Here is a 72,089-nt window from a genome sequence, read left to right on the forward strand (position 1 = left end):
GATTACAGTAATCTGTTTTAAAGTAATCAGATTACAGTAATCTTATCAAAGTAATCAGATTACAGTAATTATTTTAAAAGTAATCAGATTACAGTAATCTTTTTTAAAGTAATCAGATTACAGTAGTATTTTTAAAAGTAATCAGATTACAGTAATCTTACAAAACTTCTCACACACTGAAGTGTGTTTCCATACAAAGAAGTATTATTGAACCACTGCCATTGCCTCACAGAATCAGCTGCGGGTCTCAGGAAATAATCAAGGTGCCAAGAAAAATAAAAAGAATAATAATATATATTTATTGTTATTACTATAAATAATACATATTATATTATTGATAAATAATGAAAAGAATAATATATATCAGCCAATAATATAAAGATCAGCCAATCAGAGTGAAAGCACCCCACAGCTCAAAAGCATTATTGACATGAAAATACATCCCATACAACGTACGTTCACCAACGCAGCGACCGTTTTCAGGAGACCCAGCAGAGTTACTGGGTTGAAAACATATCAGTGATGACTTAGAAATAACTACTGAAAAAAGCTCAACAAGTCTTCCTGCACTTCTAATTTGGGGCCACATACGCTGTCCATGTGTGTCACATACTCAGAAGTTTCCATACCCTAATCCAGGCGTTGGCCTGCCAGATGCAGCTCTTTTCATGACTGTATCTGCTGTAATTACAGTAATCTTATTAAAGTATTCAGATTACAGTAATATTTTTTAAAGTAATCAGATTACAGTAATCTTATTAAAGTAATCAGATTACAGTAATCTTTAAAAAGTAATGAGATTACAGTAATCTTTTAAAAAGTAATCAGATTACAGTAGTATTTTTTAAAGTAATCAGATTACAGTAATCTTATAAAACTTCTCACACACTGAAGTGTGTTTCCATACAAAGAAGTATTACTGAACCACTGCATCAAAGAATCAGCTGCGGGTCTCAGGAAATAATCAAGGCACCAATCTGATTTGAACTCACAACCTTCTGATCTGAAGTCAGACGCGCTACCATTGCGCCACAGAGTCACACGAAGCTGTTTGATGGACCTCTGGTGTGAAGTATGGGCCGGATGATGTAACCGCAGCTGACCCTGAAGCACTTAGCTGTCGGTCTCACTCCAGACGGGCCAGATGTGTTGCACCACAGTGTTGGTGGTATAGTGGTGAGCATAGCTGCCTTCCAAGCAGTTGACTGGAGTTCGATTCCCGGCCAACGCAGCGACAGGAAACCCAGCAGAGTTACTGGGTTGAAAACATATCAGTGATGACTAAGAAATAGCTACTGAAAAGAGCTTAAATAATCGAAAGAATAATATATATAAGCCAATAATATAAAGATCAGTCAATCAGAGAGAGATTACAGAACGACCAATAAGAGCGCAGCTAAAGATCGGCCAATCAGAGTGAGAATATAGACCGTCCAATGAGAATGCAGCTAAAAATCGAGAGTACAGAACGACCAATCAGAAATTAGCTAAAGATTGGCCAATCAGATAGAGAGGACTGGCAATCAGAGTGAGAGTGAGTGAGAGTACAGACCGACCAATCAGTGCACAGCTAAAGATCGGCCAATCAGAGTGAGAGTACAGACCGACCAATCAGCGCGCAGATCAAGATCGACCAATCAGAGTGAGAGTACAGACCGACCAATCAGAGCGCAGCTAAAGATTGGCTAATCAGAGTGAGAGTACAGACCGCACCAAAAGATCGGCCAATCAGAGTATGGTCAATGGTCAGTCTGTATATAGAGCTATAGAGTATATACAGAGTTGTCGCCGCTAGGGCTGTCACGCTAGGGCTGTCACAATACATCCCGTACGTTGTATGGGATGTATTTTCGTGTCAATAATTTTGAGCTGAAACAATTGAAAGTGTTTTGATTACTCTTGAATAATAATAATACATTTTTAGAGGGAAAAGTTCGTGTAGCTTAGGTTACTTAGGTGAGTGATGCTAACTTTAAAAGGTTGGTTGTTCTGCATTTGCAAATAGATCAACAAGTTACCATTTGATTTTTTACCATTATTGGACTCTAAGCACTGTCAGCACTTACCTGTTTTGTGAAATGTCATCTTTTCCAAAGTACTTTTTATCTTTATTACCAAGTTTAGTTATTTTGAAAGGATATGTATCAGAACCATGTAGATTTTAAGATGAGCAGGACTGAGCCATGTACCAGATCTATGAAACAACCACTAATTAGGCTTGAATATTAAATATTTAATGTTACAACCGATGGACTGGAATAAGTATGACTGGTACAAACATTGTTAAATAAACAAGATTTTATTAAAAAAAATATTGAAACAAGAAAAATTGTGTGTGTATACAAGAAAAATAAAAAGAATAATAATATATATTTATTGTTATTACTATAAATAATACATATTATATTATTGATAAATAATGAAAAGAATAATATATATCAGCCAATAATATAAAGATCAGCCAATCAGAGTGAAAGCACCCCACAGCTCAAAAGCATTATTGACATGAAAATACATCCCATACAACGTATGTTCACCAACGCAGCGACCGTTTTCAGGAGACCCAGCAGAGTTACTGGGTTGAAAACATATCAGTGATGACTTAGAAATAACTACTGAAAAAAGCTCAACAAGTCTTCCTGCACTTCTAATTTGTGGCCACATACGCTGTCCGTGTGTCACGTACTCAGATGTTTCCATACCCTAATCCAGGCGTTGGCCTGCCAGATGTAGCTCTTTTCATGACTGTATCTGCTGTAATTACAGTAATCTTATTAAAGTATTCAGATTACAGTAATATTTTTTAAAGTAATCAGATTACAGTAATCTTTAAAAAGTAATCAGATTACAGTAATCTTTTTTAAAGTAATCAGATTACAGTAATCTTTTTAAAAGTTGTTTCCATACAAAGAAGTATTACTGAACCACTGCATCAAAGAATCAGCTGCGGGTCTTAGGAAATAATCAAGGCACCAGTCTGATTTGAACTCACAACCTTCTGATCTGAAGTCAGACGCGCTACCATTGCACCACAGAGTCACACGAAGTTGCTTGATGGACCTCTGGTGTGAAGTATGGGCCGGATGATGTAACCGCAGCTGACCCTGAAGCACTTAGCTGTCGGTCTCACTCCAGATGGGCCAGATGTGTTGCACCACAGCGTTGGTGGTATAGTGGTGAGCATAGCTGCCTTCCAAGCAGTTGACTGGAGTTCGATTCCCGGCCAACGCAGCGACAGGAGACCCAACAGAGTTACTGGGTTGAAAACATATCAGTGATGACTTAGAAATAACTACTGAAAAAAGCTCAACAAGTCTTCCTGCACTTCTAATTTGTGGCCACATACGCTGTCCGTGTGTCACGTACTCAGATGTTTCCATACCCTAATCCAGGCGTTGGCCTGCCAGATGCAGCTCTTTTCATGACTGTATCTGGCTTGCAGATAAATCTAGGCTGAAACTTCTTAACTCGGCCAGTAAGGAAAAATTCCAATGACATTTTAACGATCAGATTATCAGATTACAGTAATCTTAAAAAAGTAATCGGATTACAGTCATTTTTAAAAAGTAATCAGATTACAGTAATCGTGTTAAAGTAATCAGATTACAGTAATCTTTTAAAAGTAATCAGATTACAGTAATCTGTATTAAAGTAATCAGATTACAGTAATCTTATCAAAGTAATCAGATTACAGTAATCTTTTTAAAAGTAATCAGATTACAGTAATCTTATAAAACTTCTCACACACTGAAGTGTGTTTCCATACAAAGAAGTGTTACTGAACCACTGCCATTGCCTCACAGAATCAGCTGCGGGTCTCAGGAAATAATCAAGGTGCCAAGAAAAACAAAAAGAATAATAATATATATTTATTGTTATTACTATAAATAATACATATTATATTATTGATAAATAATGAAAAGAATAATATATATCAGCCAATAATATAAAGATCAGCCAATCAGAGTGAAAGCACCCCACAGCTCAAAAGCATTATTGACATGAAAATACATCCCATACAACGTACGTTCACCAACGCAGCGACCGTTTTCAGGAGACCCAGCAGAGTTACTGGGTTGAAAACATATCAGTGATGACTTAGAAATAACTACTGAAAAAAGCTCAACAAGTCTTCCTGCACTTCTAATTTGTGGCCACATACGCTGTCCATGTGTGTCACGTACTCAGAAGATTCCATACCCTAATCCAGGCGTTGGCCTGCCAGATGCAGCTCTTTTCATGACTGTATCTGCTGTAATTACAGTAATCTTATTAAAGTATTCAGATGACAGTAATATTTTTTAAAGTAATCAGATTACAGTAATCTTATTAAAGTAATGAGATTACAGTAATCTTTCAAAAGTAATGAGATTACAGTAATCTTTTTAAAAGTAATCAGATTACAGTAGTATTTTTAAAGTAATCAGATTACAGTAATCTTATAAAACTTCTCACACACTGAAGTGTGTTTCCATACAAAGAAGTATTACTGAACCACTGCATTAAAGAATCAGCTGCGGGTCTTAGGAAATAATCAAGGCACCAGTCTGATTTGAACTCACACCCTTCTGATCTGAAGTCAGACGCGCTACCATTGCACCACAGAGTCACACGAAGTTGCTTGATGGACCTCTGGTGTGAAGTATGGGCCGGATGATGTAACCGCAGCTGACCCTGAAGCACTTAGCTGTCGGTCTCACTCCAGATGGGCCAGATGTGTAGCACCACAGTGTTGGTGGTAGAGTGGTGAGCATAGCTGCCTTCCAAGCAGTTGACTGGAGTTCGATTCCCGTCCAATGCAGCGACAGGAGACCCAGCAGAGTTACTGGGTTGAAAACATATCAGTGACTACTTAGAAATAACTACTGAAAAAAGCTCAACAAGTCTTCCTGCACTTCTAATTTGTGGCCACATACGCTGTCCGTGTGTCACGTACTCAGATGTTTCCATACCCTAATCCAGGCGTTGGCCTGCCAGATGCAGCTCTTTTCATGACTGTATCTGGCTCGCAGATAAATCTAGGCTGAAACTTCTTAACTCGGCCAGTAAGGAAAAATTCCAATGACATTTTAACGATCAGATTATCAGATTACAGTAATCTTAAAAAAGTAATCGGATTACAGTAATTTTTAAAAAGTAATCAGATTACAGTAATCTTTTTAAAAGTAAACAGATTACAGTAATCTTTTTTAAAGTAATCAGATTACAGTAATCTTATAAAACTTCTCACACACTGAAGTGTGTTTCCATACAAAGAAGTATTACTGAACCACTGCATCAAAGAATCAGCTGCAGGTCTTAGGAAATAATCAAGGCACCAATCTGATTTGAACTCACAACCTTCTGATCTGAAGTCAGACGCGCTACCATTGCGCCACAGAGTCACACGAAGTTGCTAGATGGACCTCTGGTGTGAAGTATGGGCCGGATGATGTAACCGCAGCTGACCCTGAAGCACTTAGCTGTCGGTCTCACTCCAGATGGGCCAGATGTGTTGCACCACAGTGTTGGTGGTATAGTGGTGAGCATAGCTGCCTTCCAAGCAGTTGACTGGAGTTCGGTTCCCGGCCAACGCATCGACAGGAAACCCAGCAGAGTTACTGGGTTGAAAACATATCAGTAATGACTTAGAAATAACTACTGAAAAAAGCTCAACAAGTCTTCCTGCACTTCTAATTTGTGGCCACATACGCTGTCCGTGTGTCACGTACTCAGATGTTTCCATACCCTAATCCAGGCGTTGGCCTGCCAGATGCAGCTCTTTTCATGACTGTATCTGGCTCGCAGATAAATCTAGGCTGAAACTTCTTAACTCGGCCAGTAAGGAAAAATTCCAATGACATTTTAACGATCAGATTATCAGATTACAGTAATCTTAAAAAAGTAATCGGATTACAGTCATTTTTAAAAAGTAATCAGATTACAGTAATCTTGTTAAAGTAATCAGATTACAGTAATCTTTTAAAAGTAATCAGATTACAGTAATCTGTATTAAAGTAATCAGATTACAGTAATCTTATCAAAGTAATCAGATTACAGTAATTATTTTAAAAGTAATCAGATTACAGTAGTATTTTTAAAAGTAATCAGATTACAGTAATCTTATAAAACTTCTCACACACTGAAGTGTGTTTCCATACAAAGAAGTATTACTGAACCACTGCCATTGCCTCACAGAATCAGCTGCGGGTCTCAGGAAATAATCAAGGTGCCAAGAAAAACAAAAAGAATAATAATATATATTTATTGTTATTACTATAAATAATACATATTATATTATTGATAAATAATGAAAAGAATAATATATATCAGCCAATAATATAAAGATCAGCCAATCAGAGTGAAAGCACCCCACAGCTCAAAAGCATTATTGACATGAAAATACATCCCATACAACGTACGTTCACCAACGCAGCGACCGTTTTCAGGAGACCCAGCAGAGTTACTGGGTTGAAAACATATCAGTGATGACTTAGAAATAACTACTGAAAAAAGCTCAACAAGTCTTCCTGCACTTCTAATTTGTGGCCACATACGCTGTCCATGTGTGTCACGTACTCAGAAGATTCCATACCCTAATCCAGGCGTTGGCCTGCCAGATGCAGCTCTTTTCATGACTGTATCTGCTGTAATTACAGTAATCTTATTAAAGTATTCAGATTACAGTAATATTTTTTAAAGTAATCAGATTACAGTAATCTTATTAAAGTAATGAGATTACAGTAATCTTTCAAAAGTAATGAGATTACAGTAATCTTTTTAAAAGTAATCAGATTACAGTAGTATTTTTAAAGTAATCAGATTACAGTAATCTTATAAAACTTCTCACACACTGAAGTGTGTTTCCATACAAAGAAGTATTACTGAACCACTGCATCAAAGAATCAGCTGCGGGTCTTAGGAAATAATCAAGGCACCAGTCTGATTTGAACTCACAACCTTCTGATCTGAAGTCAGACGCGCTACCATTGCACCACAGAGTCACACGAAGTTGCTTGATGGACCTCTGGTGTGAAGTATGGGCCGGATGATGTAACCGCAGCTGACCCTGAAGCACTTAGCTGTCGGTCTCACTCCAGATGGGCCAGATGTGTTGCACCACAGCGTTGGTGGTATAGTGGTGAGCATAGCTGCCTTCCAAGCAGTTGACTGGAGTTCGATTCCCGGCCAACGCAGCGACAGGAGACCCAACAGAGTTACTGGGTTGAAAACATATCAGTGATGACTTAGAAATAACTACTGAAAAAAGCTCAACAAGTCTTCCTGCACTTCTAATTTGTGGCCACATACGCTGTCCGTGTGTCACGTACTCAGATGTTTCCATACCCTAATCCAGGCGTTGGCCTGCCAGATGCAGCTCTTTTCATGACTGTATCTGGCTTGCAGATAAATCTAGGCTGAAACTTCTTAACTCGGCCAGTAAGGAAAAATTCCAATGACATTTTAACGATCAGATTATCAGATTACAGTAATCTTAAAAAAGTAATCGGATTACAGTCATTTTTAAAAAGTAATCAGATTACAGTAATCGTGTTAAAGTAATCAGATTACAGTAATCTTTTAAAAGTAATCAGATTACAGTAATCTGTATTAAAGTAATCAGATTACAGTAATCTTATCAAAGTAATCAGATTACAGTAATCTTTTTAAAAGTAATCAGATTACAGTAATCTTATAAAACTTCTCACACACTGAAGTGTGTTTCCATACAAAGAAGTATTACTGAACCACTGCCATTGCCTCACAGAATCAGCTGCGGGTCTCAGGAAATAATCAAGGTGCCAAGAAAAACAAAAAGAATAATAATATATATTTATTGTTATTACTATAAATAATACATATTATATTATTGATAAATAATGAAAAGAATAATATATATCAGCCAATAATATAAAGATCAGCCAATCAGAGTGAAAGCACCCCACAGCTCAAAAGCATTATTGACATGAAAATACATCCCATACAACGTACGTTCACCAACGCAGCGACCGTTTTCAGGAGACCCAGCAGAGTTACTGGGTTGAAAACATATCAGTGATGACTTAGAAATAACTACTGAAAAAAGCTCAACAAGTCTTCCTGCACTTCTAATTTGTGGCCACATACGCTGTCCATGTGTGTCACGTACTCAGAAGATTCCATACCCTAATCCAGGCGTTGGCCTGCCAGATGCAGCTCTTTTCATGACTGTATCTGCTGTAATTACAGTAATCTTATTAAAGTATTCAGATGACAGTAATATTTTTTAAAGTAATCAGATTACAGTAATCTTATTAAAGTAATGAGATTACAGTAATCTTTCAAAAGTAATGAGATTACAGTAATCTTTTTAAAAGTAATCAGATTACAGTAGTATTTTTAAAGTAATCAGATTACAGTAATCTTATAAAACTTCTCACACACTGAAGTGTGTTTCCATACAAAGAAGTATTACTGAACCACTGCATTAAAGAATCAGCTGCGGGTCTTAGGAAATAATCAAGGCACCAGTCTGATTTGAACTCACACCCTTCTGATCTGAAGTCAGACGCGCTACCATTGCACCACAGAGTCACACGAAGTTGCTTGATGGACCTCTGGTGTGAAGTATGGGCCGGATGATGTAACCGCAGCTGACCCTGAAGCACTTAGCTGTCGGTCTCACTCCAGATGGGCCAGATGTGTAGCACCACAGTGTTGGTGGTAGAGTGGTGAGCATAGCTGCCTTCCAAGCAGTTGACTGGAGTTCGATTCCCGTCCAATGCAGCGACAGGAGACCCAGCAGAGTTACTGGGTTGAAAACATATCAGTGACTACTTAGAAATAACTACTGAAAAAAGCTCAACAAGTCTTCCTGCACTTCTAATTTGTGGCCACATACGCTGTCCGTGTGTCACGTACTCAGATGTTTCCATACCCTAATCCAGGCGTTGGCCTGCCAGATGCAGCTCTTTTCATGACTGTATCTGGCTCGCAGATAAATCTAGGCTGAAACTTCTTAACTCGGCCAGTAAGGAAAAATTCCAATGACATTTTAACGATCAGATTATCAGATTACAGTAATCTTAAAAAAGTAATCGGATTACAGTAATTTTTAAAAGGTAATCAGATTACAGTAATCTTTTTAAAAGTAAACAGATTACAGTAATCTTTTTTAAAGTAATCAGATTACAGTAATCTTTAAAAAGTAATGAGATTACAGTAATCTTTTTAAAAGTAATCAGATTACAGTAATCTTATAAAACTTCTCACACACTGAAAGTGTGTTTCCATACAAAGAAGTATTACTGAACCACTGCATCAAAGAATCAGCTGCGGGTCTCAGGAAATAATCAAGGCACCAATCTGATTTTAACTCACAACCTTCTGATCTGAAGCCAGACGCGCTACCATTGCGCCACAGAGTCACACGAAGTTGCTTGATGGACCTCTGGTGTGAAGTATGGGCCGGATGATGTAACCGCAGCTGACCCTGAAGCACTTAGCTGTCGGTCTCACTCCAGATGGGCCAGATGTGTTGCACCACAGTGTTGGTGGTATAGTGGTGAGCATAGCTGCCTTCCAAGCAGTTGACTGGAGTTCGGTTCCCGGCCAACGCATCGACAGGAAACCCAGCAGAGTTACTGGGTTGAAAACATATCAGTAATGACTTAGAAATAACTACTGAAAAAAGCTCAACAAGTCTTCCTGCACTTCTAATTTGTGGCCACATACGCTGTCCGTGTGTCACGTACTCAGATGTTTCCATACCCTAATCCAGGCGTTGGCCTGCCAGATGCAGCTCTTTTCATGACTGTATCTGGCTCGCAGATAAATCTAGGCTGAAACTTCTTAACTCGGCCAGTAAGGAAAAATTCCAATGACATTTTAACGATCAGATTATCAGATTACAGTAATCTTAAAAAAGTAATCGGATTACAGTCATTTTTAAAAAGTAATCAGATTACAGTAATCTTGTTAAAGTAATCAGATTACAGTAATCTTTTAAAAGTAATCAGATTACAGTAATCTGTATTAAAGTAATCAGATTACAGTAATCTTATCAAAGTAATCAGATTACAGTAATTATTTTAAAAGTAATCAGATTACAGTAGTATTTTTAAAAGTAATCAGATTACAGTAATCTTATAAAACTTCTCACACACTGAAGTGTGTTTCCATACAAAGAAGTATTACTGAACCACTGCCATTGCCTCACAGAATCAGCTGCGGGTCTCAGGAAATAATCAAGGTGCCAAGAAAAACAAAAAGAATAATAATATATATTTATTGTTATTACTATAAATAATACATATTATATTATTGATAAATAATGAAAAGAATAATATATATCAGCCAATAATATAAAGATCAGCCAATCAGAGTGAAAGCACCCCACAGCTCAAAAGCATTATTGACATGAAAATACATCCCATACAACGTACGTTCACCAACGCAGCGACCGTTTTCAGGAGACCCAGCAGAGTTACTGGGTTGAAAACATATCAGTGATGACTTAGAAATAACTACTGAAAAAAGCTCAACAAGTCTTCCTGCACTTCTAATTTGTGGCCACATACGCTGTCCATGTGTGTCACGTACTCAGAAGATTCCATACCCTAATCCAGGCGTTGGCCTGCCAGATGCAGCTCTTTTCATGACTGTATCTGCTGTAATTACAGTAATCTTATTAAAGTATTCAGATGACAGTAATATTTTTAAAGTAATCAGATTACAGTAATCTTATTAAAGTAATGAGATTACAGTAATCTTTCAAAAGTAATGAGATTACAGTAATCTTTTTAAAAGTAATCAGATTACAGTAGTATTTTTAAAGTAATCAGATTACAGTAATCTTATAAAACTTCTCACACACTGAAGTGTGTTTCCATACAAAGAAGTATTACTGAACCACTGCATTAAAGAATCAGCTGCGGGTCTTAGGAAATAATCAAGGCACCAGTCTGATTTGAACTCACACCCTTCTGATCTGAAGTCAGACGCGCTACCATTGCACCACAGAGTCACACGAAGTTGCTTGATGGACCTCTGGTGTGAAGTATGGGCCGGATGATGTAACCGCAGCTGACCCTGAAGCACTTAGCTGTCGGTCTCACTCCAGATGGGCCAGATGTGTAGCACCACAGTGTTGGTGGTAGAGTGGTGAGCATAGCTGCCTTCCAAGCAGTTGACTGGAGTTCGATTCCCGTCCAATGCAGCGACAGGAGACCCAGCAGAGTTACTGGGTTGAAAACATATCAGTGACTACTTAGAAATAACTACTGAAAAAAGCTCAACAAGTCTTCCTGCACTTCTAATTTGTGGCCACATACGCTGTCCGTGTGTCACGTACTCAGATGTTTCCATACCCTAATCCAGGCGTTGGCCTGCCAAATGCAGCTCTTTTCATGACTGTATCTGGCTCGCAGATAAATCTAGGCTGAAACTTCTTAACTCGGCCAGTAAGGAAAAATTCCAATGACATTTTAACGATCAGATTATCAGATTACAGTAATCTTAAAAAAGTAATCGGATTACAGTAATTTTTAAAAAGTAATCAGATTACAGTAATCTTTTTAAAAGTAAACAGATTACAGTAATCTTTTTTAAAGTAATCAGATTACAGTAATCTTTAAAAAGTAATGAGATTACAGTAATCTTTTTAAAAGTAATCAGATTACAGTAATCTTATAAAACTTCTCACACACTGAAAGTGTGTTTCCATACAAAGAAGTATTACTGAACCACTGCATCAAAGAATCAGCTGCGGGTCTCAGGAAATAATCAAGGCACCAATCTGATTTTAACTCACAACCTTCTGATCTGAAGCCAGACGCGCTACCATTGCGCCACAGAGTCACACGAAGTTGCTTGATGGACCTCTGGTGTGAAGTATGGGCCGGATGATGTAACCGCAGCTGACCCTGAAGCACTTAGCTGTCGGTCTCACTCCAGATGGGCCAGATGTGTTGCACCACAGTGTTGGTGGTATAGTGGTGAGCATAGCTGCCTTCCAAGCAGTTGACTGGAGTTCGGTTCCCGGCCAACGCATCGACAGGAAACCCAGCAGAGTTACTGGGTTGAAAACATATCAGTAATGACTTAGAAATAACTACTGAAAAAAGCTCAACAAGTCTTCCTGCACTTCTAATTTGTGGCCACATACGCTGTCCGTGTGTCACGTACTCAGATGTTTCCATACCCTAATCCAGGCGTTGGCCTGCCAGATGCAGCTCTTTTCATGACTGTATCTGGCTCGCAGATAAATCTAGGCTGAAACTTCTTAACTCGGCCAGTAAGGAAAAATTCCAATGACATTTTAACGATCAGATTATCAGATTACAGTAATCTTAAAAAAGTAATCGGATTACAGTCATTTTTAAAAAGTAATCAGATTACAGTAATCTTGTTAAAGTAATCAGATTACAGTAATCTTTTAAAAGTAATCAGATTACAGTAATCTGTATTAAAGTAATCAGATTACAGTAATCTTATCAAAGTAATCAGATTACAGTAATTATTTTAAAAGTAATCAGATTACAGTAGTATTTTTAAAAGTAATCAGATTACAGTAATCTTATAAAACTTCTCACACACTGAAGTGTGTTTCCATACAAAGAAGTATTACTGAACCACTGCCATTGCCTCACAGAATCAGCTGCGGGTCTCAGGAAATAATCAAGGTGCCAAGAAAAACAAAAAGAATAATAATATATATTTATTGTTATTACTATAAATAATACATATTATATTATTGATAAATAATGAAAAGAATAATATATATCAGCCAATAATATAAAGATCAGCCAATCAGAGTGAAAGCACCCCACAGCTCAAAAGCATTATTGACATGAAAATACATCCCATACAACGTACGTTCACCAACGCAGCGACCGTTTTCAGGAGACCCAGCAGAGTTACTGGGTTGAAAACATATCAGTGATGACTTAGAAATAACTACTGAAAAAAGCTCAACAAGTCTTCCTGCACTTCTAATTTGTGGCCACATACGCTGTCCATGTGTGTCACGTACTCAGAAGATTCCATACCCTAATCCAGGCGTTGGCCTGCCAGATGCAGCTCTTTTCATGACTGTATCTGCTGTAATTACAGTAATCTTATTAAAGTATTCAGATTACAGTAATATTTTTTAAAGTAATCAGATTACAGTAATCTTATTAAAGTAATGAGATTACAGTAATCTTTCAAAAGTAATGAGATTACAGTAATCTTTTTAAAAGTAATCAGATTACAGTAGTATTTTTAAAGTAATCAGATTACAGTAATCTTATAAAACTTCTCACACACTGAAGTGTGTTTCCATACAAAGAAGTATTACTGAACCACTGCATCAAAGAATCAGCTGCGGGTCTTAGGAAATAATCAAGGCACCAGTCTGATTTGAACTCACACCCTTCTGATCTGAAGTCAGACGCGCTACCATTGCACCACAGAGTCACACGAAGTTGCTTGATGGACCTCTGGTGTGAAGTATGGGCCGGATGATGTAACCGCAGCTGACCCTGAAGCACTTAGCTGTCGGTCTCACTCCAGATGGGCCAGATGTGTTACACCACAGCGTTGGTGGTATAGTGGTGAGCATAGCTGCCTTCCAAGCAGTTGACTGGAGTTCGATTCCCGGCCAACGCAGCGACAGGAGACCCAACAGAGTTACTGGGTTGAAAACATATCAGTGATGACTTAGAAATAACTACTGAAAAAAGCTCAACAAGTCTTCCTGCACTTCTAATTTGTGGCCACATACGCTGTCCGTGTGTCACGTACTCAGATGTTTCCATACCCTAATCCAGGCGTTGGCCTGCCAGATGCAGCTCTTTTCATGACTGTATCTGGCTTGCAGATAAATCTAGGCTGAAACTTCTTAACTCGGCCAGTAAGGAAAAATTCCAATGACATTTTAACGATCAGATTATCAGATTACAGTAATCTTAAAAAAGTAATCGGATTACAGTCATTTTTAAAAAGTAATCAGATTACAGTAATCGTGTTAAAGTAATCAGATTACAGTAATCTTTTAAAAGTAATCAGATTACAGTAATCTGTATTAAAGTAATCAGATTACAGTAATCTTATCAAAGTAATCAGATTACAGTAATCTTTTTAAAAGTAATCAGATTACAGTAATCTTATAAAACTTCTCACACACTGAAGTGTGTTTCCATACAAAGAAGTATTATTGAACCACTGCCATTGCGTCACAGAATCAGCTGCGGGTCTCAGGAAATAATCAAGGCGCCAAGAAAAATAAAAAGAATAATAATATATATTTATTGTTATTACTATAAATAATACATATTATATTATTGATAAATAATGAAAAGAATAATATATATCAGCCAATAATATAAAGATCAGCCAATCAGAGTGAAAGCACCCCACAGCTCAAAAGCATTATTGACATGAAAATACATCCCATACAACGTACGTTCACCAACGCAGCGACCGTTTTCAGGAGACCTAGCAGAGTTACTGGGTTGAAAACATATCAGTGATGACTTAGAAATAACTACTGAAAAAAGCTCAACAAGTCTTCCTGCACTTCTAATTTGTGGCCACATACGCTGTCCATGTGTGTCACGTACTCAGATGTTTCCATACCCTAATCCAGGCGTTGGCCTGCCAGATGCAGCTGTTTTCATGACTGTATCTGGCTCACAGATAAATCTAGGCTGAAACTTCTTAACTCGGTCAGTAAGGAAAAATTCCAATTACATTTTAACGATCAGATTATCAGATTACAGTAATCTTTAAAAATAATCGGATTACAGTAACTTTTTAAAAAGTAATCAGATTACAGTAATGTTATTAAAGTAATCAGATTACAGTAATCTTTAAAAAGTAATCAGATTACAGTAATCTTTTTTAAAGTAATCAGATTACAGTAATCTTATTAAAAGTAATCAGATTACAGTAATCTTTAAAAAGTAATCAGATTACAGTAATCTTTTTAAAGTAATCAGATTACAGTAGTATTTTTTAAGTAATCAGATTAAAGTAATCTTATAAAACTTCTCACACACTGAAGTGTGTTTCCATACAAAGAAGTATTACTGAACCACTGACATTGCCTCACAGAATCAGCTGCGGGTCTCAGGAAATAATCAAGGCGCCAAGAAAAATAAAAAGAACAATAATATATATTTATTGTTATTACTATAAATAATACATATTATATTATTGATAAATAATGAAAAGAATAATATATATCAGCCAATAATACATCCCATACAATGTACATTCACCAACGCAGCGACAGTTTTCAGGAGACCTAGCAGAGTTACTGGGTTGAAAACATCAGTGATGATTTAGAAATAACTACTGAAAAAAGCTCAACAAGTCTTCCTGCACTTCTAATTTGTGGCCACATACGCTGTCCATGTGTGTCACGTACTCAGATGTTTCCATACCCTAATCCAGGCGTTGGCCTGCCAGATGCAGCTCTTTTCATGACTGTATCTGGCTCACACATAAATCTAGGCTGAAACTTCTTAACTCGGTCAGTAAGGAAAAATTCCAATTACATTTTAACGATCAGATTATCAGATTACAGTAATCTTTAAAAAGTAATCGAATTACAGTAATTTTTTAAAAAGTAATCAGATTACAGTAATCTTTAAAAAGTAATCAGATTACAGTAATTTTTAAAAAGTAATCAGATTACAGTAATCTTTTTAAAAGTAATCAGATTACAGTAATCTTATAAAACTTGTCACACACTGAAGTGTGTTTCCATACAAAGAAGTATTACTGAACCACTGCCTCACAGAATCAGCTGCGGGTCTCAGGAAATAATCAAGGCACCAATCTGATTTGAACTCACAACCTTCTGATCTGAAGTCAGACGCGCTACCATTGCGCCACAGAGTCACACGAAGCTGTTTGATGGACCTCTGCTGTGACGTATGGGCCGGATGATGTAACCGCAGCTGACCCTGAAGCACTTAGCTGTCGGTCTCACTCCAGATGGGCCAGATGTGTTGCACCACAGCGTTGGTGGTATAGTGGTGAGCATAGCTGCCTTGCAAGCAGTTGACTAGAGTTCGATTCCCGGCCAACGCAGCGACAGGAGACCCAGCAGGGTTACTGGGTTGAAAACATATCAGTGATGACTAAGAAATATCTACTGAAAAGAGCTTTAATAATCGAAAGAATAATATATATAAGCCAATAATATAAAGATCGTCCAATCAGAGTGAGATTACAGAACGACCAATCAGAGATCAGCTAAAGATCGGCCAATCAGAGTGAGAGTATAGACCGACCAATGAGAACGCAGCTAAAGATCGTCCAATCAGAGTGAGAGTACAGACCGACCAATCAGAGCGCAGCTAAAGATCGGCCAATCAGAGTGAGAGTACAGACCGACCAATCAGAGCGCAGCTGAAGATAGACCAATCAGAACTTAACTAAAGATTGGCCAATGAGAGTGAGTGAGTACAGACCGACAAATCAGAATGCAGCTGAAGATTGGCCAGGCAGAGTGAGAGTACAGACCGACCAATCAGAACGCAGCTAAAGATTGGCCAATCTGTACTCTGATTACACTCTGATACAGAATGAGAGTACAGAACGCACCTACAGATCGGCCAATTAGAGTGAGAGGACCGACCAATCAGAGCACAGCTATCAGTCTGTATATAGAGCTCTAGAGTTACGACACGCTTTGATGCAGACGCAGCCATACTCGGGAGTAACGACTAGTCTCAGTGGTTCGTTTTCGTCGGCTGAAACAGAAATGATTAATTAATTTCCATGCAGTACCCTCTCTCGCCACATGGCAGGGGGCAGCTGCATAAGCTCAGTCAGCAGGACAGGAAACAGTTTTGATTCGTTCAGTAATCTGATTACTGGATTACAGGACAGGAGCTAAAGATTGGCCAATCAGATTGAGAGGACTGGCTGATTAAAGTAATCAGATTACAGTAATCTTACAAAACTTCTCACACACTGAAGTGTGTTTCCATACAAAGAAGTATTATTGAACCACTGCCATTGCGTCACAGAATCAGCTGCGGGTCTCAGGAAATAATCAAGGCGCCAAGAAAAATAAAAAGAATAATAATATATATTTATTGTTATTACTATAAATAATACATATTATATTATTGATAAATAATGAAAAGAATAATATATATCAGCCAATAATATAAAGATCAGCCAATCAGAGTGAAAGCACCCCACAGCACAAAAGCATTATTGACATGAAAATACATCCCATACAACGTACGTTCACCAACGCAGCGACCGTTTTCAGGAGACCTAGCAGAGTTACTGGGTTGAAAACATATCAGTGATGACTTAGAAATAACTACTGAAAAAAGCTCAACAAGTCTTCCTGCACTTCTAATTTGTGGCCACATACGCTGTCCATGTGTGTCACGTACTCAGATGTTTCCATACCCTAATCCAGGCGTTGGCCTGCCAGATGCAGCTCTTTTCATGACTGTATCTGCTGTAATTACAGTAATCTTATTAAAGTATTCAGATTACAGTAATATTTTTTAAAGTAATCAGATTACAGTAATCTTATTAAAGTAATGAGATTACAGTAATCTTTCAAAAGTAATGAGATTACAGTAATCTTTTTAAAAGTAATCAGATTACAGTAATCTTTTAAAAGTAATGAGATTACAGTAATCTTTTTTAAAGTAATCAGATTACAGTAATATTTTAAAAGTAATCAGATTACAGTAATCTTATAAAACTTCTCACACACTGAAGTGTGTTTCCATACAAAGAAGTATTACTGAACCACTGCATCAAAGAATCAGCTGCGGGTCTCAGGAAATAATCAAGGCACCAATCTGATTTGAACTCACAACCTTCTGATCTGAAGTCAGACGCGCTACCATTGCGCCACAGAGTCACACGAAGTTGCTTGATGGACCTCTGGTGTGAAGTATGGGCCGGATGATGAAACCGCAGCTGACCCTGAAGCACTTAGCTGTCGGTCTCACTCCAGATGGGCCAGATGTGTTGCACCACAGCGTTGGTGGTATAGTGGTGAGCATAGTTGCCTTCCAAGCAGTTGACTGGAGTTCGATTCCTGGCCAACGCAGTGACAGGAGACCCATTAGAGTCATTAGTCATTATGTCAATAGTGCACCTTTATAGGTTTCTTCTGCCTTATGACGAAATAACATTATCGAAAAATTGGTCGTGCTCCTCACCAACCCTCCTGTCTTAACATATCCGAATATGATGCTTCAGGCCAGAGTTTGGAAGCAGGTCTTTATCAACATCAGAATGAGTTGATTACTCTATCACAGTAATCTGATTACTCTCACCTCATTATTATAACCTGATTACAGTAATCCGAATACTGAGGACTGATTATTGAATCATTAACAGTGATTGGGGGGAATATGGGTGGTTTAGGTTCATGAGGATAGCTAACAACCAGACCCACACACCCACTCCACAGCTGAACCTTGAAACAGATTACTACTTCAGACAAAGGCAGTTCAGTGAGCATGCGCCCTTTGTTAATACATTTGTGTTTATGGGGCGATCTGGGTTATTTCCACTGTATAATTAAATAAATGGAGTAAAACCCCGCCAAGAGGTTCCAAGAATGTGCAGACATTATTCTTGTGTTTAGTGTTTTTAATCGAGTGGATCCCCACCCAGCTTCAACATACTATTTCAATTTCGAAGATTTTGGCAAAGAGTTTTAGTTCCCTCAGTGATTTTCTGTTTTTTTTTAAAGTTAAACAACACAGATGTCTGTGTTTGTTCTGTGCAAATGCCTTTTTGTCTCTTGTCATTTGATGACTTCTTCTATCCTCTTATCTGCATGTTTTTGTCTTCTAACCTCTTTTTTATTTAAGCTTTTCCATTTTTTATCTTCTTGTGCCAACCCACATCTTTAAACAGCTATCTCATACAGGCGTCTGTGTTGCCAAATTTTATACATTCCTTAAAAGGCATGTAATTACAGGCACACCCAGACAGCCAATTTGTATATGCGAGACCTCAGATTACATTTTTGTAGAAATGTAGAAGTACATTATCTTATTGTATTACCAAACTGAAACGTTCTACATTTCTGAACTGATTTATCTTGTTGATAGTCTCGTAAAGTGGAGTGGACAGTGTTCCTCTCTCCGTGTCCTCTGTTTAGTCATAAATGTGTGTGTGTGTTATCCGTTTCATTACACTGTCTGAACACAAATTGTAAAACAAATCAAACACAGGCTATTTGCTCTTTTGCCAGAGATCTATTAACCATCTGCTCTGGGTTCACAGTCTATCAGATGCACATTAAATCCAAATGCTATGAACTTTTTTAATGTAACATAGTTGACTCTGGAAAGGACCAAAGTAGATTTGTATTGCTGTTGATACACAGACTGTCAAAAGAAGAAAACTCATTTTAAATCAACTGTGCGTTTAAGTGCTGGAAAGTCCTGTGCTCAGCACAAGTGGAGCAAGAACTTAAGAGCAAATTGTTTCTACCCTCACTTGGTACAACAGTGCAGAATGTAACTGCATTCGAAAACAAGTAAAACTGGGAGCTCAAACATCAGTTTTTCCACAAATTACATATATAAATGTATGTATTGAGAGAATAAAGCAGATGTAAGTAAAAGTTGATATGAACCACTGACAACAACTGACCCCTGACCTCTTAGGTGGACCAAATGAATGACTTTATATTCATTAGAGTGGCCCACCAATGTAGCCGGTAAACACTAAAGATAGAATGAAATGATGACCTGTTTGTTTGGTTTGACCATACTTAGCCACACTATCATTGCTAAGTATGACACTGGGTGATGTCGCCAGTCTGTAGGACTCACTGTCAGTTGTCTTGGTTTCAGCATCCATACTCAACTCATCTGATAGGAATAAAAAAAAGAAAGCCAATTGGTAAATATAGGTCGATTATTCCTTCCTGATTGTCCAATGAAAAGCATCGTAAAGTGGCTGTGCTTTTACAAATTAAGATCATTTCGAAATATCTCTGATGATATGTTACCAGGCTTTATAGGTTCTTGTGAGATTCATAAGATCAAAATGAGAATAAAATAATTATTTCCTGTCAAGGCATTTGTGGCCAAAATCTAACAGTCTGGATCAGGGTCCTACAGGGGTAGCTGCAGGTGGATTCGAAGTGTGATGACAATGAGCAATAGCTTAAATTTACCAACTGGATCCGTATGGTTTGGCTTGATTCCTTGTGACTCCAAATGGTTTTGCGAAACAAACCGTCTGGTTCATGAAGATGTAAGTTAAAAACCTGAAACATGACTTCTGATGTTCACTCTAAGTGTCGTTTGACAGTTAATCTGTCTTTCATTGTTCTGAATATAAATGGCATGGTATTAATAAATAAGATGCTAGCTTTCTGCTAACATGAAAACCAAGATAAACATTTAATTTAACTCTAAGAGGCAGTAAACTGGACTGGAAACCAACATTTGTCCACCCTTAGTCTAAAAAAGCTTTCTGTACTACTTTCTAAATTGTACTCAAAGGTAACTTTAAAATATTAAAATACTTCATGCTTAGGTACATGTTGTACAGACATCTTGTAAATGTTTTGGGTAGAAAGAAATCAGTGAGTAACAACATAAGAATAGTCTTGAAAGCCCACAATTATCATACAGATGTCCAAGCTGGTCTCCATTACAACACATATGCCACCCATATTCCTCTTTGAATTGCGTGAAAGAACAAAAAACACTTAATAAACTTGTGTCAGCATCAGTTGTGACTGAGAGGTTGCCCAGTTTTCTGAGCCAGATCTGTTTCTGGACAGCTACCAACTGTTGAATTGGACTGGAATAAATCTTAACGGTCAGAGAGTAGGAACATGTGATATGAAGCCCCCTGAGATACTATCAAGCAGGCAGAGCTTTGCCTTCAAAGAGCACCTGTCAGATAAAATTAATGTTTTGTCTTTAAACTGATTGATTATCCATCTGTAGATTTCATCACTGTAGTGTTCCTTCTATCACTCACATTTTATATTCTATAATTGACACATACTGATTTACACTTTGCTATCATTCACAATCAAACAAAAATGTCATTTGAGAACTAAAAAGAAACTCTCGGCTGGAATAAATGTTTTGTCGAGTTATTTGTATGGAGTTATGTGTTCATATACTTGAAGTTATTATATCTGTGAGCTGGATAATATCACCCTGCATTTTGTTAATTCATTGTTCAATTCATTTCAGCATACGTGTTTGCTGTTACTTCCACATTTATGTTCCAGACAGAATAAGGTATGTGGTAGCATGTCTGGGATGACAGCATACTGTAAACTGAGCAGATGGATTCCATTCCACTGCAGAAAGCAAAACAAACCTTAACCCACATCTTTAGCTTCTGTTACAAATGTGTAGAAAGATTATCAGGTGGTTTGCGGTAGATTACTGGAATGCACTAAAGGAAGCCCTTTACAATAAGGAATACACTGTACATGATGGAAATGAATAAAATTATTATTGCTTCAGAATGTAAGTTGTCTTTATATGAACCAAAAGTCACTTTGGATATGACACTAGGAGAAAGACGTTAGTCCAACTCAAAGTGGGCTGTTAAAATACACGCAAACATCTTAGTCTGATCAAAATTGTATGAAACTGAAAACCTTGAAACTGGACTCCAGGTAAAGAAAAAAATGGACCAGACTCAGTGAATAATTCCCTATAATCTCTATATAGACCAATGAGCAGTGCTGACCAACATGTCATTGGGGTCATCAGGTGGGAACCTCCTTTCATCAGTGTTTCGTATAGTTGGGCCCACAACACCTCCAGGAGGCTAGACAGTGATCACTGGCATCCGAGAGTCACTCCCCTAATGCCAGCCATCTCAGTGATGGCTGGCATCCTCACACCAGAACAACCACAAACAACTCCAGCCTCTCACCAACTGCACACCAGTCATAGCGGGTGGGGATTCAGACCCTGGTTCGGGTAGGGGGTAGAAATAGAAGAGATAAAGATAAGTAGGAATGGGATTCAGATCCTGGTTCGGGTAGGGGGTAGAAATAGAAGAGGTAAAGATAAGTAGGAATGGGACTCAGACCCTGGTTCAGATAGGGGGTAGAAATAGAAGAGGTAAAGATAAGTAGGAATGGGATTCAGACCCTGATTTGGGTAGGGGGTAGCAATAGAAGAGGTAAAGATAAGTAGGAATGGGATTCAGACCCTGATTTGGGTAGGGGGTAGAAATAGAAGAGGTAAAGATTAGTAAGAATGGGATTCAGACCCTGGTTCGGATAGGGGGTAGAAATAGAAGAGGTAAAGATTAGTAAGAATGGGATTCAGACCCTGGTTCGGGTAGGGGGTAGAAATAGAAGAGGTAAAGATAAGTAGGAATGGGATTCAGACCCTGGTTCGGGTAGGGGGTAGAAATAGAAGAGGTAAAGATACGTAGGAATGGGACTCAGACCCTGGTTCAGATAGGGGGTAGAAATAGAAGAGGTAAAGATTAGTAAGAATGGGATTCAGACCCTGGTTCGGGTAGGGGGTAGAAATAGAAGAGGTAAAGATTAGTAAGAATGGGATTCAGACCCTGGTTCGGGTAGGGGGTAGAAATAGAAGAGGTAAAGATTAGTAAGAATGGGATTCAGACCCTGGTTCGGGTAGGGGGTAGAAATAGAAGAGGTAAAGATAAGTAGGAATGGGATTCAGACCCTGGTTCGGGTAGGGGGTAGAAATAGAAGAGGTAAAGATTAGTAAGAATGGGATTCAGACCCTGGTTCGGGTAGGGGGTAGAAATGGAAGAGGTAAAGATAAGTAGGAATGGGACTCAGATCCTGGTTCAGGTAGGGGGTAGAAATAGAAGAGGTAAAGATGAGTTGGAATGGGACTCAGACCCTGGTTCGGGTAGGGGGTAGAAATAGAAGAGGTAAAGATTAGTAAGAATGGGATTCAGACCCTGGTTCGGGTAGGGGGTAGAAATAGAAGAGGTAAAGATTAGTAAGAATGGGATTCAGATCCTGGTTCGGGTAGGGGGTAGAAATAGAAGAGGTAAAGATAAGTAGGAATGGGATTCAGACCCTGGTTCGGGTAGGGGGTAGAAATAGAAGAGGTAAAGATTAGTAGGAATGGGATTCAGACCCTGATTTGGGTAGGGGGTAGAAATAGAAGAGGTAAAGATAAGTAGGAATGGGATTCAGACCCTGGTTCGGGTAGGGGGTAGAAATAGAAGAGGTAAAGATAAGTAGGAATGGGATTCAGATCCTGGTTCGGGTAGGGGGTAGAAATAGAAGAGGTAAAGATTAGTAGGAATGGGATTCAGACCCTGATTTGGGTAGGGGGTAGAAATAGAAGAGGTAAAGATAAGTAGGAATGGGATTCAGACCCTGGTTCGGGTAGGGGGTAGAAATAGAAGAGGTAAAGATTAGTAAGAATGGGATTCAGACCCTGGTTCGGGTAGGGGGTAGAAATGGAAGAGGTAAAGATAAGTAGGAATGGGACTCAGATCCTGGTTCAGGTAGGGGGTAGAAATAGAAGAGGTAAAGATGAGTTGGAATGGGACTCAGACCCTGGTTCGGGTAGGGGGTAGAAATAGAAGAGGTAAAGATTAGTAAGAATGGGATTCAGACCCTGGTTCGGGTAGGGGGTAGAAATAGAAGAGGTAAAGATTAGTAAGAATGGGATTCAGATCCTGGTTCGGGTAGGGGGTAGAAATAGAAGAGGTAAAGATAAGTAGGAATGGGATTCAGACCCTGGTTCGGGTAGGGGGTAGAAATAGAAGAGGTAAAGATTAGTAGGAATGGGATTCAGACCCTGATTTGGGTAGGGGGTAGAAATAGAAGAGGTAAAGATAAGTAGGAATGGGATTCAGACCCTGGTTCGGGTAGGGGGTAGAAATAGAAGAGGTAAAGATAAGTAGGAATGGGATTCAGATCCTGGTTCGGGTAGGGGGTAGAAATAGAAGAGGTAAAGATTAGTAGGAATGGGATTCAGACCCTGGTTCGGGTAGGGGGTAATGAAAGCATAGAGGGTGCCTGAGGTGGTGGAGGCAGGACAAGACACACTAGCAGATTCAGCAGACAAACTCACCTAAACAGTCCTACATTCACTTAAAATGCCAGCAAAAACCAGGCCATACAGGCCAACTCACCTAAAATGGCCAGCTGGTTTCAAAAGGCTCACATGGGCCTCACCCTCCACTTAAATATATCCTGGATTTCTTCCTTGCTTCTTCTAAGAGTCTGTTTACCCTAAGTTCTCCCCCTGCTGGGCCCCCAGCTACTATTGCTTCTTCTAATCCAAATCCACTGACTGGACTTTACTGAATCTCAGACTGTCTCTCTGACATATCAACATGGATGAAAGCCCATCACCTCCAACTTAACCTCTTAAGACGCCTAAGACAATCCAAACTATTTTCATGTGTCGTCCCACGATGGTGGGATGACCTACCGAGCGCTACCAGAACAGGGGCGTCCCTGTCTATCTTCAAGAAGCTCCTGAAAACCCAGCTCTTCAGAGAGCATCTCCTATCCCAGCACTTACCTTGTACTTACCTACCCCCTCTATCTCTGCACTTTATCTTTCTGCACTTCCTTCTATGCCTGCACCCTATCTCTACTCTGTCACCTCTGACAGAGTCGGACTCCTGGGTTCCTTTCTATGTAGTTTATTGTTAGCTTTTTGTATAGCTGTTATATCTTCATTTGTAAGTCACTTTGGATAAAATCGTCTGCTAAATACAGAAACATAAGCATAAACCCAGGTTGTGAAACTTGCTGTACTTAGGCACAGTCTAATATTCTGAAAATATGCTCTTACTAAGTTAAGAACTATTGCAGGCACTCTAAATATAATAGATCCAGAAATATAAAATGCAAGTCTTTTTTCTCAATCTTGGCTGTCTGAATCTGATGCCAAATCATGTTAGTGTGCTCTAAACACCCTGCAGACCCTGTTATTCCTGCCTTCTGCACAGTAGTATCTATTAAGCTATTCTTTTCTAAATAACTCGCTAATCTCTGTGCAACTACACTAAAGAAAATCTTCCCCTCTATATTTAGGAGAGAGATCATCCGGACTCAGGTCCGAGGACTCTTTGAGCTTTGGAATACGAACGCCTCCTGCCCTACGCCATGCTCTAGGAATAAACTGTTTCTCCCAAACTATTCTTAATTGCCTCCACAAAAACCTTAGGATATCAGGTGCACTTTTATAAACCAGGTAGGGGACTCCATTTGGCCCTGGCACCGATGAAGCCTTTGCACGTCTGACTACCTCCTCAACCTCTTACCACCAAGGTCGGCTAACATCCATCTTAGTAACACAACCAGATAATGCAATTGGGGTTCAAGTCACTGCTGCATGTATCAATTGGACTAAAATTGGCCTAGTTTGTGAACAAACTCTCTTTAACTTCTTAATCAAATACAAGATCATTGAAAAATAAATCTTTTTTGCAACTAAGCAAGAGTTAAGAGTTAAATTTGTCTAATTCACTGGCTACAGAAATCTGCTTGTGTATGCTTCTGTCTGAAATCCCCATCTGGCGTTGTGATAATTACAGAGAATTTAGGGTGATAAATCTCTCACAGCTTTCACACTAACCTGCATTAACAGAGGGCTTGACCAGAGCAGCAGCAGCTCAGGGTCGTGGAGTTTAGCAATATATTTTCTTTTTTATTAAGCAATATCTTAAAATGCTTTCCATTGTCATAAAAATCAAACCATTTTTTCAGTTAGGACAGGTTCACTTATCTGACTTATTCACACACTCATTCATGCTCTCTCACACTAACCTCCCCTGCTATCTCTGTCCCCCCCTTTCTGCTCTCTCTTTTTCTCTCCCCCTTTCTCTTTACTCTGTCTTTTGTGTAAGTGAAGCCAGGGCCTCCGAGTGACATGAGCCCTGCTCCTGTAAAACTAATAATGACTGAGATTTGTGCAGGCTTAGCATTCTTTCCCCTCTTTCAGAGCAAGACACTGAGAATGGAGCAAGGGGAGGGGATGGTAAGGGGGAGAAACATCTTGAGGTAAGGTGGGGGGATATGTCCTAGTTTGAGAGGAAGCAACTTGGGAGATATGTGAGAGGGGAAGACCAGTGAAGCACAAGATGGAGAAAGAGGCAGAGAGGCCCCTTTCCCTGAAACAGACCGCATGCCTTCATTTTTCATGGGTCAGTGCCGCTGAAATCACTCTGCATCCTCTCCAAACATATTACACAAACTTATACACTTCAGATTTCCCACACACGAATCCATATACTTTTGTAAGATTGTGTTCTCATCTACACTGACATTCAAGTTCCAAAGATACCGTCTTAAAAAACAAATCAGGATACGATCATGTACGTTGGACAGTTAATAGTTAAATGGCATGCATGAACTCCAGACGAGCAGTCAAGTACATTCAAACCCCATGCTTGGCAGAGGAATGTTTTTTTTCCCTCCAACAACACTACAGACAAGCAAACCATGTAAAGAAAAGCCACAGAGTATAAAACATGTCTCAACTGCACATTGACACAAGTCTAACAAATTTGCAGAAAGATCACCAGATGTGCTTCAAGATGCAACAAGGGGGCAAGGGGGAGGTCTCTCACACTCTGGCCTCTCTAATACTCTCCCCTCTCTGCTTTCACCTCCCCTGCTCTCTCCCAGAGACATGTGCACACGCTGTGCCAGCACTCAACAACTGATGCACAGACAGCTGCTGTTTCTCCCTTATGTTCCTTTTTGCACTTAAAACCATTATTTAGTTTCTTCCCTACTCTGCCCCTTTCCATTCTTCTGTACTTTCCTCTTCTTTTCCTCGACTCTGTCATTCTGCACTTTACTTCTTTTTCTCAGCCGGATATAAAGGCAGGTCCTGTTGGAGGGAGAGGGCTTGTGTAATCTCTGGCTGCACATGAGCACCCGGGAGTCATTGCTTCAGCTGGAAAGGCAACGCAGCAGAGGACCTATAAACACCGAGAGGAAAAACTCTGGAACAAGGGCAGGAAGAGGGAATATATCTAAGAAAAGAAAGGAGAAGAGTTTTTTAAGGGCAAGAGATTGGAGATAAGGTGGAGTTTACAGACCATGCCGGGCTGCTTGTTGCTGCTGATGTCCCTGTTGGTCCTGTCTACAGGAAGTGATGCCAGAAGAATAAGAAAAAGAGGTCTCAACCATAAGGTGAGTCTACTAATCTCCCCTTTGACTGTATCTGCACATATATAATCTATATGAGGGTGTGGATGTTCTGTCTCTATCTTGTGGTTATATCCTCCAAAGTGGTAGTAGGTGAAAGCTCACAGCACTACAAGACAGTACTGTGTCTGTAACAGAGAGGTGCTTCACACATCAGAGTGGTTTTGTGGCTGAGGTGAGACATGGTCAAGTTGACCAGAGGTCTTGGGTGAAAATAAATAAGAAAAAGTGGAAGGAGTTAGTAATATTTGGTACGAAGGTACAATAATAGTTTGAAATCATTGGTTCTTGCAGAGAGTTAGATAACATGTCTTTGTGGCTGCAGTCACCCAAGTAATGAATGGAAATAGCTCTGCCCAGAGTGAGAAAGAAATCCATGCACCAGCACCTCTGTATTTGTGCCTTCTATTATAATAAATAATATACCAAATGTTTCGGGTAAAAATGTATGGCCTGAGACAACACTTTTTTTACTTTTTATGATATTCATTGATGAGATCTAGCAGTTAGTTTGCAGATTAAATAATCGAACAAAACAAATTAACATCCTCTAAAAGCTAATGCAATGCCATAGAACAGACCAAACAGAAATATATAGAACAATCTAAAGTTGCTCTGGAACATTTAACATTTATGGATCATTTAAGACATCTCCAGTGCCTGAATAGTAGGCATCTGGACATCTATTTTTCTTTTAAAAAAACGGTCCATTTGCCTTTTGCTCAAGCATTTATAATTACATGACCTTGAGAGCTTTCTTGAGTCTACACAGAAACAGGAAAAATGCACATCAAACATCCATATTTTTTCTTATAATTCTCTAGAGGACCAATAAAGACTCACAGAAGTTATTCCAGTGAAAAAAAGAGACAATTTGGGGGCAGAAATGCTTTGATTCTAAAGCATGAAAAATGTATGCACGTGTTTTTGAGTTTCAATGAGGATCAGAAAGTGGCGTGTGCAACAGGTTGGAATAAGTCACTAATTTTCAAGTTTCCATATGAGTAATTAAAGGGCACGCGGGATGTTCGGCGTTTGTTGGTGTGTGTGTGCATGCGTGTGTGTAGAGGATTATCAGGGCAGGAACTGAACTTGCAGACCGGGCCCCTGCTTGTTAACTCAGCTTTGTGTAGCTGATTGATCATCTCTAACAAGGGCTCACTGTAGCATGCTGCATGCTCTCTTTCTCTTTCTTGTTCTCTCTGTAACCTTTCATGACTCAATGTTCTCACTTTCTGACTTGTTTATGCCTCCACTGGCCTTTTCTCTCTCTAATCCTGCAACTACTCTCTCATATAAATTAGTTACCCTCCACTATCTCCCTGTTCTGCTCTCTCTTCTCATGCATGTGCCTCTCGCAGTTTACCACCCTCCATTTTCACCCTTTCAAATGTCTTTCTCTTGTCTTCTCCTGCTCTCAGGATGGGCCAAAAGCACTGTCTTGCTGGTCTCTGCTTCAAAGTCGCTGTAATTGGAGCATGCTGAGTTGGCTGTGGAGACCGAGTTTGCCTTTTCTCCCTGAACTTTTTCATCTGCATCTTTTAAGCTTTTTTTTATTCCCACACATGCACACCCTCAGTCTCATTCATAACAGCAGGGCTGTGCAGAAAGACAAATTACAGTCACTTAATGGTGCGTCTTGAAAGGAAAATTGGTAAATCTAACAAACCAAAGACCACCAACATGCTCAGTGCCTCCTTTCCATTCTTCTAACATTGTCCCCCTTATTTTACTGGACAACATTTCAACCAGATTTGTCTATAAAATCAAATATAAATTGGCCAAATTTCATGTATGTAGATATAAATTTAGATCACAAATGCTTGAGAGTGTTGATAAATTGTGCAGACATGCAATGTGCACTATTTCCTCATTCAATGTCTGTTAAGATAAGTGGAGAAAACTACAAGTGAATACTTCTTGGAGTTAAATACAATCATATATCCGGTCACTTGTTCTATATATTTAAAAAAAAAACACTTGCAGTCACTGCAAATGTGATTTTCTCTGTTTCACAGAAGCATGTGATGATGAATGCTTTTCAACAATGTACAAAACACTAGATAAGTACCAATAATGGGTCCAGATATATTCATTCAATGACCACTCGAAGGTCCAAGGAGGTTTTGAGCTTGAAAACTTCTTGTCAGATCCAGAATGTCCCTTTATGTCACATGCTTCTTTGTCTTTCTGTTTCAGAGAAGCCTGTAATGTGAAATGCTTTAAGCTTTGCAAGTGCAGTACCTACTGTTGTCATCTTTATGTCCGGTGCAACGAGTTTTCACATCCCAACATAATTGTTTTTTAATCACATTCACAAACCTTATTAATATGTAGTGAACTTATGGCTTTTCAGAGCAGTTGGCTCCTTTGTCCAGTTTAGCCTCGTTAATTAAAAGTGTTCATTTAATAGGAGATGTGCATAATCAGTGTGGATTAGAAATGTATAATTAGAATTTGTTCATGAACATTTTCTGTAATTTTTTCATTAAATCTGCACTTCACTGTTAATATAAAATGTGCTTAAAGTTGTTTTTTGCCCTCGAGATCTTATTTGGGGGATTGGTCATAGTTTTATAGGCTTTAATGACAAAAATGTCTGAACTTCAGAGCTGATAGTCCTTCCCACTGGTGGCTTATGTTGTGCTTAACTTGCAAAATGATGAATAAAAGATTCATAGCGTAGCGGTAATGAGTTCTGAAGTAAATTCATTAGATGGGAAGTTAGAAATAAACTGATCAATAGCAAAAGCTGCGGAAAGAGGAGAGAAAATTCTATTGCAAGGGGACATTTTACTTTTTCTGGCAACCTTCTAATCCCAGAACAAACTATTGTAATTTATCTGAAAAATATTCAGAAACACCAAAGGAATGCCAATGACAGGATCCAGATGATAAATGCATATTTGAGATTTTGTGATTTATGTGTGTTTCATAAGTACAAAAAAAAGAAAAGAAAAATCTGGGAGAACAAGATTTTTGCCCGTATATGTATGAGAAAAACACCTCAAACATCTCAGTCCAAAACTTGGAAAACACACACATTAACCTGACTGTTTAGTCTCAAACAACCATAACACAGTCTGGTTCAGGCATCTGTCTGGGCATGCCACTGCCTGGTGTCTGGTGTTGGCTTCATAAATCTTTACAGTTTCATTTATGTGATGTGATGTGGACCATTACTATATAACACCACTTGTTATTAAGACAGATACCTGCAGATGGATAGAAACAGTTGTGCTTCCTGTTCTTTGTCTGGCCTGCTGTTTGACTTGGCCTGGGGCTGTTAACAAAGCAGAGATACACTGCTTATGTGTTGAGGAGAATGTTTAATGTTCGTGGAATAGATACTATTATCTTGGGAGGCAGCTGGATTCTCACGAGATTTGGAGGATTACAATCAGGCATTACTTGGTTTGTAGATAGAACAGCAGTAGCAGTAATAGACAGAAAGTTCAGAGGATTTTGCTTGTACTTCACAGGTTAAACGTGATCATTAGTAGAGAAATTTTACATGCAGTGCAAGATAATGGAGTCAGATGGATCATTCTTTTTTCAGGATAGCTGGGGAAAATCTCTCAATAATATAACGAGACTCAGCAGAGCAGTTCACGTAGAAGAGAACATTTGCAACCTGGGCCATCTGTAAATACAAGGATGTGCAAAGGTGAACAAAAAGATGGGAGGAGCATAACAAACTGAAGCCAAAACAAGCTCATTTCTGTGAGCAACAAATAAAATAAGTACATCGGTCCATGTAAAAGTACACAGCAGTTTCACATTGAAAGCTCAAAAGTTGTACACCAGCAGCTTAGTTCTCTAATGCGATATGAGTCCTTTATCACTCCTTTTCTGTCGTGATGTGTCTAAATGGATTCTCATGACGTAATGATATCAACAGTTGTTCTCTTGACAAAGACAAAAATATCGTATTTGGGGAAAGGAGTGCTTGGCTGCTGCTAAACCCCTGAGTAAGGGATTGCTGGTTCATTGCACATTCTTTCCCTTTCACTTTTTTAATTCAATGTGTGGAATTAGGAAATAGGATATTTCCACCATGAACTGATGCAGAAAAAGTGACTCAGCAGTGTGTTCACCTCCATGGTCAACTCTAATCTATGCTATTGACAATGAAAGAAATCTTTATTTTCTAATAATGAATCTCATTTTCTTTCAACTAAAGTTGGAAAATTTGGACCAAATTTAAGGATTTGTTGCTATGATTGTGGTAATGAATGGTGTAAATGAATGAAAACAAATGAAATGTTCCAATATGCACCAATATGCAACCATTAGCAGACTCCTACCTGCTAATGGTTAGGTTAGGAGACAATAGTACAGGATTAGAGTCAGAAATGAGTGTACCTGGTTAGTTTTCTATATTAAAAAACACACAACTGGGGTTAGAAAACTGCACCTTGTTATGGACTTCATGGTCAGCCCTTCTTGTGTCATCAAACTTTAAGCACCTGTCATGAAATCAAAGCATTTTACTGAGCTGCTTTCTGGTGTAACCGGAACAAAACAAATATTCATAAACCCCTTTTTAAAGTCACTTCAGAGTCATTTTCACCACAATATTCCCAGGTGAGAGGGATGGTATAACAGTTTGCTATGAAGATGGGAGTAAGTGCAGTTAATCATCAAGTAAACAAGCAGTTATGTGAAATGGTTTCACTGCAGCTCTAAGCAGAACTAATCCCATTCAGATGATGTGAGTCAGTCAGCAGCACATTACCGAATTTAACAATGGAGCCAATCACTGCTCAGTACCACAGGTTCACATACAGAAATCATAATCTCTCCTCCAGAGCAACTGCTAACTCTTACATGGCAACTTGTGCTCCTTCTTTGGCTGTAGCAGCTGGTCTAAAGCTGCTTTGTTGTTTAAACCACACCTCATACACATACACAGTATGTTCATCTGTATTTCAAGAGTAAACACGATTATTCTACATGTTTTTCCCAGTTGTACCTTTTTTTCTATCAGCGTGTGTTATCTCCATGTATTAAAACTCTCCCCATCTACCTTTGTACATGATTGTCCACCTCACTGTCCAACTGGATGCCTGCTTAGGGACAGGAAATTGGTGCTGACAGCCCAAAAGCTAACCAGATGTTTGCTGTGGGTTCCCTCATTTAGTATTGGAGATCTGAAAGGTTTAAGCTGACACCTCAGTAAAAGATCAGGGTCTTCTTGATAAATCACATGCCTGCAAACCCATGACTCCACAGTGTGAGTGGGTCTGTTTCTGGCTCTGAGTTCACACGTGTTTGAGTGCATGAATACTTGACCACAAAGGAAGCTGAAATGTTTCGTATCTGTCTGAGATCTCTGCATCGAACCATAACCTTTCTGATCTCAGTTCAGTTATGGAGCCAGGCCAGGTCTCTAGTGGTATCTCTCTACAAACCGAAGAACAGGGGCGTTCAAAAGAAAGAGCTGCTGTGATCAAACGTTACCACAACCATCATGCAACTGCTTTTCAACACCAACAATAGAGGAAGAAAGAAAAATGAAAAAAAAGAGAGATAAAATGTCACAGACTGAGAGAGAAGAAAATATCCCACAAAAAGACATGGACATCACACACAGGCCTGCTGGTAGTGCTTCTGTTGGTGGGCAGTACAGCAGACAGGAGTATAAACAAACACTGTGGAACATCAGAGAGATGTGAGCAGGATTGTGTGATAGAGCTCAGGATTAGAGCACAGCAGCCTGTCTGGCATGCATAAGCATGAAAGTGAAGGAAAAGACTAGATTAAATGAGCCCAGACACCGAAGAAGTTACAGTAAAACATGAATGACATACAGAATGGCAAAAGTACAGTAAGAGTAAGAAGCAGGATGTGTAGTTATCATTTCTAAGGCTTATTCAATCTCTTCAGTATTGCCTTTACTGTATGTGGACAAATAAGTTTTCTTTCTTTTTCCCCAAACACACAACTCAAATAAACAGGAAGGGCACACTTGATCTTTTGTTGGAGAAGCTTGCATGAGACATTGAGAACAGATCGGAAATGAGACAAGGGGAAGAAGACAGTGGTCTTTACCTAATTATCAAATCAGAGGAGACTTTGTAGTACTCATTCATAGATTAAATTACGCCAGGAAACTTGCTGAAGAATTAAAGTGGTTCCCAAAGGTCCCTGTAAGGCTCCTGCTCAGTTTGTACTGTTAAAATGAGTGAATGAAAAAATAAGTAAAAAGTTTTACCATCCATTTCTCTCTTATTTTATCATTTAGGTTCTCATTTAGGTTGCTTCAGAACACAAAGGCAAAGCAAAAACAGTCTCAACTCCAGACACCACTGACATTTGTATTGATCTAATTAACAAATTAAGACATAAAGTCCTTGTAAAGTTGGGAAAACCCACAGAAATTGTTGTTTTCTTTAATCACCGCAACAAGGAGCAACTTCAACATTTATTCACACAGTTTTTACATAACTGCTGCACCTCTTAAAAGGACTGAAGAATATCCATTCCCTACATCAATTCTCCAAACTTTGAATCCATTCTCTGACAATGAAATTATTACAGGGTGAGAGCAGCAACGCCCATCCAGACGTTCCTGTCTGCAGCAGCTTCCTCCAGCACCTTATGTGGGACCTTCAAGTGCTCCCAGGCCAGGTGGAGGACATAATCCCTCCAATGAGTCCAGTTAGCTGTGCTTGTAAACTTCTGAAGGGATGTACCCAAAGGGAATCCCCTGCAGAGGAGCAACAAGTCTAATCAGACCTCCCGCATTTCCAAACTTCTCAACAAATCTATGAAGACCCAACCACATAGCAAGGAATGCTTTTTCAGCTGCTTAGAGCTTGAACAGAGGGGCAATTTGACTACCTTTCTCAGCTCTTAAAGACATCTCTCCAGTTCTGAGCAGCTGATGGGGAGTTTCTTTTGTGAACCAAGAAAAGAAGTCCAATTGCCTCCCATTCAAGCTCTTAGAATGACCATAACTAAAAATCTACACCAAGAAATATTCTTCTCTTTGTGTTATTACTAAAAGTTCACAATCATAGTTGAGGGCAGGGATGTTGGTTGACAGGTGAGTCAATATAATTCAAACTCTAAAGCTCTGTTTTCTGAATGGAAGGTGCTGGCCGCCATTGAAGCTGCATCAATGGCAAGTGAAAATGTATTTCTGAATATAAAAATGAACGAAATCCCAAGCATTCTAAAAATATCCAAAAATGTATTGAAACTCAATCGTAAAAAATAATCTTAGCAATTAGATAAAGTTAAAAAATCAACTTATCACTGATGGGAGAATGTATGATTTTGCAGGTAGAATCAGCATATATATATAATATAATATATATAATCAGCATTTCATAATTATCAACATCTAAATGAGGTGTTTGAATGTGTGTAAAAAAAAGTCTTATAATGTAAATCACTTTGCTTAACTTATAAGTCAAGAAATGCCTTATATAGATATTAATTTATCCAGTACAGACCTCAAACTCTCATTGCACTACTTCAGCTTTTTACAGTAACATGTGGGCTCTCAAATTAACTTTTACAAGCTGCAACTGAGCCACAAGTTGTTCCCTCCATCATTCCACGGTATTCACTCCAACCGCAACCCCTAATAACCATCCATCCACTAAGCTCACAGCTGCCAGGCCGAATTAATGTGTTTAAAGTGAACGCACATACATTTTCTTTTGTTTTTACTGTAGATTTGGAGAAATAGTCATTTAGCCTGACAAATAAACGGCAGTTTTAATGAGCCTGTAAACCCACAAACCAGTTACATAATCACAAAAACACCATTTGTCTTGGCAGAGCTCTACCATTCTCAGAAAGTCAAAGAACTTCATTCGTGTGACTTATAAAGGTACATATTTCTGTGAACTTTGCAATAAATAAGTCTGTATTCTGATAATTAGCTGCGGGTATAACAGTTTTCACATTATTTTCCTCGATAGAAAGACAAAAAATTAAGAGACCAAATGTGTGACCAAGAGCAGCCATTTTTCTTATTTCTAATTTCCATGAGTTCACAGCCCAGAATAATGAATTTCCACCTATACTGTGGCACAAAGCATTTGATATTCAATACCAGCCATGTTAAACAACAGACAAGTCATCCCACACATTCTATCCTGAGCACCCTCAAACCAGTCAGTGGAAAATAATTTAAAGCTGCAGCTGTTAAAAAACACTCAATACAGACACCATGAGTGAGTAAAAGCTTAAGCTTTTCTTTCTTTGTGTATGTTATCTTGAATTGTGTTGCCAAAGTTGCTGAAGACTGTATTTTTGTTGTTCCAGGCTCCTGTAGCCTACTTTTTCTCCTCAGACTCAGTAGGGGAGTGTTTCCACAATCAATCACATCCCCTATCCAGGTCAAGACATTAGCAATCAGGCATGCACACTAAAGTTAACCCTCCTCTCGCTCCTTTGTGATGAAAAGTGCTCATTCAGATCAGTTGCTGCCATCTGGTGGTTAAAAAACAAACTAAGCACAATTCCAGCATCACTGTATGAACATCAGCAAAAAATACTCTTTCTGAGCCCTTAATATTTGCTTGTTTTCTGACTTTTTAGGACTATGAGTACCCCAACCATCCCCAGTCCACACAACACCAAAAGAACGACCGGTGTCCACCGCCACCTCAGATGCTGCCAGAGCGAGCTTGTGAGGTGCCAGGCTGCCGCTCCGACTCAGAGTGTGAGCGGCATAAACGATGCTGCTACAATGGCTGCATCTATGCATGTCTGGAGTCAGTTCAGCCGCCACCAGGTCAGCAGACCCAGCAGAATCATTTTTTTTACGTGTTTTTTTTCAGTGATTCTATTACTAACAGAAAATTATAAGGGTTTACAATCAAAACACAGAAATCAACAGTTTGGGTGTAGCTAATTGTCTCTATTTGTGTATTCTGAGCAGTGTTGGACTGGCTGGTGCAGCCCAAACCTCGGTGGTTGGGGGGCAATGGCTGGCTGCTGGATGGCCCTGAGGAGGTTCTACAGGGTGAGTACACACCTGAGCCGTCAAAAAGCTCTGCACGAGCCAACATTACTAACTGCACATAAGTGACCAAACTGCATCTTAACCTTCACAAACCAAACTTTTTGCCAGCTGGATTACCTTCCATTAAATTTCACAACCCCTTTTTCTTCTGGTGCATATTGGGACATTTCATTTGTTTTCATTCATTTACACCATTCATTATCACAATCATAGCAACAAATCCTTAAATGTTCCAACTTTAGTTGAAAGAAAATTAGATTAATTATTAGAAAATAAAGATTTCTTTCATTGTCAATAGCATAGATTACAGTTGACCATGGAGGAGTCACTTTTTCTGCATCAATTCATGGTGGAAATATCCTAATTTCTGTCATGGAAAGCACAGGTTTCAGGATGAATGCACATCGAAATACTGAACATGTGCAAATGAATATGCATCCGCTTGAAACATTTGCCTAAAAGTCTCAGTAGACCCAAACATATGCATCCACATGCATTTATGGTTGGGCAGAAATTCTGCATATTAGTCAGCTCTTCTCTGTCTCTCAGATGCACAATAAGGTATTCTGAAGTTTTAGCATTTCACATGCTGGCATTCCCAGAGGCAAGCAAAGACAATTACTACTAAATATGACCCCTGATTTTTGTCATTTCCTCTTGTTGAAACTGAATCCTGTGTTTTTGGGCTCACCTTTATTTCATATTTCATCCAAGCATCGGTTTGTGAACTGTGCTTTTACTGACTATAGTAAGTAGCCCAAGTACTTATTTGGTTAGTTTTTTTGCACATCAGCTGAGGCCTGCAGTACAACTGAGGATGGAGACGAGCCTCTTCACTGTCCCACAGGCTACGAGTGCCACATCATCAACCCAGGAAACCCTGAAGCCGGCATCCCAAACCGGGGTCAGTGCATCAAGCAACGCGGCAACTCTGGTATGACTTGACATTTTTTTCCTTGACTTTTGTGGAAACTGAGTAACTTTTAATCCAGGCTTTGAATGCACATCTTTACCAGTTCTTATTTCAAGTTGAAAACAAACCTCCTGTATGCTAATCCAACAAATTCCCTTGTTCATGTTGAACTACTCTTAATAGTTTCAACCCCTTTAAGAATAAATTATGCTGGACTGTGCCAGCAGCTGTCTTGAGTCTTGGCAAATTGCATGCTGTTAAGTGCCAGGTTTCTTTTTTTAAATGCATCTAAAAATATACAAACTAAAGTGACCTGGCAACACCATGAACTGATGATGTATGATTAAAGCTGTTGGCACAGATATTAATCTAATGATTTAACAAGGACAACTTAATGTTTAAGTTTGTTTATCTTAATTTATTTCATTATAAATTGAGCAGTTATGTGCTAGGCTTATAATAAGATCTTTTAAGTAGTTTAAGATGCCTTTCTTGTCGTTTCCATACAGATGGACGTGGTTTGAGGCAGAAATACTTTAAGGACTATAAGGACTACTTAGGTAGGTTGTACAAAAAGACCTTTTAAATCCTATCATACTGGAAAATATGCATCACAATGGTTTTCTCTCTGACAGGATCCAGTTCAAACAATGCAGTAGGCTATGAAAAACATCATCACAAGCACCTCGGATGAAGTATGTTTTCAGCCACTTTGAACCATCATATTAAAAATCCTCTTCATATATGTCCTCCTTTACCAAAAACAATGTGTTTTTCATATCCTTCCTTAGATCAACCTGACCTCAGTCTCAGCTATGACCTTAACACAACCTCAGACGTCAGCCCAGCCCCATTTGATCATCTCACAGCTGAACCAGCAACAGATCTGCCCTATTTAACCACACCTACCTACAGCTGCTACCTCCTCTTTGCAAAGCCCTGTCTTGCAGTCTCACCTCTATAACTTGTCCTTTGGGAGACAAGTGTTATACTTATGTCATGGAGCCAAAGAAAACAGTGTTTCTTTTAGTCTGATGTCTGTGAAGGCAAGGATGAGGGTGTAGATGGAAAAGCAGGCAAAAAGAAAGCAGGATGTGGACCAAAGCTGTTAATAAAAAATCTCACAGGAAATTAGAAACCAATCCCATTTTTTTCAGTTTCTCTTTCTCTCTTCGACACATTCTTATTCTCACAAATACAAGCTCTCTAACCTTGTGCCTGGACAGCAGAGAAAATCAAAACCACATTCTCTGAGGAACTCAGCTCAAAGTTCTTCCTCTGAAATCTGGAAAGTTTTATAAACCAAGAGGAAAAACTCCAGCTGCAGTGGCTGCATGTCTGAATCAACTCTGAATGTGATTCAATATCAAAACTAATAACAGTAATTACCAGCATTAATACTTTGAGTGTGTGGGTTGTAACACTTTGAAAGATTTAAAGGTACTTCTCCCATTGATGACAAAAAAAGCGAATAAAAGTGAGTATAAAAACCCACATCTGTACATAAACCTGTGTCAAGTAATCACAGCTATAAAGATTTATTTAGATTAGATTATCCCATTCAAATTAAACTCAAGTATTTAAAAATGTGTTTGTGCGATCTGATAATAAAATGAAAACACAAACCATGAATCCAATCTGTCTATTAACAGCTTTACTTAACTGTTCAGCTCTTGCTCTGTCCTTTGTGAGCTCAAACGGTGCTCCGTTAAATTGCCACCTGATAGATGTATAAACTGGTCACATGATAAGCTGAAGATGTGAAATAAATCCATGCAGAATATAAGTGAATGTTACTCTCTGACTGGTGCTACATTTCTGCCCTGTGTATTCAAATAAACCTTGTGACTGAAACCATTTTTGTCTTTTTTTCCCTCTTCCAAGGCATTTTACATTTAAACATATAGCCTTAGGTGGCGTTAAATCAACATCACAGTTTCTGCAAGCCACATAAAATGCTCTGATAAAGGCTTAGTATGTGCATTTGGTCATTAGCTTACTGGCATAACAGTACCAAAAACAAAATAGAAATTATAATTATACTATATTATTGATTATATCAAATTAGATTAACTCTTACAAAACAGAATATTTACATTTCTAACAATACAAAGCACAATTTACTTATTTTCAAATCAGTTTAATTCAATTAATCAATTTCCAATTCAACTTTCCCACAAAGTAGTGATTTGAAAAAAAGGTTTACATTCATTTTGTTGTACTTGTTACAATTATAAAAAAGGATATTCTGATATTTATGCAGAAATACTCAGTCAGGACGGACAGTATGTGGGATGGACATTTAATAAATTATCTCCCGTAAAACACAATATATGCTAAAGTAACATTGGTTATCTTGCTGTATACTGCACGAAGTAAAAATAAATATTATAGATGCATCAGTTAAGCTAAATTGCAGTCTACTTGTTGGAAAACCCAATATTCCCTGAGTCATAGTGGTTTACCTGTAAATATTAAGGAGACACCTGCACAGATTATAAACTTCAACAACGCAGTATAACTTGATAAACTGTTTGCTTTTCAGTCCCTCAGCTGTAGGCGATGAGAAGAAAATATGTGCACCTGGGCGTAATTATTCAGCGACTTTTTTGCTCTTTTTAATAACGCCATGTCAATTTTCTCTTTTCTCGAATGTTCTAAAGTATTTCTGAAAGCACAACAGCCCCTCAAAAAATGTCCGTTCCACAGCAGATTCAGGCAAAGCTTGCTCAATCATTACACTGACATGAACACAACACAGTAAAACGCGCTTAAAGTAGTGGATGTTGCGTAACTCAGCGCGTCATACAAGTGTAACCTACAAGCAAAATTATCTTGACAAAAAAAAGTGTCCTGAAAGTGAAGGCTTTCAGAGTCCTATCGGTCATTAGCAACAGCTCAGTTTGGACTCTTAGGTCGAAGCAGAGTCATTTTTTACTTCCCATACAGAGCCACAGCCTTCATTTAACATTCAAGCCCTATCAGTTACAACATTTCTCTCTGCTCTTCAGCCCACATTTTCCTTTTCCTATTTGCCTTAAGATGTATATTAATTTGCACATTGAACATTATTTTTTTTCCTCTTGACCTGGATTAATATTTCAACTAAAGCAACCGTGTAAACCATGACACCTTTTGGAGTAACTTCCGTTTGAAAATTTGATTTAAAAAACAAAGTTTGGGGCTTAAACCGCCGGGGGAAGGGTGATCTCGGAGTGATCTACTCCGAACCAGGTCGCATTACTGCGGGAGACAGCATGTGGAAAATGTATATCCCAGTGGGTGTCGTTCTCCCCTTTTGTCTAGTGCTCTCTCACATACGCGCGCGCACACGCACGCACCTAAAGCACCTGCCTAAAAGCTGCGTCAGAAAAAAAAAGCACCCAAATTATCAGTGGCTGCTTCCTGTGGCGAGCGTAACAGTCATTGTTTTTTGGATGAGCTGATGGTGGCAACGCTGCGCATCCCAAAAACACTTCGGCCGTGTGTGTCATATTCGGTTTGAAGTCTAAAAGGTTAACCATTGAGCATGTTGCGCGTGACCGTTTCATCACCATCACTTTGTTGATTATTTTACCATGAGCGCGCCGAGCAAGTCGTCAGAGAAAAGGTCAGTTTGATGGTTTATTTACAAGTTTGACAACGATTTTATAAATGTAGAACACTATCAGGCTTTTTTTCTTTTGTCGTGATATAGATGTGGACTAATAGGCAAGGCGAGTTTATTTTATAGCACAATTCAACAACAAGGTGATTCAAAGTGCTTTACAGAGACATTAAAACAGTAGAGATAGAAAGCATGACTTAAAATTTAAACAAAAAAAGAGAAAGAAATAAGAAAATGTAAAATATGATTCCGTTTTGAAACTCAAGCTTATTCAAAAGCAGCTGAAAATAGATGTTTCTTCAACCTGGACTTAAATACTGAGTTTTTCAGCTGATCTGAGTCTTTCTGGGAGTTTGTTGCAGACATGTGCAGCATAGAAGCTGAATGCAGCTTCTCCAGGTCTGGTTCTGACTCTGGAAACCGATAAAAAACCAGATCCAGATGACCTGAGGGGTCTGGAAGGTTCATACTGGGTCAGGAGGTCACTGATGTATTTTGGTCTTAGACCATTCAGAGTTTTATAGACCAGCATCAGAACTTTAAAGTATATCCTGGCAGCCAGTGTAAAGACCTCAGTGAGGACTAGAAGCTGAGTTCTGAATGTGTTATAAATGTATTAGATACTAATTAAACAATAGTTTATTTGATTAAGTTATCTGTTTACAATAAAAACTGTAACTTCCTGATTTGGCGGCTCAGTAAAAACACGAAGGACTTCATGTGTGTTAATAAAAAAATAACATTTGCCCAGAAGGTGTCAGTGTAGTTTTCACAAAAAGCTACTGGAGATGACTCCCATACAGCTGTGACTGTCTTTTAAGGAAAACCAGCTCATAAAATTATGTTATTCCAACATTGTATTCTTAATGCGCTTCTCATTTCAGTCAGAGTCAAGGGCAACAAGGACGGAATTAACGCTTTTGTGCAAGAGTTTTATTTCTGGACCCTGTGTTGGCACGATTAGAGAATATTTTCCACGCATTTGCACATTTTGGTTTATGTACAACTCTCCTCTTTTATTTGGACAGGAATGGCTACAAAAACAAGCTGGATAAGCTATTAAAGGAGAGAAAATGCACCTTTCCCCTGCTGATAAAGGTACAGAGTGAGAAATTTCTTTCTGATATGTGTATCATTTGTCATTATACATAGTTTTTTTGACAGCTAAGCAGATTTATATCAGTTTTATAATGTTTTTGCGAAAGCGACAGAAGGCCCCAAGCAACGAAACACCCTGTTTCCATCTGCAGGCCATAAAATAAATGTTATTTGGGTGATTGTGTGCACTCAGCAGAAGTGATTTATTAGGGAACATACTCTGCTGTGTAATGTTCCTGGCCTGCAGCACTGAGCGAGCTGAGAGAGCTGCCCTATTCCCATTTATTCCCAAGAGCAAAACTACCCAACCCTGAGGCTTTACATGACCACATAGTGTGCGAGGTACCCTGCTCTGACACCCAGGTTTACCCCAATGTGTACTCTTCCTGGAAAGTTCTGCTGCTTTCAGCTCATCCCTACATGGTCATGCAGCAGTGGACAGATTTGGCTCTCTTGTGTCCTTCATGGAGGGATTAGTGTGTTTCTGACCTCCCTCACTGAGCTTTGCCATCACTGCAAAGTGTGACTAAAACCTTTTGGTTGTAAATACTGTACAGGGATGCCTACTATTGTCTTGCTGTAAAGCTGCATGAGCTTGTTCAGTCAGGCTCCATTTGTTTATACAAAAGGAAAGTTTAATGCAGAAAAAGATGAAGAGGGAGGAAAAACAAATGGGTAGAATGGATAGATAGAAATGCAATGAAATAGTGGTTCTAATTAGCATTTGTGTGGCTGAGAGTGTGAGCAGAGAGGGACAGAGGAAGAGTTTAATAACCTATGAAGAATGTCAGGCCATAGCAAAAGGACAAAACCTTTAAATAACAACAAAACAGATCTCACATTCATACCTTACATTCACAGAAATGCACACTGGAGGCTGTGTTGGCTGAACTCTTCAGTGGCTTTGATCACTGCTCTGAAAAGAAAAACCTCCCCTCCAGTAGATATCCTCATTAACTAGAAAAAGCTCTCTCCTGCAGGTTGTTAAGCCCAAATACTCTCAAGATATAAACATCTTTGAACATCAGTGAGTGCTACCCTATCTTAGGTGTTATTACAGCTGTTAAGGGTGGACTCGATGCTGGTTTTTTCTTTTCTAAGTTAGGTCATCAATACAAAGCATTTGCGTCATCGTAAAGTAAAGCAGATGCATCATACAGATGTGAGATGTGTGAACACCCTGAGACTGTTGCAGGTGGTGTGTTTTCATGTTTGTGACTCATACATTTTATGACTCACTGCAGAAGTCCACATTTACGTTTAAGCCTTTTTTCAGGGCAATCAAAGTTGTTAGATTCTTCCAACAGACACAATAGATGACGTGAATGCAGAATCTTTCCAGTTTAACCAAAGGATTTATCTCTTATGGACTGAGACAAACTCGACCATAAAGACCTGACTGATTGCGGGCTGATAAGGCCGTCCTTATAAGGTTTTCCCATCTCCACAAAACAGCTCTGAATCCCACACAGATTGATCATTTGCATGTTTGTCTGTCTGATCCGGGGTCTTGTCCACAGCTGTTCAGTTTGGCTGGAGTCAGTTGGTAGTTTTAATCGTCTAAGATATAAAAATGATAGAGGCCACTCTGCTTTTTGGCATTTTGAATACTACAGACATTTTTTTCTTCATTCTTCTTCAGATTGGTGCCTTTACATAATCCTGTCTTGTAGGTCTGCTAATAGTTCTCTCTACCTCTAGGTTTGTTTTTCAGTCACACTGCAGCAACATTAAGACCTCATGTCTTAATGTTTAGAGGTGCAGACAGGAGTGGGACTCTTGATTTTGCCCAGTTAGGCAGAGTTGGACTCTCGTCAAGTTGTAGAAGCAGACATGTGAAGATAGAAGTCAGATGAACAAGAGCTCGCTTATAAGTGGCAGAGAAAGGATATGAATACAAATGAAAATGTGAATAAAAGGGATAATACAGTCTTCTGTTTAAAAGACGATCAAAACTGAACAGAATATTATGTTTAAACACTGTATGAACTCTATGCAAAGTGATGGGCAATGAGCAGAAACCATAGATAGATATATGGATGGATGGATGGATGGATAGATAGATAGATAGATAGATAGATAGATAGATAGATAGATAGATAGATAGATAGATAGATAGATAGATAGATAGATAGATAGATAGATAGATAGATAGATAGATAGATAGATAGATAGATAGATAGATAGATAGATAGATAGATAGATAGATAGATAGATAGATAGATAGATAGATAGATAGATAGATAGATAGATAGATAGATAGATAGATAGATAGATAGATAGATAGATAGATAGATAGATAGATAGATAGATAGATAGATAGATACCCATACAACTGGCCCTGCCGTCACCCCCACTGACTGTTGAGTGTGTCACCCTTTTATTCAGATGAACCCTGGCCAGATAGGGTTTCTCATCACAGCTTTGTCCTGTGTTGACACCGGATGCCCTGAATTAAAGCAGGTCATTTAGAGGGAGCTCAACTCTGCTGAATTACAGGCTGATATCAGAGTCACTGAGCACAAGGTTCACGCTGCCTGCATTTATGACTGTTTGTTAACTGCATTATAACTGATGTAAGCTGCTTTACAACCATTTGTCTGTGCCTATTTCTACTTCTGTGTGTGGGCTTTAGTGTGTTCTGTCTTCTGTTTGACTTAAACTGTGGCAGATGCATGCTGTAAGGCATTTATGGATGCCAGAAGAGATGCCAGTGGCTTGCTGTCACATGGCTGATGCTTGTCAACATGTGAATCTCCATATTCTGTTGGAACCAAACTCGGCCCATCCATAGCAGCGCCCTCACTGCTGTGGATGAGTTATCCCTCCTACTGGTCCATGCAGAACCGCGAAAGCTTGGTATCGTCTGGCCAAATCCTGCTGAGGCCGAGTACCATGTCGCCATGGTGAGGTGTTGTGGTGCTGCCCCACAGAGGACAGCTGGCCTGAGTCACTCCTTCAGGGTGCTAAACATTGATTGGTTCAACAAAGAATGCGGCGTAAACAGCCACACAGGGAGTTTGGTTAATGAGTGCCTGGCTTGGATCCACAAAGTGTCTGTTTTTCTTTAACAGTGAATCATGCGGGCACAGTGCTGCGGCGCATGCCAGCATCTTCCCTCATTACACTCTCTCGTTTAATCTCCATAGGCTTCGGAGCATTGTTGTGTAATCTAGTCGTATTTAAAATATTCTTATATAAGAGGTGGTGGTTGACTCATCGATTTCTTCATGATTGTTCAGCCTCATCTAAGACTTAATGGCTTGAAGAGTTTAAAAATTGAGATATTTTTCAATTATTCCAACCATATTTACTTGCCAACAGATGCTGCAATTAGTGACAAATGGCATCAATGATCAAATAAACACAATAAATTGTGTGATAATTTAAGAAACGGCACATGCTTAGTTCATCCTACTCTAGTTCAAGAGGTTATAATTCATACATTACATGATTTAATGCTCGAGATACATGAAAAATAAACTATGCATGTTTAATTTCCCTTTTTATCCCGTTTTTTTTATTGTTTTTACTGCAAATCATAGCTGTGCTTAGAAAAGCATCACAAAAATAATGTCCCCCAATCATAATCTTGATTATCCTAAGAAATTCTTATGGCATTCATGCTGTTCTGTGTGTCATGTTTAACATAAAACTTGTTTTAAATGCTAACAAATCAAAACTGAGTGTGTTCACCAGTTTAAAAACAATCTAAGCCATTTAACTGCACCATTTTAGGGCTTAATAATCAAAAGTTACATATTTTAGATTTGGAATTGATTCATGTCTATTTCTAAAGTCAGATTTTTATTTTAGAAGATTGTCATGCCTATTTTTAATGTCTGGGGATCTTATATACCTCTTCTTAAAATGCTTACTTTTTTAAGAGTCTACCACGGAGCACTGAGCTTCATTACTAATTTTAAATCTCTTGCTCACCATTGCTACTTTTATGTGCCAGTTGGATGGCTGACTTTGTAATCTTGTCCACTCACAGTCATTCATTGGCATTCATTGATGGTCTCCATGCTTCATGCATTACTGTGCAAGTATCTTCAGCCCTCATTTCTTTATATATTGCCGGTAAAACAGGAAATTAATGCAGCGATATATTGAAACATGTACGAACATAGATTGGAAAAAACTATATAAGGCAAAAACAGACTTTGTATGATTCTAATGAGCTTTAAATTCAAAAGCCTGCATGACAACCTTTATTCTTTTCCATTTCTTGAAGCAGTTTTCTATTTTCTGCCAAGATGTTTCCATACTGCTTCTGCAATGTTTATCCGGTTTAGATCCGGTTTAGGTTTCATCTCTTTGGCACACCTCAGCCACTCTTCCATGGAGGCCATTTCTGATGAAGCTTCAGTAAACTGCAGATGAATCAACTGAAGGTTCAGATGCTTCTCATGTGTTAAGTCTTTGCTGGATAGTTTCCTGTTTCTTCAGGACTTCCTTCTGATGCTCTTCATCAGCTGTAGGAAGTTTCTTAGGCTTCTTTTCTCCTCCACTGTCCAGGTTTCAGGCAGAAGCTCTTTGGGTATCACTTTATTAGATGAAAAACACTTTTTTTAAGGTCTGCTAAATTTTTCTTTGTCATTTTTTGTCGATGCAACATCCAGAGACTGAAATAAATTATCACAGACATTTTGTATCAAAGTGCGAACAGATGCTATTTAAAACATTTTCTTTTTAATGAAATTAATGAAAAATCAACCGATATTTTTCATTGTTTAAACCCACAAATGTTGCACACAGCTGTATATGAAAATGTAAATTTATCAAAGAAGTACATGGAATAATTATTTTGTTTCCAGGACTCGTTCTTGTTATCTTCTGTGGAACCCAGACAAATTACTTTTAAGTTAGCTGCACTCTCTGTACAGAATCAACTACAATTGAGGCTGATCTCAAACAATCAATCTACAGCAATTTGGTATTACTTAAAGAAGACACTCCTGTTCTGAATATCTCACACGATCACTGATATTGATGATGATTGTGGCAAATAACTTATATATATATATTATATAATCATATTATTATTATTATTATATAATTATATTATATAATATATCTGCAAACCTTTAAATTGGGCTGGTGCCCATCTTAGCCAGAGCGCTTTTGTAAAGTAGACTATTGATCAGAATTGTTCACAATGGTTATAATATTGATAATAAGTAGAATTAATAGTTAGCATTGTGGTCTTTAGCAGTAGTGTTAATAGCAGTGTTAATATCTTACCCCCACCACACACACCCTGCCCCCCTCCAGTCGTGAAGACCTCCAACTGTGTTATGTAATCATATTACCGATAATCAGGATTAACCTTTAAGTCAGGTATGTGTTTATTTCATAGGCTGAAGTGTGTCAGTATCTAACTGCAGCATCTAATTAAAGAAAAATATCTGAGTCTTAGATAATAAAGGCATAATAATCTAAGCCAAGACTTTCTGTCTGAATACATCCTGCATGGGTGGAACAATGAGGCCTCAACAAGCATTGCAATCCTCACTGTCCACACCTGCCATGCAGGTCATCAAATTTAATTCTGCCATTTGTGATAAATGTCACAGTGTCAGCCGAACTCAGACATGGAGCCTTTTGTATCCAGGTAGTGAAAAACCATTATGTTTGTTGTGAAAGGGGGAAAGGAATGTTCTTAGGATTCAAAATGTCCTAAATATTCATCTTATCTCTGCCTATCGCCCTTGTAGGACCAAGGAGGCAAGTAAAATGCTGCAGAGTGAGATAAAGGTGCAGATGGAATATCAGTGACTGACTGTATCCGTAACTTTTTAGCAATGCCTGTGAAGTAAAGTAGCAAAGACAGCAGGTGAATTCCAGGAAAGCTAAAAATAGACATGTAAAGGTGGTGTTCCCTGGAGAATTTGGCTTCCCAGTGGCTAATATCAACACCATTTATGGACGATTTGTCACACAAGAGCAACCAGGCATACCTGGTTATCATCACTCCCACAGGCCTGATTATGCGTGCACATCAGCTTCGTCCTCAGGTTCTCAAACCTGGCAGGGTAGAGTCTGGGGCATTCAGGTCAACACCCACCCCACACATGATAGGTATTGAAGCTCACAATGCTGGGAGGATATCAAGCTTCTAAACCTATGAGACACACATATCAAATTAGAGATAAACCCTGATATGGACACGCACTTGTGCACATTTTCTGCCACACCTGCCTCAGCTGTCCAGCAAGTCTGCCCAAATGAAACAACAGGATGTTTTATGAGACCAGCAGAACCAGACATGGGGCCGTGGGTCAAGCCTCGCTCCAAGAATGGGAAGCAGCAGATCTCAGATGAAAGAATGATTAATGAGGTAACGCTTAAAATTCTGTGGTAATTTAAATAGAAAGACAGCTGGCTGCAAAGTATACTTAAAATATGAGCCATGATGTCTTCATATCATATACTTGTAATGAGAGCTGTTGCTGAGTATTTGACTTAAAATTTCTTTAGTGTACTGAATATTATCTGAACAGTTTCTCTAGTGATCTGTGTGCTTCAGTGAACTCCTCTCAGTGTATCTGTAATAGTGCTTCAAAGATTGTGAACCCTTAAGAAGAAGATTGTAGCTTCATTAACATGGAATATTTCCACCAATATTTCATTATTGGTGCTTGAAATTGATTTAAGAAGAAGATTGTAGCTTCATTAACATGGAATATTTCCACCAATATTTCATTATTGGTGCTTGAAATTGATTTAAGAAGAAGATTGTAGCTTCATTAATATGGAATATTTCCACCAATATTTCATTATTGGTGCTTGAAATTGATTTAATAAGAAGATTGTAGCTTCATTAACATGGAATATTTCCACCAATATTTCATTATTGGTGCTTGGAATTGATTTAAGAAGATTGTAGCTTCATTAACATGGAATATTTCCACCAATATTTCATTATTGGTGCTTGAAATTGATTTAAGAAGATTGTAGCTTCATTAACATGGAATATTTCCACCAATATTTCATTATTGGTGCTTGGAATTGATTTAAGAAGAAGATTGTAGCTTCATTAACATGGAATATTTCCACCAATATTTCATTATTGGTGCTTGAAATTGATTTAAGAAGAAGATTGTAGCTTCATTAATATGGAATATTTCCACCAATATTTCATTATTGGTGCTTGGAATTGATTTAAGAAGAAGATTTTAGCTTCATTAACATGGAATATTTCCACCAATATTTCATTATTGGTGCTTGAAATTGATTTAAGAAGAAGATTGTAGCTTCATTAACATGGAATATTTCCACCAATATTTCATTATTGGTGCTTGAAATTGATTTAAGAAGAAGATTGTAGCTTCATTAATATGGAATATTTCCACCAATATTTCATTATTGGTGCTTGAAATTGATTTAAGAAGAAGATTGTAGCTTCATTAATATGGAATATTTCCACCAATATTTCATTATTGGTGCTTGAAATTGATTTAAGAAGAAGATTGTAGCTTCATTAACATGGAATATTTCCACCAATATTTCATTATTGGTGCTTGGAATTGATTTAAGAAGAAGATTGTAGCTTCATTAACATGGAATATTTCCACCAATATTTCATTATTGGTGCTTGAAATTGATTTAAGAAGAAGATTGTAGCTTCATTAATATGGAATATTTCCACCAATATTTCATTATTGGTGCTTGGAATTTATTTAAGAAGAAGATTGTAGCTTCATTAATATGGAATATTTCCACCAATATTTCATTATTGGTGCTTGAAATTGATTTTAAAAGAAGATTGTAGCTTCATTAACATGGAATATTTCCACCAATATTTCATTATTGGTGCTTGAAATTGATTTAAGAAGAAGATTGTAGCTTCATTAACATGGAATATTTCCACCAATATTTCATTATTGGTGCTTGAAATTGATTTTAAAAGAAGATTGTAGCTTCATTAATATGGAATATTTCCACCAATATTTCATTATTGGTGCTTGAAATTGATTTAAGAAGAAGATTGTAGCTTCATTAATATGGAATATTTCCACCAATATTTCATTATTGGTGCTTGAAATTGATTTAAGAAGAAGATTGTAGCTTCATTAACATGGAATATTTCCACCAATATTTCATTATTGGTGCTTGGAATTGATTTAAGAAGAAGATTGTAGCTTCATTAACATGGAATATTTCCACCAATATTTCATTATTGGTGCTTGAAATTGATTTAAGAAGAAGATTGTAGCTTCATTAACATGGAATATTTCCACCAATATTTCATTATTGGTGCTTGAAATTGATTTAAGAAGAAGATTGTAGCTTCATTAACATGGAATATTTCCACCAATATTTCATTATTGGTGCTTGAAATTGATTTAAGATTTTGAAAACTATAAATATATGAGTTTTGATACAATAGAGTTCGACATTCCAGTACAATACAGTGCACAGGCTGCCTGTTCCACAGGCCCTAATGCACCTTCATACCATCAGAGATGTCGGCTTTTAAAGCGAGCACTGATATCAAGCTGAATGGTCCCTCATCCGTCCACGATTTTAAAATACAATTTGGGATATTTTTGATGCAGTACGATATTACAGTCTGTTTTCATGCAAACTGTGTTTTCTGAATCTTAAGTAGAATTGAATGTGTAAACCTTAATTGTGATGCAGTGATTCAGTTGCAGTAATTACTGCAGAAGGTGCGCACCAGACACCCAAAACAAGGGTTCACATTCTTTAAGTACTCACAGATGTATTTATTTATGATTTATCATTATTCTCCTTTGAAATAAAAATTTCTATTATTTATTTACATTATTTTTATGTTTTTTTTTTCCATTTTCAGGACATGTTTGGAAACCTAAATATATTTTAAGTATTATTTATGCAGAAATACAGATGATTCTAAATTTAAATATGTAGTAAAAATGTTGTTCAGGCACTAAGGGAAATTCATAAAGGGGGAGACTAGTGCATTCTCTGTATTTTAGATTAGCCTAGAAAGTGAAGGATTTAGTTTTCATCATAAGTATTATCTATAACACATCCATGGCGCAGTCATGTGCAAAAAAAGGACACAGAATCCAATCTGTGGCCCAGTTCTTATCATTTTTTGTCCCAGTCTGGGTCTCTGTCTGAAAAAGAAGACAGACTGATAGTTCTTGTGTGTCTGTGGATATTACTGTACATGGAGTATTGTATTATAGAGCATGAGGGGATTAAGCTGTCTATGTAGGTGGTGTCAATGGGCTGGAACAGCTGACACAAATGCGAAGTAATAGGTCAAACTCCACCTCCTGCAAATATCTCATACAGATGCACTCCCTTGTGTATTTATGTGGCTACAACACTGGGAAGTGGGATCTTAAGTGAGACAACAATCATAAAACTGAATGAGTGTTTCGCGACTTTGATACGATTTCATGTTATTTTGCAGCAACTTTTACTTGTCATGGAGTCTGGGTTAGTTATATTTTTGCACATACGGAATTAAATTGGCTTTCATATAAGCTACTATTGATTATCATCATTCAACAAGAATAATATGATATCATGTCTCACAGAATTGGTGTTTAAATTAATATTTGATATTTGAATACCAGCAAAACTGTCATATTATGACATTATGTGTAATTATTTGCCACATTGAGACATATGTCAGTATTAGAAAATATCATCATTAATATTAAAAGAGATTTCTTTCTCGTTTTATCATAATTAGAAAATAAAATTTGTACTAACTGCTTTGCCACCGTTGTTATTCAGGCTGTAACAGGGGATGCTGTGTTTACTTTCTAGTTACAGTACAGGCTGTTACTGCAGGACTATGGCAGATGCTTTAACCCTATTAGACATTAATAATGCAAAGCAAAGAAGGAGCAACAGCCAGAGACCCTGCATTCATTGGTCAGATAATGATTTATAATGCGAGAGTTTTTGTATCACTCTTCTGACCTTGCTGGAGGGAGCATCTCCACATGGCTAAGATGATTAATCATAGCCTGAAGGCTGCTTCATTTTCAGCTGTTTCTATAACCACAACCATGCAACACAAGCACAATTTACACATTTACTCAAAGAAACACAAGCTTTCTGATACAGAATGAGGATAAATAGGCTAACAGTTCCAGTTTTTCTTGATTGTAGCTACCTTTTAAATAGCTTCAGCTTAAGTTCTTCATCAGTTACTATTGTGACAGAATCCCTGGTTAAGTCAGATGTCCCCATTCAGATATTAAGCCTTACATGGTACAAGTTCTATAATCTTTTGACAAGAACATATTTGGTTTAAGCTTTAGATTAGAAACGAAAGAACTGAAGAAAGGGCTGTGCTCAGTATTTCATTTGGTCTTTGGTCACTGAAATTTCCACTCATGGATGCCTGTATGAAACTTAGAAAACCATTACTGGAGACACATTGGTAACCTGCACTTATTTCTGAAACCAATTTCAAGCACCATTAACATGGCTCATGTAAGTCACGATTGAGCCAATAATCACCCAACTTCCTTTGAGTGGGTATAAATGTATTTGCTTGTGTCAACTTGTGAACTTGACCCATATCTCACATGGTGACATGCTGTCACTGAGAGGCCTCCTGTGCTACTAAAACTGCAGATGCTGCAGTCCACCTGTCAGCCAGATCATACTACTCACACTCCTCTCTGCCAGAAGGCAAGAGACACTGACATTGTCTGTTTTGGCTGACAGCTAATCTCGTTCTAGTGTGCCTCATGTGACGCCTGCCAGGGCCCAGCAGAATGTTTTAGAAAAGACTCATCTGGCCTGGTATAGTGTGTCCAACCACCTGCTGTGCAGTCTTTAACAGATCTGGCCAGATGGTTCACAGACATGGAAAAGGTGTCTGCCTGAAGGGCAACAGCCAATGAGATGAGTCTGCTACAGTTGAATGAAGGGCTGATTAATTAATCATTTCAAAATGAAAACCTTAAGATGAGTGGTAAGGGATGAAATACGGCAGCTACTGTACATCTATGTCATACAGCGTGTCAGAACTTGCTTACTGGGCAGTAATAAAATACAGAACCCTGGTGCTTCATGCAACAGAAATAGCAACATTTTTCCTGTCACCAAAACATTTTGATTTACAGATGATATTTTTGGTGAAGGGTGAAACTTCAGTGAGCAAAGATACTTCTGCTCATTACCGGCGCGGCATTTGGTATGAAAACAACATGTAAAATGAAATGATGATCTGTAACCCACCAAATAACTTCTGGTTAAATAGACAAGTGGTATTTAGGCATCTTTTAGAGACGTCCAGTAAATCCTTTCGTAATCAATAATGAATAAAGGTAATTAAAACACTTTGTTCTCATATACTGGGTAAAACCCATAGTCAGCCCAGAGTCCTGTCCTGCTGTTTTCTACTGCTGTGTGCAGCAAGCAGGAGGCCAGGGCTAGCTGGGGTTGGGTGGGGTAAACTATTTGTCAGCAAGACTGAAGCATCCCACCTGGGGTCTGTGGCAGCAGTAAAGCAGGTGGAGAAAGGTAGAAGTGATGGAGGAGCAAATAAGGAGTAGCAGGCTGGGGATATGACATCCCACTGGTTTTGTCTCCAGGATACAATGGCAAGTGTGAAGGCAGAGGAAAGTTGCAGGCATCTGTGGAACCACATGGGAGGCCCATTAAAGCTGTACCTCCTACCTCCGACTTCCTCAGCCCCATGAAGAGCACACCTGGGAGCATGGTGGGATCTGTATCTACCGTACCTTTCTCTCCTTGTCTGTCTAGTCCCCCCCCCCTCCCCAACCTCATCCTCTCAAAACCCAGCACTCTCAGAGGCAATGGCAAACACTTGCTTTGTCTCCAGCTCAGAATGAGTCCCTAGTTGAGTCCTATCCATGCGTCACTGGCAAGACAAGCAGCGCTCCCTCGCCGATCATAAGAATATTCTCATCTGTCGACAGTTTACTGTAATGTTCAGTCTATTTCCTGGAGCAAACAAAAATTATTTGCTGGAATCTGACAAGGAAGAACTCACAGAGGCACTGGGATGTAACCTTGTATATAAAAGCGAAGCAGAGAAGCTAAATCCAGAGCACAGTGAATAACAAGAAGCTTTGTATTGAGAACGAATCCAAATTTAAAGGATTTTAACATAAAGACAGTCACTGAAACGCAATGCACTGATAACTGAAGTTGTGAAGACTATATCAAGTGGACTCGAGGAGCGGCACTTTGTCTTCAAAACTGAATACCACAGGAAATGCAGGCCTGGGCTCTTCAACGGCTTTGTTTTTTTATTGAGTTACTGCCTCTCCCTCACTGGATATGGCATCTAGAGGTTAAGGCTGGCTTCAGGGTGTGATTGTGACAGCATGGAGGTGGTGTACTATGTGGGAAGACGGAACCTCTGCCTGCTGTGGTTTTAGCCTCCTCCAGGGCTGCTGCTGGGGTAGGAACAGGAGGGTCCAACCTGAGGTATGCTTACAGATAACCCTGAATAGACAAGTCTTTAGACATTTATTTGTACAGTTTACCATCTTTGGTTTAGTTTATGCTCTAAACACTTAAGTCTTTCCACACAGCTCCCATCTGCCTTATGTCAGCCATATCTAAACAATCATGTTTCGTTATGTAATTCTTTGGTTGTCATGGTAAGATATACTTTACCGTAACTGCATTGTTTCGTCACCTTGGTGACAAATATACAAAGCATAACGACTCTTCCAAGTGAACTGTGCAGCTTTACAGTTAACTATGGACACTCAGGCTAGCAGTTTCATGGTATTTCCTCTTCTTATGCTTGGCTAAGTGCCTTTATTTATTAACATGCAGTTATTAGAGCAGTGTCCATATATAAGTAATGTATGATTTCTCATAAGCATTGTACAAACAATTGTTCTATTCTGGTCAGATTTGCTCTAGTTGTAATCAAGCATGCACAAGATTAATATCTCCAACTGCTTCTCTTGTCTTTATTAATCAGACTACATTCAAAGAAACCCTTCTAGAGTCTGAGAGACTGTGTTCCCCTCACTTTTATCTTGTTTATTTTCACTCTTCCCTCCTTCTCTTGAGAGGACTCCACCATCAGGAGTCACAAACCCTAAAACCTGCACGAGTTTTTGTGTTCTTACTACCATCATCTCACAAAACTCTGATCTTTGTCTGCAGATATTTTAATAATTTAATGCTGTTACTGTATGGATTGTCTGAGGGTCCAAAGGAGCTGATTAGGTGAGTGTGATAAGGAGAGGAAGAGCAGCTTCCTCAGTAGTCGCTCATTCCTAAAGCTGAGGCTAAATAATGAGGCGCTGACTGGTTGCATAACAGCATCCTCTTATCATATTCATCTTCCGTGCTTGTTGTTGTGGGCTAATCATCACAAAGAGCAGCTGAGTTGTTTTCCTCCTGCAGTGGTGATTAGTCACTGGAAAACAAATGGCCTCCCTGATATTTTATTATGCTAAAGAATAAAGTCATTTACATATCCCTTTGTAACTCTTTTGCCAAGGTTAAACACATTATTTTTATACATAGTTATTTTAAAGAATTCCCAAATGGTTTAAAAATGTGGAGCTTAACCATCATTTACTGTGTTTTTATTATTATTAAGTTCCATTGGAAGTATTGTTCTTGGTCCACATAGTTTATAGTTTCATAGGGATAGTATTATTCAAAAATATGTGAATGTATTAGCTTTGTCCTCTTTTTAAAAAGAAAACATGGATCCATGGTGACTTTTTTCCTAGTGTCACCAATCTTAGACGCAATTATTTTGTTTACTGTAAACATCCAAAATTAGCACAATTGTCTCGTCTAATTACAGAAAGATTAGATTAGCAGGTTGACAGTGAAACAGACTACACGATACGCTTTTGTCAGTGCAGAGGCTCCGTGGATCCCGTCCTTAGAGTGAGCGGTCTGTAAAACATTTACTGTGTCTTAACTGAGCTCAAGCACTAGAGTCAGGACGTTCGTTCGTGCGTCGGTGTGAAAGCTCTCTGTGAACAGCGTCGGTGTTGGAAAGCGCATCAGTCAAATAGCATGTTGTAGGTGGAATACATAGCAGACAGACTGAAAACAAATCTATATTGGGACCGCTCCAGCTGTCAGCGGCAGCAACCTGAACAGGTGGCTCCATCGGTGTCTTAGCAGAACGCGTCAAGGCGCAGGGACCCTCAACAGCTTGTCTCGCTCGCTAATCTCCTCTCTGACGCCAGCGCATTTACCCGGTGCGCGTAAAACCAGGAGTACGACAGGTTTTGGTTGGTGGATCTCATCAGTCACCAGGATTTTTCTCATCTGTGTCGTTTCAGTGTTGCTCACGAACTGGACTCGTGGAAAGTCTGCGTTTGATTTGAGGCTGTGCTGTCAATAGTTGGATATAATGTCTCTTTGTTGGATATTATAATTTCTCCCGTGTGTTTGGATTGCCGCGTTTGACACTGATAACACAGCATGCTGCCAGAAATAAACAACAAGGTGAGGCACTATTACTGATTGATTAGCTGATAAAACTGGTTGTTTGTATTTTTTTCCACTGACAGGATTATTGTGATATTCTGATCTAAGAAACAAATGAAACAGCTATAATATGTTAGTACACTTCACCTCTAATCATATCAAATTATAATTCATATTTTGTGCCTTCCATATCATTATATTTTCTTTAAATTGTCATTGGAATAAAGAATTGGCTACTTTTGTAGGTTAAAACACAGACTGATTTCAGTTTTGCAGGAAATGTTGTCAAGACCACTTCACATTACCTTTATTGAGAGGGAGGTCATTCAAACTTTATAACTATTCCCTTTTCTCTTCCACAAGTTATCCCACTTGAATTCTTATTTTGTAGTCCGCCCCCTTCCTCTTGAATGCATGCCAAGTTATGATGAAAAATCTGATCCATTTCTATTTCAGTCGTTGTTTAGCCCACTTATTTCGGCGTTTGTTGTGCTGACAGATTCTGTAAGTCTATATGCGTTCTGGTGTATTTTTCACACCGTACATGGAAACTGATAAATTTAACCCTTGCTGTTTTTGGATCCTAAAAGAATCTTAACATTATTTTTTCAAATAGTTCTAATTTTGATCACATAGATTGATTAATGGTTACTTTGCAAGCATCATTTATCCAGTGAGTGGTCACATTTGATGGCTGTACAGCTCAGCTTTGGTAAAAAGATAGTGAGTTCACCTTGAAAATGAAATCCCTTACAGATGATGGTGTGAGAGATAACCATTTCACAACTTGCTGATGTTTACCCAACTCCTGATTTCTGCTTTAGTTTGACTTTGACCGACTGACCTTTTTGGAACAAAAGCTGCTCTCATATAAGGATCCTCTTAGATCCAGGAAAGACCTCCAGCCACATAGATGGAGCGACCATTGCTGATTGTTTTTTGTCTTTAATTATATATGCACCTACAGATGAAATATGCATCAATGTGGATTCCAGAGAGACTGTTTAACATTTCATGCAGGAACATTTTATCAAAGTCTGTGCGTGTCCTTTATCAACACTGAATTGTGCAAAAACAGACACTCATTTGAACTGTGAGCATAACTTACTTCACACTGTTTAGGTGCTGATTTGTGTTCGCAGCAGCAGAATAAGAGGTCCAAAGAGATTATTTATCTTTGACTCTTGATATGATGTCAGTGGCTTTCCAGTGGCTCCAGGCTCATTAGAAAGGCTTACAGCAGACCTTTAACCTTCACAGGTGAAGCCAACCTGCCACAGTGACCTACATGGCTCTTGATGTCCCTCCCTCACCCCTCCCTGAGATTGTAGCATGACGATGTGATTGTATAGCGCACTTGTTTGGCTATGAATGGTTGCACCGACTGAATTAAGAATAAACTTTAATATGAAGGGAGAAGTCAGGGACAGGAGCTTGAAAAGCTAATTGAAGTCAGATCACCTTCCTCTTTTCCTAAGTGACACTGGCTTGATGCTGCTTTTGTCTCTCAGCAAACTGTAAAGCTTTTATTATTATGGCTGTGAAGCTGTTTCCTACCTGTGAACAACATGCCTCTCATCCTTATCAGCCCCTCCCTCTTCCCTGCCAGGTGGGTGGAGTGAGTTTAATACGAATCCCCACAAGAAGCTAAGCTTTTTTTTTCACCCATATGCTGTGGCCGATCACAGCTGCACGCTCACCAGCTGATTAAAAAGGCACGTGTAAGCTGGCTTGGTGCTGGCATGCAGAATCATCCCAAATGGGTACAATACACTTTTTTATTGTAGAACATCTTCATGCCTTTGTTGCTTCCCTTCAACACAGTCAGTGTGCACAGGCACGTGTACTGCATGGCACATGGACGTGCACATAGGCACACAACTGCACTAACTGGAAGGTACATAGAGAGCGCTGGGAAGCGAGAGGATCGTTGTTGCTGGGTTTTTGCAGAAGTGATCTATTTTAGGATCACAGTGCATTATTTTTGCTAGTCTGGTTTCAACGCCGCTCCAATGCCCAGAGGCTACGTGTCGCTGAAGTTACTGGAGAATCCAGCCAGCAAGAACACAAGAAGCAACTTCATTATTAATTTACTTTACACCAATAATAGGAATCTCTGAGAGGTGATATCATAATGCGTCATTCTATACAGAAAACCCGTTGTACAGGTATTATTTCCAGCTTATGGGAAAGGCAGCTATCCTTTTCTTCCTTTTTTTGTGGCTTTTTTATGAATCATTCTCATTCCTCCGACAGACATCCCGACCAGAGGCCTTCCCTCACCCTCACAGACTCCCAGCTGAAGGCAGCCGTATTGGAACAAGTCGACCCTGTTCCCAGGTCAGCGCTTAACCCCTGTTGTAACAGCTGACACCGTACCCAGAACATGTTGTACCGACAATGCCATCTCTTCCCCTTTGTGTTTAGATTACATGTGATTTCCCTGAAATTTTCTATCAGCACCTTAAAACATTTTTCCTCTTTTCATTTTCACACACATGTAATTAACTAGATCAGAATGCCTTCTACTATTATAAATCAAAGGCTTAGACAAACATCCCAGACAAATGAATTATTGACAGAGAATTCCTTAGCAAAGAAGTGCTCTTGGCAAATATATTGACGTTCATTTATGTTCTCAAATCTGAAAAGTAGGTATTTCTGTGTACATATGTGTGCACAGATGGGCTTTATAACCATTGCAGACCTCCAATTGATACAAGAGCATCTTATCGAAACAGCATGCCTGCCTGGCTATGTACAGGCATGTAACCGTGTTTACTTCCTTTGCCTGTTGTGGCAGGTGCTTGTACCTATATTTAGCCTTATCTCTATGCGTCATTACCAAGTTGGCAGATCCTGCAGGAGCTTGTAATATATGAAATTAAATATCATCACTATCTACTGTATAGAAAAAGATTTTTTTGAAGGAATTCTATTAATGATTCATTACAAGGAATGTCGTATGGTAATACAATGCATTTCTTATGGGTGTGAATAGCAAGTTCAGTGTAGGACATTTTCAAACTGCAGCTTAAGAAATATATAAAAAAAACTTGCTTTAAATATGCTCCATAATTCCCTTCTTGTCACAGACATAGTTTGGTACTCACAACAATCTCCCCAGAGGATCTGTCAGAGGACAGAAGTCCTTTTTTGCCCATCATTGGCAGGGCTGAGCCTTGCAAGGCTGCGACACATGTAATCGTGCTCCGAGAGCAATCACAGTGGCAGGCAGAGAAAAGCAGGTTGCTGCACTTAACCTCCCCCCCAAAGCCATCACAGACAGACTCTGTCAAGGCCGGGCCTCGTGGGGCTTTGTCCCCATTTTACTTTCACCTTGATTAGTAATTCCAGTCGCTACCTGCTGGGGGTCCTGGACACCTGAGCCTGCATGTAGGGAGGTAGCCAGCTGGAGGCCAGACACCAAAACTGGCAGAACACAGCCTGATCCAAAGACGTACCTGTGAAAGAATGGATTTACAGGAAGAATGACAAGAATGCATGTTTCTACAAACATGGCTCCAACTGTAAATATCCTAAGTGGATTTGCCTACTGTCTATTTGATCAGTTCGGTCTTTTTTTGTTCTTATTTACACCACAAATAGATTCAGGTTCATTAAAGCCAACTGTCAGATGGTTTTTTTTCAGTTTATGACTTTGTTTCTGTTGTCTTCATTGAGTTTTGTTCACAAAAATACTTGTGAATTACAGAAGTTTGGCTCTGGTGTTGGGACGCTGCCTCAGCTTGAGCCTCCAGTGGTCCAGGTGGTGGTCAGCAATGCCAAAAACCAGCACCAGCAGTCCGACAACATCTTGCCCCAAATTGCCAACAAAGGGGGTCAAAACAACTATCAAAAACACTCGGTAAGACTCTCATTTATTAAACAGCTGTAATAAGCTTCTGTAACAGTTAATTTTTCATAGTAGTGTAGGATAAGCTAATTTGCATTTTGTGTCACATTGTCCTGACTTCAGCTTTTCTCTGCTTATAATGCAAAGTGACTCTACTTTGTCAATGTGTGTTATTTACCAGGACGAGAGGCAGAAGCCCCCTCAGCAGTTCACGATGCGGTTTGGTGCAGCAATGGATAAAGTATCAGTTTCCCGCAACAGCAAGACCTTAAGCAACAAGCTGGAGAAGGAGAGAGCATATGAGGGACTAAGGTTACCAATGTCACCTACAGGTATGCTAGTTTGAATCCCACAACAGTCTGTTGTAGGTGTCCAAGTATTATTCTCTTTTCTCGTGATGAACCACAAGTTTTTAACAATTCTCTGCCTGTCGTTAATGTCGTTAATGTGACAGTAACTCATCCCGTCTTTCTCCTGGTGCAGAGGCATTGAACAATTTCCAGGAGCAGCTGACGGACTTTGAGCGGGAGGAAATCAATGACTATGCAGAGATTTGGTTCCTGGGTCTGGGCTCTCAGAAAATCGAGGGTTCCCAAGGAGCGCAGCAGAACTCTGGATATGACGATGAGCATGGGAGCTATGTCAGGGTAATGTTTTAGATGTTCCACGATGGGATTACACCAGTTTAATCAGGATTTAATCAGCTCTGAGGTACAAGGAGATTTTAAATTCTTGAAATTCTTATTTTTCATCTTACTGACATTAAAACTAAAACTTGAAATAAAAGTTAAACAAAAATGAAGCATCTACACAAACAGGTATTTTTAAAAAAGCCCTAGAACATTTAACACCAATAACATTTTGTAAACACACCAGAATAGGAGGAATTCAGTTTGAAAGTCTAGGTATAGTCCATAAAGTGGTCAGCAGTGATGTAAAAATTTAAATAAAACAATTTGTTTGCTGTTCAAAACCACTGTGACATTTTCTTAAAAGGTAAACCAGAGCTCCTGTCTCTCCATCATGTACAGCGCATGCAGAAGTGCATAGAAACATAACACACATGCTTCCAGCCTACCTAAGCTGAAGTGTACAGGACCAGATGCTTTTACATGACCTTAATCCAGCAGCTGAGTGCATGAACCAGCTGTGGAGGAAGGCCGACTTTATTGTTTAATAATGAATAAACTGCACCGAGGTCACAAACCCTGTCAGGACAGCTGATTGGCTGCTGGTTGTCAATAGGCAAAATGCAATGAATGAGCTGTTTAAGGCTGAGTGATTTACTATCGTTGGTACTCTCCTGAGTCTATTGATGCTCATCTCACTGTCACAGCTTTGACTGACAGTTATACCAAAGCTGTAGAACACTGTCCACAGAAGAGGATCCTGTCTGTATCCTCCTGCTGTAGGTCTGATCTCACCCACAATGTAAATATGATGTTACTATCATATCACGTGGACATTGTTTTGATTTAGCCTTTGTGTAATTTTGCTGTTAGCAATAAAGTTTTTCCTGTCTCTCTGAAAAAGATAAAAAGGCCAAAGACAGCAGATGGACATATTTATTGATTCAAAGACACATTTAAACCATTTTGTCTTGCAAACATATTCACGCTGCTCCTCCTGTTGTTTTCCAGGTGCTGCACGACCACATTGCTTACAGGTTTGAAGTTCTTGAAGTGATTGGAAAAGGTTCCTTTGGGCAGGTCCTGAAATGTCTGGACCACAAGACCAACGAACTTGTAGCCATCAAGATGATACGCAATAAGAAAAGGTGTTGGCATAAATTATTTTATATCATATCGTATTATTGTTATGTTATTTCTCTTTGATGATTTTGGATCTTAAAGAATACTGCAAATAATGCAATTCTATTCTCTGTTTTATTAGTTTTTAAAATATATTATAGCTAACTACGCTATATTGACTAAGTTATTTATGGCATTTATGCCATATATCATGGCTAACTACACTATATAGAATAAGTACGTTTTTTATCACCTGTCAGAGGTCAACTTTTGGCCTTTATTTGAGATCCGGTGGCCTGTTGTGAGTTTTTTCCCACATGCCTGCACTGCGATCATTTTACATTTTAGGAGTCGGCCAATTCGTTGAGACCAGATTTAGCCTGAAAGGAGTCAGTGCCTCACGGTGTTATCTTACCTGTCCGTCCTCTCCGAGGATCACAGTGGCAACAAATGCCGGAGTCCTGTCAGTTAGACGCAGGAGCCTTTGGGATTTACCACTGCTTCAATAATGCAGAAAACAAAATGGCTGTGAAGTGCCACAGCTATTCCTTAGAGGACTTCAGCTGACTATCCCAGCTGTAGTTACTGCTAAATAAGTATTGTGTATGGTTGACATGAAGAATTTTCACAAGATAACAAGATTAAAAAGACTATAAGTATCACTATTTTGGACTATCAGCTTCCATTTCAGGCTTAGCGAATTTTTAAAATGAATTTTGTTTTAATTTCAGTATCTAAAATATTGCAAATTTGTCTGTAGGTTTCATCATCAAGCTCTAGTTGAGCTGAAGATCCTGGATGTAATAAAGAGAAAAGACAAAGACAATCTTCACAATGTCATCCACATGAAGGAGTACTTTTACTTCAGAAATCACCTCTGCATCTCCTTTGAGCTTCTTGGGTCAGTAGACACATATTCAGCATGCAAACACGCAGGCCTGCCAAGGCTTTTAGAAACATTTTACTGAGAAATTGACCTTTTAATCAAAAGGTATTCAAGGTGTGCCAGCTTTCACAGGTACAATGTTTCTCAAAGCCACTTGTCTGTTGTTCTACATCTACGTAACTGCCCTTACTCAAGAGTTAAGTGATTACCTTTGTAACTCAAGCTATGTATGATTTTGCACAGATCACCACTGATATCTTCTTGAAGGGAGATAGTTTTGTGTATCACTCTGGGTGAATGACCTTTAGGGGACATCTTGGACTGGCACCTTGTCTAACATTACCGTCATTGAATCCCTTATTTAAGGCCTTGATCAGGGCCCTATCTCTTACCCCATCTTGCTCCATGGTGTGAAGGATCCAGTTACACACTCTAAAGAAGTTTATGCTTATCGGCAGCAGCAGGAAATAGCAGGGGGTATGCACGATCTGCCTGTGAATGTGAGCACAATCAGATAATTTCCAAGTATGTGCTCGATAGCCAGGGAATGTTTCACCATGGGTGTAGAGTGACAACAAATTAAGCTGCCTTCTTTTTCAGAGCGTTTATTTGTGGAACATGATGAACTTTTTAATGCATTGCATATTTTTAGTGAGCTCACTTGGCAATTTTTTTCATGGCTTTCATGTACAAAGTATATCCATAGAGGGGGGGGGGGTGTTAAATGTTAAATGTCTTTCTTTAAGCATCAATAACTAATCACACATCTCATTTTGTGCCTTTTAACAGGGTGAACTTGTATGAGCTCATTAAAAAAAACAACTTCCAGGGCTTCAGTCTCGCTCTTATCCGTCGGTTCGCCCATGCGCTTCTCAGGTGCCTGCAGATGCTGCACAGGGAGAAAATAATCCACTGCGACCTCAAGCCGGTATTCACTTTCATGTCAGCTCTAATACATGAACAAAACTTAACGTAGAGCAATGCTTTGTGCTGAATTACTGTACCTCTGTTGATGACTGCGCTGTGAGGCTCTTCTATTATATTAACATGAAATTAGCTCCACCTTGTGGAGCATCGCGGTACTGCACCATTGTCATAGGAAACAACAGTTTTGGTTTAAATGTTTGCTTATACTTCTCAACAGGAAAACATCCTTCTGTCTCAAAGAGGGCCAGGGAACATTAAGGTGGTTGACTTTGGATCAAGTTGCTATGAACAACAAAGGGGTAAGAACATATTCCTTTTTTTTTTTTCACAGAATATTCAAAGACCTTTGTCAATCTCACTTATTTGCCCTCTACTTGCACCTCTTTTAGTGTACACCTACATCCAGAGTCGTTTCTACCGCTCTCCAGAGGTTATCCTGGGTCACCCTTACAGCATGGCCATTGACATGTGGAGTCTGGGCTGCATCCTAGCTGAGCTCCACACAGGCTATCCTCTTTTCCCAGGAGAAAGCGAAGTGGAGCAGATAGCTTGTATAATGGAGGTATGGTGTGGAAAATAACTGTTTATTCAATTCCCTTTTCAAGCTTCATGATTGTGAACACAACAGTTTCAAATACTCTTAAGTGAGAAGCTGCTTCTGTGTTTGAATGAGTATCTATATTCTATCACACAGGTTCTTGGAATGCCTCCAAATGATTTTGTTCAGTCAGCATCAAGGAGGAAGTTGTTCTTTGGTGAGAATTTTACTTCATCTAGATTCAAATCAGCTGCTGATGTCTTATTTATTTTGATATTTTATATGCTTGATGATTGTGGCATATACAGTGGATGAATAAACATGAATGGCACTTTCCAGAGCATGTCTAATGGCTTTTTGTTGACCGTACCCAGTCAATTTACATAAATCTGTATATGTGTGCAGACTCCAAAGGAAACCCAAGGAACATCACTAACAGCAAGGGTAAGAAGCGGAGACCCAACTCCAAGGAGCTGTCAGCTGCATTGAAAACAAGCGACCCTTTGTTCTTAGATTTCATCAAAGGCTGCCTCAGGTACGTTTAATCAGTTATTCAGCTTAATTATTTTTAAACAGCACTTCTCAGAGTTTCTCTTTTGTCTTGCAATCACATTTTCTACAGCCACGACTTGCCTGATTTTGCCTAAAACATGAATTAACTGTTAGATCTAAATATTTGTCTGTGACTTTCAGTTGGGATCCAACTAAGCGCTTGACTCCTGATGAGGGGTTACAGCACCAGTGGATCCTGGAGGGAAATTTCAACAAAGTCCGATCCAGAACCAAGCCTAATGTCAAGAAGCCCTCAGACAGTTCGACCAGCACAGACAGACCAGCTAACAGCAAACGTTGTAAGAATTTAACCAATTTATGCATAAAAGGACTCAAATATAAGTACCACAGACTTTTAAATTAAGCTAAATTTCCTTTGTCTCAATTGTACAGCGGAGAAGGTCAGCCCAGAAAGCAGCAGTGATGACAGCCTAAAGAGGGACAGTTCAACAGCTGGGATGAAGATGGTCTCTGCTGAGCGTCTGCGGCCCATCGGGGCCTCAGCAGAGGAAGATGTGTGTGAAAGTGAGGGCAAGTTCTCCACAGATAGCCAGCAAGGAGACAGTAGAGAGAGGCCCATTCACATCATCATCAAGCCTCAAGAGGAAGTGGGGACAGAAAGGAAAGATAGCCAGGAAACGCCTCAGTGTTAGCACTCTTATTGTCTAACAGTCAGAGGAAATCAAGCTATCTTCATGACAAGTGGGAACTAAGAGTTCTCAAGCTGGATATGTGAGAAAGCTGCAGTTATTTTGCAGAAAAAAAAGACACATCTCGGCCATGTTGCCATTTAATGTCACAAAATGATATGTTTGAGATTCAGGAGAAGAAGTTCCCACATGACGTGAACGCAGGAGATGCACTGATCATCAGCAAAGATGGACATCTTCTATTTCTTGTTTTAATTATACAGTTGTAGTCTACTATTTTTGTTCTGTGAAACTTTTTTTTTAAAACTTCGAAGTCAGATATTAGTCGATTTTTTTTTTATAGGGATGAAGATGCAGCCTTTGCAAGCGTTTAGTCTCAATGTGTCACATCTGAGACACCGAACTGGATTCATAGCACGGCATCAACGCTAGCTGTCACTGTCTACTGTATTATTCATTGAATCCAGTCTTTGCTGTGCATTGAAACTCTCAGATTAAGAGGTTAGACTTTAACGTGTCGCAGTTTGCATCATAAAGAATGACATAACTGATTTGACAAAAATTGCATGGTTAGAAAAGTAAGCAAAGCTTTTGTTGTGCTTTCACATTTTAGCTTCATTTTACTTTGATAATGGTAAAAGAATTTAAGGATTGTGTGCAATAAAGGCTGAGCCATATGTTTAGTTTTTTTATGACAACAAAGAAATAGTTGTTACACATTTTTTAACTGTAAAATGAAGTTTATTATCATTTCCCTTGTTTATTGTGGAATATCCCTGAGCCTGTGTTTCATGTGTTCAACAATTTAACTCAACAACCATCAAATATGTATTTATATTAGAGTTTACTGTATATATTTCTGATTAAACTTCTTATACATGTGTACAATAGCACATATTTTACAATTTGTTGAGAATTTAGACAAGGTTTTACTTGTTGTGTTGTTATTGTATGGAAATATTTTTTAAGTCTGCATTATTCCTCGTATTTTTATAATAGAAAAAAAAAGACAATCCCACTATTGGTAGTCTGTGCCTTGCAGTATTAGATATCTTGCACTTTATTATTGTGTTTGTACAACAGGATTAGATTCTGCTGCATTCTTATCGTGACGTGATTTGGAATATCCTGCCAGCATCCGTTGCACTTGACAAAATTATCCTCTGATGTTACAAAAGCTAAAATAAATATTGACAGAGTTTTTATAACTGATTTATCTTTTCTAGAGATCCAACTTAAAAAGAAAATAGTGCCCTCACTATGTATGTCTGTATGAGATCCCAAAAAGATGGATTGTAGCTTAAATATGAATAATTAAGAAAAGTGAATTTGATGTCTTATATGCTAAAATAAATTGTTGTTTCAAAGACTGTGTCATACATTTTGTCCTCATACTTGTGTTTATGTACATAAAATTCAACCTGAGATTTGATCTTCAGCAAATTTTCCTTGTCAAATATTTACATAGAGCCTCCTGGTCATGTTGACCGCTGAACGTGCTTTACACCATGTGCATTCAGCCATTAACACACAAACAGTAACATAATACCTCTTAGCCTCTTTGGTGCTTTTGCCCAAGGGTGACAGGTGTACTTGCAGATTACCCCCTGAGCTACACCTGCCCGTGCGTTTCTATGTAGCATAAACTTTGCACATTGTCTGAATTACACAATCTAAGATGAATGTCAAACATCACATTTGCATTTATACAATACCTTAAAAATAAAAAAGAGATGACTAAATGCTAGGATACATTGTAACGCTAATCATAAATACAAGCCATGAATTGAGATATAACAATGTACTTAAAACTGATGTACATTTGTAGAAATTGTAATGAAAAATGTACACATAGAACAATGTATATATATATATATATGTATTTCTTTTGTTTAACTATTTTAACATTTGTCACTTTACAAATGGAGTGCAAGAGATTTTATAAACAAATGAACATCCAAGTACGAATCTAATTTTGTATTATTGAATTTGAATCAGTTACACCAGTAGAAAATACAATGACAAATGTTGTACAGTATTCTTAAACATTTCACATTTGTGCAAAGAAGTACGAGACTTTTCTGGGGACCCATGGTAAATCTTTTAAGGACCCCTTAAGGCCCACAGACCTCACTTTGACAACTACTGACCTGAAAAATATTTGCTCGAGACATATTTTTTTATTGCTAGACTTAATGTCACATTACTATGACTTTTTTCACATGGCAGGACATTTTCTTCCTTGTTTTTTAAAGGCAACTCAATTTAAGCCCTGTTTTTTGCCACATATCAGGAAACCTGTCGCTTCGGTGAATACGCGTTTTTCTTTTCTTTCTTTTTTTGGCCATTACGAATGCCGTAGGTGGAAAGATGGCGACCACCGTGCTGGTTAGCCGTCCTGCGGGTGTCCTTTATAAGATTTCGAGTGAGTAACGTAACAGCAATAGTCAAGGCATATTCAAATACATGTCTTACGAGTTGTTGTAGGATTTATTTTTGTACACACGCCGCTCCAACACTTGCTAACATTCAGACCTCTCAGTCGGCTGGAGTGACCTTGCTAACAGGCTTGGCTAACAGCAGCTAGCTAATACATTTAGATTTCTGGACTTTTATAATTAGTTGCGGGGTGATAAAAGTGCATCGCTTGATTGTTGACTAAAACAATTGTAAAGTGTTAAGCTGAGATGAGCATGATTACCTCTTTGCATCCGTAAGGAATGTTGAACATAATAAAAACATCGGCCATTTTTGCAAATGTTGATCTACTGTACTAAATTTTAGCTTATAACAGCTTATACGCGTATATATCACCAGTTTTACATTCTAATAGCTTTTTTTCCGCTTCAACAGTACTGTGTACATAAGATGCAGGTTTGCTGAGTTCCTCTCGTTTCTGCAGCAAGTTTGTAGTCGATGTTGAAGTGATTTATTTTACATGTTGTCACCTTGTAAGCGCTGTATGTACATTTGAAACTAGCATTGGCTAATCATGTGTGTCAACGCAGTTATATTAAGCCTGATGAATGTATCTAAGTGACCATTGAAGACTAATTGTACTCGTTTTCCTCTCCTATTCAGATAACTGCTCCCCTGCTGCATTAGCAGCTGCTTCTGTCACCACAGTCCAGCAGAGGAAGCTGCACAATGCTGTCATCCAAAAAGGGAAAGGAGGACGCTCGTCATCCAGCGGAATAGCAGCCACGGTGTTCGGTGCCACAGGTTTACTGGGCCGATATGTGGTCAACAGGCTGGGTGAGTTCAATATAGATGGAGCCTTGTATTAAAACATTGTTGTTTTCAATATGGCAACATTTGTTATCAGGATACAAAGACTGTTGTTTCTGTTTCTGTATTTATCAGACGCTTTTATCCAAAGCAACTTACAAATGAAGATATAACAGCTTTATAAAAAGCTAACGATAAGCTACATAGAAGGAACCCAGGAGTCCGACTCTGTCAGAGGTGACAGAGTAGAGATAGGGTGCAGGCATAGAAGGAAGAGCAGAAAGATAAAGTGCAGAGATAGAGGGTGTGTTGTCTCACAAGCATTGAATGTTGCATGGTGTTGCAGGTCGGATTGGCTCTCAGATCATAATCCCTCACCGCTGCGATCAGTATGACCTCATGCACTTTAGGCCCATGGGTGATCTTGGGCAAATCATTTTCATGGTGAGATGGATGCAAACACACATTTTTGTTGGCATTTCTTAACTGTTGAATCTCTAAACTGCCTGTAGTCAAGATTTTGGGGCTCCTAAGTGATATTTCCCCTTTTCTTTGTTCTTTATCGTGTCAAAGGAGTGGGATGCGAGAAACAAAGACTCCATCCAAAGAGCTATAGAGCACTCGAATGTTGTCATCAATCTGGTGGGCAGAGAGTGGGAAACAAGGTATACAAGCCTGGAAAATTGCATCTGGTTTCCTTTTTAAATTGTAATTTTAAAATGGGCTTGAGATGTAATGTGTTTTCCTATTTTATTTCATCTTTAATCAAAGAAACTACCGCTTTGAAGATGTCTTCGTGAACATCCCTCAGCAGCTTGCCAGAGCATCAAAAGAAGCCGGCATCACAAAGTTCATCCACATGTCGCACCTCAATGCTGATATACGCAGCCCTTCCAAATACCTGAGGAACAAGGTGGCAGGCTGCTTTCTTTACATGTCACACACATTTTCCACAGCTCTGAGCTGCATCGCAGGATAAAAACTCTTCTATAATGTTTTATTTAAACAGGCTGTAGGTGAGACAGCAGTCAGGGATGAGTTTCCAGATGCTGTCATCATGAAGCCCTCTGAGATGTTTGGAAGGGAGGACAGATTCTTCAACTATTATGCAAGTAAGAGAATCATTTAATCTGTGTTATGTCCCTTCGGTTGCTGCATATTGAATGCTTCCTCATCAGCTCATACAAGCTTAAGTGTTGCTAAATGCATTTTGTTTGTTTGATTACAACAGTTACAGATTTGAATGTGTTTATTTAATCCTAATTTAGACATGCGCTGGTTTGGCAACGCTGTTCCTCTCATAAGCATGGGCAAGAAGACGGTGAAGCAGCCCGTTTATGTAAGTTTGTTTTCATTTTCAATAATACCTCAAAGTCACTGCTCGAATTTCAGTTAGAATATCGTTAATGTCTTTGCCACAGTTGCCAGAACAACCGAAAAGGAAAGCATTTCCAATGAGTTCCTCACTGAAATTTATTTTTACACTTAATGAAGGAATGTTTCAGTATTTCAAGCACCAAAAACATTTAGTGTTGGGTGCTATTTTTCAGAAAATGTTCCCTTACATTCACTCCTAATCTCACAAACTGACCAAACTTACAGTGAAGGATGATTTGTGTCCAGTGAACACCAAACTCTGTTCTCCCTCAGGTGGCGGATGTGAGCAAAGCCATCATCAACGCTGTCAGAGACCCGGACGCTAATGGGAAGACGTACGCACTTGTTGGGTAAGTGGATCGCTCATTAGACAAAGTTCATGTGTGCTAATGTGTGCCCAAGAGTTCAGGTAGTACTTAGGTTGTGTGTCACAACAATAATTCGCCCTGAATCGATACCAATTAGAATTTATACTATTGTTATTTAAAGAAATTATTTAGTGTTTGTGTTTGTTATTATTAGTTTGAGGGACAACATAGTTTGTCTTATTGCTTTACTGACCTGAACCAGGACCCTGTCTGTGTTCTGGTGCCTGTCTGGTTACATATTAAACTCTGTGGTGCAGTTTGAGCCAGAAAGATGAATTATTACTGCCTGTCTGTCGCTGAGTACTTGAATGTTTTTGTTTTGTCTTTTGAAGTCCAAACCGTTACCTCCTTCATGACCTGGTGGAGTACATTTATGCCGTGGCACACAGACCTTTTGTGCCCTACCCCTTGCCTCGCCCACTCTACCAGTAAGTGCATCGGACTGACTCTCCTGCATTTTCCACTTTCATCTTTCACTTTAACATTCAGTCACACCTGTTGCAGAACAAAGGCACTGATGATTCTCTCTTGTTGCTTCAGTGCATTTTGCATATACTACAAACATCACAGCTTCCTGCTGCTTGACCCTCCCACCCCCATCATTAATGTTTTCCCTGCTGCCCTCTGGTTGGAGGTTCAGCAGCAGCAACAAAAGCAGAACAGCCAGATTCCACAACAGCTTCATCCCCCACGCCATAGGACTACTAACCCCCCCCCTCCCATACATTTGACACCAGTCACTTTATATGAGACAATGTGAACTTTATTGCACTACTATTCCTTTTTTCTGTAGATAAGTCATGTTTTTATTCTGGTTCTATTTCTTTTATATTTTTATTCTACTTTATATTTATACTGTTTTACTGTCTTCTGTTTCTCTGAGCCTTGTAATTTCAAATGTGGTTTTGAATGACAAAAAGTCTGTCTAAGTCTTATTGAAATGAATTGAAGGTTAGGGTGTGTAGTTTTCCATAACTACCAACTCAAACAACGTCTTTTCTTCGTTTTTCGGTTCTTCTTCTTCCTCTTTTTCAGCCTGGCTGCACAGTTCTTTGCAATGAACCCATTTGAGCCCTGGACAACCCCAGACAAAGTGGACAGGGTAAGACCACAAAGATTTTGGTGTAATTTAAACATTTAGAATTTGGAGAAATGTGCCAGTAGCTGTGGTCATTAACACTCCAACAAACTGCTTTTCCTGGGTTATAAATAAGATCGTTTGAATACTGTATTGTTCCTTCATTTTTCAGTTTCACACAACAGACATGAAGTATCCAGGACTTCCAGGTCTGGAGGATCTCGGCATCACTGCTTCGTCTGTAGAGCAAAAGGCCATCGAGATTCTGCGTCGCCACCGCCGTTTCCGTTACCTTGAAGCTGAGCTGGACGAGACAAAGCCAGCCAAGACCGTCAACTATTAAACTCCACAATGAGAAAAAACTTCAAATTCTTTGTCTTTAACTTTGTTCTGTACATAAATAAAGAATTATCCTCAAAGGGTGTTCTTGTTTTGGGTGTTTTCCTTTGTGAAATATGACACCACCTCCCTTTAAACATAGTTCTCATTTATCATATTTACCCTGTAACCTCATATGTTTTATGACACCTCAGGTTTTATAGTTGACTTGATTTATTAGAAATGTTACCATCATGAAGGCAGCCTATTCAAGCTGTGACAGTATTAATACTTTGGAATTATTACCAGGAAACTGACTAAAGCAAATAATTTACTTTGGCACCGAGCATTAAGCAGCTACACCCTGCTAAACAGCACCTGCAAAACCAAAGAGCTGGAGTAAAAGCTGTTAATAAAATGCTGAAGTATGTTAGATAA

At 38.8% G+C, this 72,089-nt stretch overlaps 3 protein-coding genes across 3 annotated transcripts; all 3 read left to right on the plus strand.

Moving 5' to 3' along the window:
• Positions 1-26,605: 26,605 nt before the first annotated feature.
• On the plus strand, positions 26,606-38,859 carry wfdc1 (WAP four-disulfide core domain 1). Its single transcript, XM_072385394.1, has 7 exons — positions 26,606-27,091; positions 35,666-35,861; positions 36,009-36,092; positions 36,886-37,026; positions 37,515-37,565; positions 37,641-37,700; positions 37,797-38,859. The coding sequence occupies exons 1-6, from the start codon at positions 26,999-27,001 to the stop codon at positions 37,697-37,699; spliced, it is 624 nt and encodes a 207-aa protein (XP_072241495.1). The 5' UTR covers positions 26,606-26,998; the 3' UTR covers position 37,700; positions 37,797-38,859.
• Positions 38,860-55,636: 16,777 nt separating this feature from the next.
• dyrk4 (dual-specificity tyrosine-(Y)-phosphorylation regulated kinase 4) lies at positions 55,637-66,615 on the plus strand. The gene is made up of 14 exons (XM_072385395.1): positions 55,637-56,140; positions 58,379-58,462; positions 59,838-59,990; positions 60,160-60,310; positions 60,462-60,625; positions 61,619-61,755; positions 62,490-62,630; positions 63,405-63,543; positions 63,760-63,841; positions 63,932-64,104; positions 64,237-64,297; positions 64,486-64,615; positions 64,774-64,931; positions 65,026-66,615. Exons 1-14 carry the CDS (start codon positions 56,117-56,119, stop codon positions 65,283-65,285), a joined length of 1,857 nt encoding a protein of 618 aa, XP_072241496.1. The 5' UTR covers positions 55,637-56,116; the 3' UTR covers positions 65,286-66,615.
• Positions 66,616-67,623: 1,008 nt separating this feature from the next.
• On the plus strand, positions 67,624-71,755 carry ndufa9a (NADH:ubiquinone oxidoreductase subunit A9a). The gene is made up of 11 exons (XM_072385396.1): positions 67,624-67,707; positions 68,364-68,537; positions 68,857-68,954; positions 69,084-69,175; positions 69,282-69,423; positions 69,520-69,622; positions 69,779-69,849; positions 70,161-70,237; positions 70,588-70,683; positions 71,291-71,357; positions 71,506-71,755. The coding sequence occupies exons 1-11, from the start codon at positions 67,653-67,655 to the stop codon at positions 71,674-71,676; spliced, it is 1,146 nt and encodes a 381-aa protein (XP_072241497.1). The 5' UTR covers positions 67,624-67,652; the 3' UTR covers positions 71,677-71,755.
• Positions 71,756-72,089: the final 334 nt, after the last annotated feature.

This window comes from Leuresthes tenuis, unplaced genomic scaffold (genome assembly GCF_036924035.1).
Source record: "Leuresthes tenuis unplaced genomic scaffold, fLeuTen1.0.hap1 SCAF_5, whole genome shotgun sequence".
Classification (NCBI taxonomy): Eukaryota; Metazoa; Chordata; class Actinopteri; order Atheriniformes; family Atherinopsidae; genus Leuresthes; species Leuresthes tenuis.

Excerpts from the sequence above, each read along its gene's own strand:
- wfdc1 (XM_072385394.1), top strand. The coding sequence starts at position 26,999 with ATGCCGGGCTGCTTGTTGCTGCTGATGTCCCTGTTGGTCCTGTCTACA. Across the intron at positions 27,092-35,665 it reads AAAGAGGTCTCAACCATAAG|GACTATGAGTACCCCAACCA; the intron begins GTGAGTCTACTA and ends CTGACTTTTTAG. Across the intron at positions 37,566-37,640 it reads GGACTATAAGGACTACTTAG|GATCCAGTTCAAACAATGCA; the intron begins GTAGGTTGTACA and ends TCTCTCTGACAG.
- dyrk4 (XM_072385395.1), top strand. The coding sequence starts at position 56,117 with ATGCTGCCAGAAATAAACAACAAG. Across the intron at positions 62,631-63,404 it reads ATCTCCTTTGAGCTTCTTGG|GGTGAACTTGTATGAGCTCA; the intron begins GTCAGTAGACAC and ends GCCTTTTAACAG. Across the intron at positions 64,105-64,236 it reads AGATAGCTTGTATAATGGAG|GTTCTTGGAATGCCTCCAAA; the intron begins GTATGGTGTGGA and ends TCTATCACACAG.
- ndufa9a (XM_072385396.1), top strand. The coding sequence starts at position 67,653 with ATGGCGACCACCGTGCTGGTTAGCCGTCCTGCGGGTGTCCTTTATAAG. Across the intron at positions 69,176-69,281 it reads GGCAGAGAGTGGGAAACAAG|AAACTACCGCTTTGAAGATG; the intron begins GTATACAAGCCT and ends CTTTAATCAAAG. Across the intron at positions 69,424-69,519 it reads CCAAATACCTGAGGAACAAG|GCTGTAGGTGAGACAGCAGT; the intron begins GTGGCAGGCTGC and ends TTATTTAAACAG.